Below are 57,151 nucleotides of genomic sequence, written 5' to 3'. Positions count from 1 at the left end.
CCAGGGAGGAAAAAAATTCTTAAAGCTTAGATTCAGTCTCAAAAGAAAGGAAAAGTAGAATACTATTCAATGTTTGAAATGGATTGGGTAAGGTGCAGTTTCTTTCCAATACACAAAAGAAATGCTAAAAGAACAAAATACAGTATAAATTGTCAGAATGACATAAAACAGGATTCAGTAACTTATGACTATGGTTATACTCTTTTGAGAGGCTGATTTTTAACTCTTATAGGAGTATAAACCAATTTGTGAGGCTACAAAATAGGCATTCCATGCTTCACCTCAGCTCTGCACTGTCCAAACACCTTCTGGCCAGTGGGAGCTACAGGTAGTCATCTTTGTTGGAGAAATTTTCCTTGGCACCTGGATCTCTAATTCACAAGGTTATTTCCTTACATGGACATGTCTACATCTCATCTACATCATGTTCTCCTCCATCTACATCTCAAAATTGATGTTTATTGGACTACTCAAGAAAAGAAACACTAAGCAGGAAAAGCAGGAAAAGCAGTCAAGAGTTCAAATTCAGGCTCACCTAGATGAGTCCATTCTCAGGTGGGAGCAGCCATGAAGTAGGACAGGGTTTCTCATCTCTCAAAGGTCCACCCTTACCTGTCAAACTACCTCAACACAGCCGCAGGATCAGCAGGATGGCCACCAGTGTGTGTCAACCACAGAGCCTGTCCTTGAGTCTGGGCACTTGCCCCTAGGACTGGGCACTTGTCCCAGACCCCAGCAAGTGATGGAGGAGGCAATTGATGGCTCTGGACTAGACTGGGCTGAGTCTCTTGAGTGTCAGAGTCAGAAATGCTACAATCAACATGATGTATGTTCCATGCTGTGTTTCATGTTCTCTGTCTTTTGTAGCCTGAAGTTGGGCTGAGATGCCCCAGGACAGGGATGTGGAAGGAACAATGGGGAGGAAGGAAGCCAGGAATAGATAGAAGCAAATGACAGAAGGACATATTTTACATATAGAGAAATTTCCGAATAAAACATTTTTAATATTTGATTTTCTGAGGGAATCTGGTCTTTAATCTTGGTTTATGAAAATAGAAATGAAAGAGCTGACTGGGGGCAGGCCTGGGCTAAGGATGTGAAGGACCACTCCCCTCCACTCGGGGCTACTGGTGGAGGAAGGAACCAAACTCTGAGGCGACAATGCCCCCTCCTTTTCCCATACCTCCCTCCTCTGGGTTCCTCCCCTCTCCCTCCCCCTCACGTTTTTACTAGAGGAGCAACCCAAAGAGTCCTAGTGACCAAGGCTAGCTGTCTTCCGAGGCTGTCCCCGGATCTGGTCGCACGGCCTGAAGCCCGTTCCCCCTTTCCCCAAGGCAGCCTCACACAGTGGTGTATTCAAGTGTGGGGGTTTGCAGAGGATGGAAGAGAGGGGGGAAGAGAGAAACTAGCAAATCACGTGATCAGAGACCCTCCCCTTTTGGCGTTCTTATGACGCCCCCCAGGCCCCTCATTCTGGGAGAGGGGCTCCCATCGCTGACCCCACCCCCCTTCACAAATCTTCGGGGAATAAAAGAGTGGGGAACCAGAAGACTTTGGCAAACGTTCCGCCCCCAGAGGACCGGCTGATGCCCCCTCCCAGTTCCTCCCCTATCTCTGTTCTCCGCCCCGACCCCGCGGCTCCGGGGAGATGGGGGCGGGGCGGGGGGGGCGGAGCCGGTAACAAAGAGAGAGAGACAGAGACGGAGGGAGAGAGACACAAAGAGGGGGAGACAGAGACAGAGACAGACAGAGACAGGGACACAGATTGGGGTGGGGTGCAGGCTTGGGAAGAAATCCCGACTCCGGGGAGGCCCCCGGAGGGGAGGCAAGCAGAGGTGGTCCCAGCGTGGCCCGGACCGTCCGGGGTGATGGTCTCTGAGGCCGAAAGGAGGCGCCACTAACGGAGGGCAAAGGGGAGGGGCCGGGATTAGCTGGGGGGCTTGGGGACCAAGGGGACCCGGGGCTGGACACCTGGCCATGCTGCTGCTCGCGGCGGCGCCGCCGCTGCTGCTGATCCTGCTGCTGTGCCGAGGCCGCGCCGGACAGGTAAGGGGGAACCCCTGGAAGCGGCCCAGGGCCGTGAGGGTCTGGGGACACAGCGCTTTCTGTCCGGATCGGGGAGGGGCGCCGTGGGGTGGGAAGCTTCCGGCCTCGCCTGTTCCCAGCCCACAGTCCACACACTCCCTGTGCCCCCATCCCTTCCCAGCAAGGTGTGACCCGAAGGCCAGAATCGGGGGGAAACTTTAAGGTGACCACGGGTAGGAGAGGATGACTGGGGGCCTCGTCTACAGCGCCCCCCACCCCAGGGTCCGGACTCTGGAAAAGGGGCGGGGGCTCACGTGTCAGCGTGAGGGACTGTGACTGTGCGTGGGTGAGTGTGTGAGAGAGGCTGTCAGCTGTGTCTCCGTGCCTGCCTGCCTTCGCTCACACCCCTCGGGCTCACACACGGACATGCAGACGCTCGCATACCGCCCTAAACTCCGGCCCCTCTGAAGACGGACACTCTCCCAGGCCTCATGCAAGCGACCCCCTAGCACGTACACAAGAGAAACCGCCCACATTTCTATAGACCTTAGGATTTACAAATTTCTTGCATTCTTTCCTTCGAGTCTCACAACAACCCTTTGAAGTAGGTCTTGTGAGCCCCATTTTATAGATGAGCACACTGAGGCTCTTCCACATTCACTGCAAGTACCCACAGTCACAAAGATAAGTAATTGAAGCACTCCTGAATTCAAGTCTGGCTTTCATACCGCATCCATCAAATCTTTGTTAATCACCTAATTTGTGCATAACACTCTGCTGATGCTGGGAGAAACCGAAAGTTTAGGTACAACACCCTTCCCTAATATGAAATTCACAGTCTAATAGGGATAAGACAGATCATCCTTATAATACATATTAATTACTAATAAGTGCAGGAAAAAAAAGTCCATGTAAGGGCTAAGAGGTGAAATCATGAATGATAGGCAATATCAGGAAGGATTTGCTGGAAGAAGTGACCTTTGAATCAAATTTTGAAGACTGGGTAGGAATTTAACAGTTGAGGAGGAGAGGTCATTCCAGGAATAGGAAACAGTGAGAGACAATGACAAGGAACAGATGTGGTCCAATTTGGCTGAATCGGAGTACTCTACAGTACTTAGAAGAGAATCACATGAAATAAGACTGGTCAGGAAAAGTATATCTAGATCTGGATGCCATGTTAGTTTGAACTTTGCTCAGCAATTGGGATCAGAGCTGTGACCAGCTCATTAGAAACATTAAGACCTAAGAAATGCTAGACTGTTAGTCTTACAACTATGTGAAAGATGGAATAGAATGGAGAGACGGAAAAACCTGTTTGGATACTGTTGCACTTGTCTAGGTGAGCAAAAATGAGGGCCTGAATTGGGAAGGCAGCAGTAGGAATGGGAGCAGTAATGATATGGAAGTGCCATCAACTGGGTTTGAAAAGTAAAAGAGAAAGAAAATTGAAAAACTTGAAAGGAAACTTCAGGGTTAGGAAATGAAATGAACGTTGATATCAAGGACAGATAGTGAAATCCAGGGGGTAGGGAGAAGAGGTTTGGGTAAAGGATAATCAGATCAGTTTAAGACACTTTGAGTTTGAAATGCTAGAGGGACAAGGAAGTGGAGAGTCCTTTTTATAGGTTGCAGATGTGGGTCTGGAGTTCAAAAAATAAATCAGAGGGGGAGATGATTGAATTTGAGTCATCTTCATAGAGGTGTGCTACTTGAAGTCATGGGAATTAATGGATGGCATTCTGAAGGGGGAAATCTGGGCAGGGTGAAGCAGGGCAGTGGGATGGAGGAGGAGGAAGGGACGGATTTAAAAGAGAGTCCTAAGTTGAAAATACCTACCTTAAGATACTAGGAAGAGCAAGGGAATCTTTTTTTTTTTTTTTGTACAAATGTACTCCCACACACATTCCCACCATTACACATCCATCCATCCATCCACAGACACCTCCTACACAAACTCACACTCAAATATACACAGATACAGAAGCCCAGTCTCACACAGCAGCATATTTCCCACTCATGGTCCCACAGTGCCTCACGTGGGGAGTGAGGAAGGGAGGGAAGAGGAATCTTTAGGGAGAAGGGGTTACCGATCTATAAGGACTTCATATGAGTCAGCCTTCTGGACCATAGATTCATAAATTTAGAACTGGAAAAGATGCTAAAGATTATCTCATTCAATTCCATCATTTTACAGATGGAGAAACTGAATTTTAAAAGTTTAATGACTTGTCAACAGTAGTGTACTACAGAGTCAAGAGTCAAACTTAGCTCATCTAACCAAATTTAATTCTCATTTCACCAAATTTCCCTCAGTTTCACCAATGGATCGTTCAGTTATCTCTGTCTCCTAGAGCTTTTTAGAGAAATGTAATGGAGGATCCTTAGGATTTCATCTTCATGATCATAACTAATGAATGTTAAATTCCATAACTTCTGGAAACCTACACCTTCCTGCCTGTATTGATGGTGCTATTTTTTATATTTTTATAAATATGAGTAAACATGATGCTTTCTTTCCTTAAGGCTTTTTTCACTCCTGCTCGTTGTTATGGCCTTGGGGTACTGTAGAGTCCACAAAAAGGGATTTGGAGGGGAGAATCCTAGAATGATAGTCATCCCTTCTGATGATTGGGGGGGAAGAAACAAGAGACTAGAAAGAAATTGACAGAGGGATACAATAACAAAAATTACCCTAAAAAATGACCCCAGGAGCCAAGCCCAGGCTACTAATCTGTATTCCTAGGAGTCTTGCTGCCCCTCCCAAATCCCACCTCAGGCTTTCATACTTACAAATGAAGAAGACATCTCCTCCAGAATTCTGGGGTGGTCTCTGCTCCCTTGTTCCCTCTTCCTCCTACTCCAGGTCTGCTTCAGTGCTGAAATCCTAGACTCTAGAGGAACAGCACAGACTGATTCCTCAGTGATTTGTGAGATGGAGGAAGAAGTATGTTTTGGGGGTGGGAAAGAATCTCTACTTGAGGCTCAGAGAGAGGGAGAAGGTTGGTGGAAGAGAGAAAGGGACCAATTTGGGTGGATGTGAGGTCACTGAAGGAGAAAACAAGGGTCAGTGATAGCCAACACAGGAACAGTAATTAGTGAGCTACTAAATGCACCCAGAGGATGTATTTATAACTATAGCCACAAGGTGTCACTCCCCAACCACAGAAAATCTCCCCCTTTCATTTCCCCAATAGCAATTTTCTGTCTCTGTGGTTTCTGGCCCTTGGCTTCAAGGTCACCAGCCCCCAATTTGGGTCTCTCTTGCTGAAGTATAGCTAGAGCTCTTGTGTGATAACATATACTCTCAATGGGTGGGGAAAGTGCTGGGTTTGCACTGAAAAAGGGTTTGAAGTCATTATGTATCTCTACCATTATTTCATTCTTCTTTCTTCCACATGCAGTAGGTATATGGTGCTTGGTGAAAATCTCTTGAGAAAGAGAGGAAGAACCAATGAGAAAGAAAGAGAGACAAACAAAAGATAGAGAGAAGAGAGAGATAAGAAATAGACTATGAACAATAGGTTAGAGTAATAGGACTTACATGGTGTCAGCTACAAGCCTGGTTACTATAAAGGCATTTTCTTTCTTACCTAATGATCCACTACCCCCTTCCTTTTCTCTCCTCTCTATTTTTCTTGTATAGAAACATTAAGAAGGATCTTAAGTTAAAGTATGATTTCGTTTTGCATAGATGGAAGATGTGTATGACCTTAGAGGAAGGAGTCCCTTATCTAAACAGAGTAACATCAGATATTTGAGAACGGAGATGTTCTGTTTGGGCATGAATTCAGAGAAGACTTCATGGAAGAGGTGATACCTGAATTAGATATTTAAAGAAGAAAATAATTTCCACACGTGGAGAAGTTGGGAGAGACCATTTAAGGCATGGAGGAACAATATGAGCAGAGTCCTTTAAGTAGGAAACAATAGGAAAAGGTCAGACAGAAGAGAATAGAAAAAAATCAAGGATGGAAATATCCCTCTTTGGTTGGCATATAGAATATGTTGTACATCAGGAAACACCTCAACTTGTAAGGTAGCTCATCCAGACTAGGACGACATACACAAGGCCAGGTGGCAACAAGATACAGGGGAAAGAGCTTTGGGTAACCAGAAGATCAGGGTTAAAATCTCACCTCTGATAATTAATACCTGCGTGACTTTGGGTATCACTTAATCTCACTGGGCTTCAGTTTCTTCATCTATGAAATGAGAATGTTGAATTTAGGTGGGCTCTAAGGATCCTTCCAGTTCCAGAGTTATGAATACTCTGAGGATTCTTTTTCACTAAAAATGACAATTAATGATTTTTCATGTGTTTACTTTTAATAGCTAGAGAACACAATTACTTCAAAGCAAAAGAAATAACAATAAACCAAATTCTCCTATAAACTTGGGGTGTGTTCACAAATATACATTTATACAAATATTGTTTTATAATATTATGTATATCATATATTATTTTTATATAATATCGTATGTAATAGAGTGACATGTAAGAAATAGGTATGCTGCAGTGCTAGTTGGTGCAGTGGATAGAGCATTAGCCCTGAAGTCAGGAGGACCTGAGTTCAAATCTGGTCTCAGACACTTAACACTTCCTAGCTGTGTGACCTTGAGCAAGTCACTTAACTCCACCAAAAAAAAAAGGAAGGAAAAAGAAATAGGTATAAACAGGATGTATGCATGGAGGGGGAAATCATGACTCTTGACAGTGTAGGTCTGCTCGTGTCTTCTAGTGATATCATCACACTGTTTCTGAGTGAATCCTAGTCACTTCTATTTTCTGGTGAACATATATGTTTTTCCAGAAGATCTGTTTCTGCCAGATGCTGCACAGTAGGACTCTGCTAGTTGCAACTCTGCTTGTCCCTAGTTTCTGCTAACTGATGGCAAACACAAATACTTTCCGCTCCTTACTTCAGCTAAAGTCTTTGACTATAGTGCTTTCTTTTTCTTCGTCATAAGAAGAGTGGGCTCTTCTATGCTCTTTTAATTGAAAGGCCCAAGACTTTGAATAGCTCTTTTAGAAAAATAGCCACTACCATACATTGTCATACAGTCAGCAAACTGGGTTGTAAGTGTATGCACATTCCTGACTAGAAGGTCTTGCATCTCCAATGAGGATTCTTTCAAGGATCAAACAAGGATCTCCAACAAGGATCACAGATCAGAGGAACTCCTGGCTGTCTTCCAAGTGTCCTCAAATGTGATGTTTTCTTTGAACTGACTGAACTTTCTAATTCTTTGGCTTACCTCTCGAGTCCAAACTAATGTGTATATATTTCTTTTTTCACATATATTTATATGACCATCAAAGCAGTTTCAGGTTTGGAGTCCTCATTCTCCAGTGAAAATTTTTCAAATCATATAGGAATACTGACGTGTCCTTAATACAAAATCACACACAAAAGTTAATGTTTAAGGTAGTAATGTACCATATATACTATGTGTCATATGTACACATATGTATATATACAAACAGAGATAGATGTATGTATATGTATGTGTATGATAGTCCAAACATCTGCCAGAGTTCCTTCCCTCTTCCCACATTTTAACAGTGATTAGTTTTCCCTAAAGTTTGGTAATATATTCCCAGGATTTGATTGGCCTCTATCTCTCTTAATACAGCTTCCTGACCAACTAAAGCATAAAAAATCCCCACCCTAGAGGAGCCAGACCCTCCTTGGTAGATGTCTGAAGATCATATATCATATGAATCATCACATCTTGCCCAGTTGACCAACAAATTTTCATATGAAGATGATAGGGAGGTACTTCTATAGAAGTTAAATGCTACTGAACAAAGTAGCATTTGTTTGCATATCTTTGCTATCGTAGAAATAAGTAAACTTTTTTTTTTGTTAACTGTTAGATAACTTATGAGTGCCTCATTTCATTCCCAGAATCAAAATTAAACTAACGGAAGTACTGATGTCAGGTCCACTTTTAAAATATAGTAACCAAATATAGATCACATGCAGAAACAGCATATGCTTATTTTTATTTTACATAAAATTTTTATTTTAACAGTACATGAAAAATATTATATATTAGTATCACATTTATATCAATAGACCATAATATAATAGTAACAATATCCTATTGCAAAATATGTATCACATATAGCACACAAGAACCCAAATTGCAATAAAAAGGGTAGAGAATGCACTTATGATTTCATTGATACAGGGAACTCCCAGATGAAGAAACTTCCTCTACTCATACAGATCAACACATTCTCTGCAAATTATAGTCTGGGAGAACTATCTAGAGCACTGAGTGACTTCCTCAGGGTCACACTTCCACTATGTGGAAGAAGAAGGTCATGAACCCAGCTTTGGGGCCAGCTCTCACCCATTATACCACCTTGCTTCTTAGTTAGTTATACACAAAGCATGCATCATAGACACTCCATCAATGAGTTTCATCTGGCTAAATAAGTAATTGCTTCTCCCATTTCTCTGAAGCATTGTAATTAGGTTTGGTCACTGGCCAAATAGGTCTGGCACTTTTCCTATGATGTCCTGAGCTTTTAGATGTCCCAGAGCAGTCAAAAGCATCCAGAGACTTGTTAATCTATAGTCCCACTGTTACACTTGAGGATGGTTGAAAGGTGCTGCCTCTAAATTCAACTCAACCCCATTCTCTGAAGAGTCAAATAGCCATGGAGCCAAGATAAACTCAGGCAGGGTTCCTTGACTCTTTGGGTGGGTACCAAGGCCCAATTCCTTCTATGTCTGAAACATCTTATGAATTATTATCTAGCCCTTTTATCTGTCTTCCTGTAATTGGTAAGCAGACTTTTCTCAGGAACTTCTTATCTGTCTGTGTCCATTAATTCTTTTCACCTTTTCCCCAAGAAATTAACTAATTGTCCAATAGGCAATACAATGGTTGCAAAACATTGTACTCTAGGACCTCCTCCATTCTCAGGTGTTATTCTTTAACCCCTACCATATGGTAGGGTATGATGAGTTTCCATCAATTCAATATCTTGTATACTACCTACACATGATGGTTTCTCAGTGGGACTCCCTTGAAAGTCTTGGCAATGAACTTTGATGAACTTGATTACTAGGCCATGGTGTATTGCCATCTAAGATTTTCTGAATTAAGCTCATAGACAAATGGTAGAGGCCTCTCTTAGCTGATCTCTCAGTTAAGAAATATACTGCTTGGGACCCTTTGCTTAATCTCCATCGTCTGAGACTCCAGAACACTAGAAATCTCTAGGTATAATTCTTGCTCAAGCATTAGGAACTTTGATGTAAATGCTTTGACACCATTCCTAGTAATATATTGTAAGAGTATGTGTGTGTGTGTGTGTGTGTGTGTGTGTGTGTGTGTGATTTCATAAAGCCCTTTGCTATAATTTACAAAGAGAAAGAAAAGATTGGTTCAATGATTCAAAGTTCACATGTACTAATGGACTTCTCTGATGAAAGTCCCCTAAGCCCTCAGTAACACTTCTGTTTGACTGCAACCCAGATCTCTGGACATCATAGATAGCTTATATCTCTTCTCCCAGTTACACTAAAGCTTCAGTGTTCCAAGGCCATCAGTTCAGAACAATCATATGCACCTCTGTCTTCCCTGGCAGATATATTCAACTAATAGCTGGCTAATGATGCTACCTGTATCTCACAGCAGTTTCCAACTTGGTGCGGCTCAAAATGAAGAAGTATGAATTATTGTCTATCCACACTTGAACTTTAGCACCATATCTATGATCTTTGAATTTCTCAGTGACATCCCACTTCAGAGCTGAGAATTCTAATTTGAGTATAGGATAACAAGTCTCATTGTCACTATGTCCTCGGTTGGCAAAGGCCATTAGTTTCTGATAACAGTCACTCTTTTGGTTTAGAACCGTTCTTAATTCTGCCATTCTAGCATCTAGTTGCTGAACAAAGGACTTTTCTGGGTTTGCATAGGTTAATGGTGATGCATATATAAGGCAGCAGGCCATATCTTTAAAAATTTATACATATTCGACAACCTAACAATTTAAGAAGAATTTCAAAGAGTTCAAAAGAAACTGACCTTCCATGCCCTTCTGCTAATAATTCTCCTCAATCACATAATCATTGAATGGCAATAGCAGAATAGTGCTTTATAAATTAGTAATAACAACCACCAAATCTTAGAAAAGCCCTTAAATCTCAAAGATTTTTTTGAATGTGGCCAATTGAGGATCACTTTTATCTTCTCTAGTTGAATGTGAATCCTTAGCTGAGACACTGTGACCCACATACTGAGGCTCAGCAACACTATTTTGCAATGGTAGTTACTAGTAGAATGTAAAACACAGATGAGAGAGAGAAGAGGGAGAGGGAGAGGGAGAGAGAAGAAGAGTGATAGCTTGAGTATTATAGTTTGGAAGATTATAGTAGTGATGGGAAAACATAGAAGAGTAGAATGGGATACCCTTGCCAATAACTATGGTAGTATATTACCATGATTATGAACTCAGAATTGGGATGGGAAGCAAAAAGTACACATTGGTTTGCTAAGTGATTGGTAAGAAAATGACTAGGAAATATAATGAAGTCAAATTGATAATAGTGGGTCAGACCCAGCACCATTTGTGTGTACAGTAGTCTGCTCACACACTATTAAGCATTACAGTTCATTCAATGACAAACTTTATATGCCCATTATAATTTCAGGCTATCTAAGAAAATATTTTAAAAGATGGCAGTGATCTATTTGCAGGCTACTTCTGTGATCTATCATCAGGAATTTTTGAATGATTAACAGTTTGGGGCAATTTTCAGGAAAAAAAAGATTGAGTAGGATCTCCCTAATTGCAATTGTGAGTAGTCACTTCATATTTCCCCAAAATCTTTTATACCTCCCTTCAATGTTTATTTAATGTATATCTCCTTTCAATGTTTATTTAATGTCCTTATTTCTATATTCAGAGATAGCTCCTCAAATCAAAAGTCTTCTTCAAATTTTAAATCTACTTTTTCACTATGCTTTTCTTTAATTTTGGCTTCCATGTTCTCAAATCTTTTAAAGTTTTATTCAGCAAATAAATAATGAGGATTGCAATATCATATAAATGTGCAGTATCATATAGTAATAAAAGCGGTCATGCCAATAAACACATGTATACATGTAACACCAACAACTGAAAAGTGTACACCAACAATTCAAATAAGAAAAAGCAGAATATCAGTTAATTCAATGCCAAATACAATTAAGCAATGCCAAATACAGATCAAAATCTTGATACTACTATTAACTTCAAGCCCTAGTGATTAACAGAAATGTAACACTACTGTAGGCAAGAGGCATAATGCATTATTATCAAAGAGATTCAAAAGCACAATGTTTGGGGAATTCCATAGTATCCAGTGAACCAGTCATGAGGAAGAAAGTCCCAAGAGGAGGATATGAAAATCTCTTCTGATCTGAAAGATCTGGTATTTAGATGTGAAAGATCTAAAAGAAACAATTCCAATGAAGAAATAAAAAACATTTTGAAATGGGACTTAAGAGAAAATTTTTTAGCAAAAACAAAAATTTAAAAAAACCTTACTATTATTCAACTAAAAGGAATATAACCTTCAACTAAAAACCTCAAACACACTGAAAAAAAATTGCAGGTTGAGCATTCTCACATGAAGCCCCTGTGGACACACTCCACTTCACAAGGCTATCTCAGGTTGAAGGTCCTTATTCATTTAAAACCTATGCTCATAAGCCCCACTGATGTGTTTGCCTTTAATAGCCAAAAATACAATTCAAGATACAGACATTTAGTGAGATGATAAAGTAAAAAAAAATACTGAAATATTTCTCCCTTAAATTTGGTGAGCATTTTCTCACAAAAACATACCATCGTGGGAAGAGTAGATATGCATGTGATAATCAGGTAGATTCAGGTGAGATTCAGGGAACACATGTAAGGACCATGTGTTGTTATGTTGTTATGTTATACTGTAGAAGGACACAGAACTAGGGAAGATGTGTGGCCAGGATGCATATGTGGAGAAGAAATTCATGATTTTGACACTTTGGGCTTCTGTTACCAGTGATGTCATCATGACACTACTTCTAGTCTCTGCTGGATGTATATAGTCTCTTCCAGAATTATTGTCAGTGACAGATGCTGTTCCCACAGACAACTAGTACAACTTACAACTTGACTATACATTTGGTTATGAAACTTCTCTTCTTTCAGCTCCTGGACTCAACCAAAATCATTGGCCATGCATTTTCCCTTCCTCAAGAGAAGAATGGGTTCTGCCATACTCGTTTTGCTTGAAAACTCCAAAGCATTCAACAGCTCTTTAAAACAAAAACAGCAATCTTTATATTCAGCCATAGGATCAGCATATTGATGGAAAGGTCAGAAATGATGAGTAGCTGAGAATGTTTTGTCTTGTTCTTTTCAGAGTTTTAACCCTAAGTTCCTCCATCTCCAGCAAGTGATACTTTGTTTCAGAGGCTTTTTTTAGCTAATGCCCTCAGACTTTTATCTTAAAAAAAACCCCAACAACTTAATTTTCTATTTTTTTGCCTATCTGTTGGATATCTCTGCCTGACAGTATGAATCTCTGCTAAATAGCAGACTATACTTAATCATCATCCTTATAGAGGCTGCTATTCCTGCAAAACTTCCAGGTGCTATAGGATTCAAGTTCTCCTTGTTTTTCAATTCTAAAACTTCTGCTCTTTTCCACAGATTGGGACAAAAACAGAGACAAAGCTATACCTAGGGTATAAATCAAGGGGGCATAGGAACATTACTGTCTTTATTATGTTTTGGGGTGGGGCTGATCTTAGTGTTCCTAATCAGTTTATTCCATTCTTGGTTCCCAGCCCAGCTGACAAAATTCTATAAGGAAAGGGGCTGGTTAAAGAAAAAAAAGGACAGCCCAGACTTTAAGGTGCAAAAAATTTTGAAGTGCAAAGAAATGTCTATTTTATTGGCCATTTATAAGATGTGATAAAGTTCTTCAGTCATGCTTAAAGAGGGAAGAGAGTCATTGAATAGCTTAAGGATCTGCCTTGACCTCAGTTGCCCTTTATCCTCTAAGGAACTATTTCAGACTGAAGACAGTTCTGAGGAGCGTGACTTCTAGAAATGAAGAAGAGAATCAACTATGACTATTGAAGAAGAACCTCGCCTTTGAGAATCATTCTTAATCTTGGGGGAAAGGATTCCTCTCCCAACATTAGTCATAACTTTTTGAAGTGATACTACTTATCTCCATTGGCTATAGAAAGGACATTCAGTATGATGCTAAACTAGTTAGTTGAGGCAGGAGACAGCTCTAAAGAATGGCAGTTGAGAAGAAAGCCTACTTTGGAAGACCTCAACCCCTGAGAGGATATTATTCTCTGGATGGAAAGAGTACCTTTTCCCCTCACAACTTTTTATCTAATGGGAGATAACAAATGCAGCAGGGAGCGTGCCCAGTCAAGGCCCAAGACCAGAGGAGCTTTGGAAGTCAAGAGAATTAGCACTGGCTGTCTGAAGTTGAGTTTCAGAGAGGGACAGGTCCCAGGCACCCTAGCTGAGTCAACTACCCAGCAAAGAGATGCAGTCAGGGAGCTACATAAAAGGAAGCCACAAGAGAAAGGATAGCAATTTGTGAAAGGACAGCTTTGTGGAGCTAGATTGGGGAAGGCCTTTTTTGAAAGATCAAGGAACTTATATTTTATCCCGAATACAATGAGGTACCACTGAAAATTTCTGAGCCAGGGAATGATATAATTAAAACTATGTGTTTAGGAGATTATTTTAATAGCATGAGAAAAAAATTAAAGAAGGTCCAGATACAGTTAGGAGACTAGTGTCCAGGACAGTGGTGATGAGAGCTTGAACTAGGTTAATAGCAATGTGAGTAAAGCATTAGACAGATGCAAGAGATATTGTATTGATAAATCAATAGGATTTGCTCATTAATTGGATGTAGTATTGAAGGAGATAGATGAGTAAAAAGCAACTGAAATATAAGGTCTTGTAGACAGGAAAGGTACTAGGTGCATCAACAGAAAAAGAAAAGCTAACAGAAAGACTAATTTAGTGGAAAAGATAGTAAATTCCATATAACTACTAGGAAAACTGGTAAAAAGGGAGAACAGGGCACTTTTTCCTTTTCTCTACTTGGTTATAGGGGGTGGGATATGAATGAGAAGAAATTTTGAAGGAAACTTTGAGGATTTAGCAGAAAATCCAAGAGAATAGAGCAACTGGAAATTCAGAATGGCAGTGCAGAGGTATCATCAGAGCTGGCCATATTTACTTATGTATGTAGGTTACAAATGAATGAATGAAGACATTTATTAAGCACTTACCATGTGTCAATCATGGAGTAGACTCTCTCTCTCTCTCTCTCTCTCTCTCTCTCTCTCTCTCTCTCTCTTTCTCTCTCTCTCTTAGAGAGAGAGAGAATGAATTGGCTAGTTTTGGAAAAGGGAGTTTCCTCATTTGGAGTCTCCTATATCTGTCAAATCATAGGTCTATTCCTTTCCTTTATCCCTTGTCTTTCCACTAAAAGCATTTTCTGTGGCTATCTCCTGTGCTTGGAATGTTCTCTCTCCTCAGCGCCACCTATTGATTTTCCTGGCTTGCTTTAAGTCTCAACTACAATTCTTTCTTCTACAGGAAGCCTTTCTCAACCCTTCTTAATTCTAGTTCCTTTCCATTGTTACTTATTTCTCATTTATCCTATATGTAGCTTGTATATATAGTTTGTTGTTTGCTGATTGTCTCTCCCCTTTAAATTGTGAGCTCCTTGAGGGCAGGGACTCTCTTTCTGTATCTGCAGTGCTTAATTTACTTGTGCCTGGCACATAGTAAGTCCTCAATAAATGTTTATTGTCTTTTGACTATGTCCCAGACTTTGTGGTAAGCTCTGGGGATCCAGATTTTAAAAGTAAGGCAGACCCTGCCCTCATATAACATACAGTCTAATAGGGGAAGTCAACTCATATAGGGGAGTTGTGGACAGGAAAAGGAGTTTTGTTCTATGGAGTGATGGGATGGTGAGTTGGTCCATAGGGCAGTGATTTGCATGGACTTTCCAGAAGTAGGAGTATATTTGATATGATTATCGTGCCCAGAATAAGATGAAAAATGAAGTTCAATGAGAGCTGGGGTTGGGGAGAAGGGAAATGACAAAGAAGCCTGGGGTATCCAGATGGCTAAATGGGATATAGAAGCAAAGCCTGGTTTGACATCTAGGCTCAGCTAGAGTGGACCAGATAAGTTTTCATTCACCAATCTAGATGACAGGGCTTCAAGGAGGGAGTCATGACAGGATTAGATGATCTCTCTGAGAGAAAGGTTTTATAGAGAAAAGAGGGCTGATGACAGAACCTTGATGGGATTCTCACATTTAAAGAGTAGGGGGAACTGGTGTGTGTAGGGGGAGAGGAATTTAATTTAGTCTGCTTGTCCCCAATGACCACAACATTGGTGGAATGGTGAAAGTTGCAAAACACAGATTTCAGTTTGATAGAAGGAAAAGCTTCCTAAGAATTACAGCCATCCAAAAATAGAATGGGCAGCCTACAGATCCCAGTTTTCCTTCATTGGAAGTCTTTTAGCAGAAACTGTATGACCACTTGGCAGAGATATTATATATAGAGGGTATTCCTACTTACACCTGTTAAATGGACAACCTCAGATCTCTTTCAGCTCTAAGAGTGAGGAACAGAAAAAGAATATGTGATTAGGGAGATAGACAAAGACTCAAGAAAGAGCTATGTTACATGAGAGGTGAGGGTATAAAGAAGCAGGAGGTGGTCAATTGTGTGTCAATTGTGTGTCAAATGCCATAGAGAAGTAAAAGAGAAAGGACTTTTAAAAGGGGCATTAGATGGAAGGTTGCAGGTGACATTGGAGAGCTGTTTCATTACAGTGGTGGGAATAGAAGCCAGAATTCAAATGGCTGAAAAGTGTGTGGGTGATGTGGCAGCAAAGAGAGATAAAATAATAGCTTGAGGAGGCATCGAGGTCAAAGGAAATATAAGAAAGAGCTGAACATGTTTTTAGGCAGAAAGGAAGGAGCCAGTAGAAAGATAGAAATTGAAGATCCATAAGAGAGGGAATATAACTACAGGAATGAGATCTTGAAGAAAGTGGGAGAAGATGGGATCAAGAGCATATGGGCAAATGGTTTACCTTTCACAAGTAGGAGGGCCACTTAATTTCCCTGACCCGGAAGGAAGGAGAGGATCAGAGAAGTTAAGGAGACTGGAAATGAAAGGTTCCTTCCAGTTCTAATATATAGAGCTTCATCTACTGCCTGTAGCTTTGCCAAGGTTGGTGGAGGGGGCAGGCAATGAGATTGGGAAAATGACACAGAGGGAAGAGACAGATTGTTTGCCCTTGGGAATCCCAGTCTGAGGGAGGAGACAGAACAAACAAAATGAACAGAAATTTGTTTATAAAATTACACTTATTCATTTTGGGGGTGGGATAGAACTGGGATGGATCTATTTTTATCACTATGACTCCTTTTCCCTACATCTCATTTTTCTTATTTAAATTGGAATTGGGTTTGTCTTGCATACAGTCTATGTCTTACATCCTCTGCAAGGGGGTATCTCCGTAATTCTTTCCCTGTCCCTGTATCTTCTGTATATTGCACTCACTCTATATAATGCCCTCCCTCATTCTAAAATTCTTTTTCAGTCTGTACTGAATTTGGCCCAGAGAGGCTCATGCTCTCTCTCCCCTACAGAGACACTAGAGAGCCTCTGAGGGAGCTCTTACACCCTCCAGATCTCTCTCCTTAGTCTGGGACGGATCTCAAGTCTCTGAAGCTTGATCCCTACTTTAGAGGCCTCGGGAAATGATCTCCTGACCATTCCAGCTACTGCGGTTGCGGTCGGGGAACCTGAGGCGACCCGCTTTGAGCTCTGGATGGGTCCTCCCTTAGGACTTGGAGGCGTGGCCGCTGAGGTCCCCGGAATACCCCAGGCTGAAGTTTCCTCTCTTTGGCTCGGGTCACTGAAGTGGAAAGCCGGGGGTCCCCCCCCAGCGGGGGCGGGAACACAAATGGGCGTGACTTGTTGCGTCACGACGGGGCGGAGTCCCGGGTGGAGAGTCCCGCGGGGGCGGAGCCCAGGAGCAGTGACGTCAGGCCGGTTGGAAGTGCCGGCTGAGGCGCTCCTAGGAGGGGGGCGGGTATAGCGGGGTTTATAAGCGAAGCGGGAGAGCCAGAGCAGAGAGCCGCAGCCCTAGGTGCTCGATCGTCCCCATACGCCCTCGTCTCGGGCCCGCAGTCCGCGAGACCCGCGGACAAGCAGACCCAGGCGCGGGGGCGGGCAGGCAGGGGCCGCGGGAGCCGGGGGCGGCGGGGGCCAAGCCGGCCCGGGCAGGGGATGCGGCCACGGCCACGGCCGCGGAGCCATGTCGGTGCCGCTGCTGAAGATCGGGGCTGTGCTCAGCACCATGGCCATGGTCACCAACTGGATGTCGCAGACGCTGCCCTCGCTCGTGGGGCTCAACGGGACCGTGTCCCGCGCGGGCACCTCCGAGAGGATCGTGAGTGACCTCGGGGTGGGGGGCGTGGTGGGCACCAGGGTCCGGCTGGGCTCGGGGTGTCGAACTTCGGCGGCGCCCCGCCGCCTGCCTTCTCTCTGGGAAAACCCAATTTCTTATCTCTAGCGTAGACGCCAGTGGCAGATTTATCTGTCTGCTGTCTGAGAGGCGGTATAACCTCACATCGTGCACCCCCCTCTTTCCACTCCTCCCCCGCCTTCGGGCACCGGCTCCTTCACCCTGCCTCCCAACCCCAGGCGGGAAAACTGATGTCCTCCAGAGGACTGGATGGGTGGAGGGCCTGGAGACTGCCCCCCGACACCCGGTTATCATTTGAATGTAAAAGCCTCAGTTGAGTGTGCTAGGCAGTCCGATTCTTGAGGGAACCGGGTGAGCTGCGGATACAGGAATTTACAAGCTTCAAGCTTTGGCGTCTGTGCTGCTGGGTGTCTCGGTGTGTCGTTGCTGGGTCTGTTACTGTGTCTAGTTGTCTCATGTGCAAGCCTGTGTTTTTTCCTTTGCGGTCTTCAGTTACTGTGTAACCATACGACTCTCTGTGACACTGCCTGTCTTACTTTGTCCTGGATGGTGTTGCCGTGTCTACTTTACAGTCTGGGTATTGCTGTGCATATCTGACAGTATAGCTCTCTGGGTTTCTGCCTTTGCACACTCCCCCCTCCCCCAAGTCTCTTCCTTCCCCTTCATTAAGTATCTCACCATGTGCTGAATATTTATTCCCATAACAAGTTGGCCCAGAGAGGGAGCTGCACTGGGGCTGGGCATGATGCCACCTCCAGAGGTGGCTGGGATTGCCTCCCCCCACTTTACTGGCAAAGCATCAGGACTGCCCACAGCTCCAGGGGAAATGAAGCCAAAAATAAGATTAATAGTGACAGAACCAACCCTCACTGACCCCAACCCCAGATAAAAGTGCAGGAAAGTGCTTTCCGCTGGAGAGTATGACAGTGATCAGCCTATTGAGTATCACACCTCTACTCCCCAAAAGTGCATTCTTTCCTGTATCTCTACTTCTCCTCTCTGTCCTCAGTAGACTGCTCTAAAACTCCCCACCCCTATATTTCCAGGGTTTAGGGAAAAGAGAATGTGTCCTAGCTTCTAACAGTGAGATAGAAATTGCCCCCAACCCATAATAGCTTTTACAAGTAGAGTTTACCTCACCTCCTTGAAATGGAAGGAGAAAGAAGAGGATGAGGAAATGTAATCAGCATATGGGACATTTTTAAAAATTATTTTTTATTATAGCTTTTTATTTACAAGATAATATGCATGGGTAATCTTTCAGCATTGATCTTTGCAATCTTTTGCAATCTTCTGTTCCAACTTTTCCCCTCCTTCCCCCCATCCCCTCCCCCAGATGGCAGGTAGACCAATACATGTTAAATATGTTAAAGTATATGTGCATTTGGGTCATTTTGAGAGCTCTTCCTGAGGATGATTAAGTGCCTGCCTAAAACACATGGCAGATTTGGAACCAAAGTCTAGGCCTTCAGGTATGATCATATGTTTCCAAATAAGAATATGCTTAACTCAAGGAGAGAAATAGGGGAGGGAGGGATTTATGAGGAGACATGATTCAGAAATGATGCCTCAGATTCATAGACTGTCAGAAATGAAAGAGATCTTAGAAGTGGAGAAATTGAGGCTCAGGAAAAGGAAAGAGTTTGCCCAAATCACATAGTGATACCACATGTCTAATTTTTCCTTCTATTGCTCAAAATTCCAGTTCCTGTTCCCCAGTGTCTAAAGAATAAAATACAAATTACATAGCCAGACACCAAAAAGCTTCCACAACCTGTCTTTCTAGTCTTAATTCATAACACACAGGGACTATATTTTTAAAAGTCTTTCTCTGGCATTGAACACTGGGTTCTGAACATAGTGCTTAATCAATGTTTGCTGGATTGGATTTTTTAAGACTAAACAAGGATTACTTCAGAGTACAGTCTGCCCCTTTCTTCAGGGAGCCCGTTGAACCTCCTGAGGTTTATTAGTTTGGAATCTTTTCAAGGTCTAAGGTGTGGAAAAGGGGTGACTAGAAGGATAAAATAGAAAGTATTTTGACAAACTGGAGCCTAAACAGACAGGCAACCAGTATTTTAGGGGGGGGGTGAAGATCATTTTATATGAGGATCCATTGAAGGAACTACGGGAGAGATAAGACTGATAAGATGGGGGTTAGATATATTACTGCTTTCAAATATCTAAAGAGTTGTGAAAGAGATATTGGTTTTATTCTATCTACCACCTTTCCTTTCCTCCAGTACAGAAGTAAGCTCCTTGATGACAAAATCTCGTTTCATTTTTTTGCATCCCTGGTGCATACTACTGTGCATTATACATATAGTAAGTACTTTTAAAATGAGTTATGGCAAGTTAGATTTTCTCTCAATATAGGAAGAATTTTCTAATTGGAACTGTCCAAACAGTGATAGAACCAATTGTCCCTATTCATCAAAGGCTGGGTGAATATCTGTCAGGGAGATTATCGAAAGATATATGAGGCATTGAGGTGGCTCAGCCAGAGTCAAGAAGATGAGTTCAAGCCAGCTTTAAATCCAACTGTGTGATTCTGGGCAAGCAACTTAATCTCCACTGGAGAAGGAAATGGCAAACCACTCCTGTATCTTGCCAAGAAAACTCCATGGACAGTATTGTTGTGCTATGATCATGAAGAGTTGGACTTGATTGTGAGCAACAACAATGAACATAACAAGTCATTCTTCTAGTAGGGATAGGAGTTGAGTGACTTCTGAAGTCCCTTTACATCTAGGATTCAGTGTGGTTCTATATTTGTCTTGTTCTGAGTACTAGGCATTTATTGATGTAGTCTAAAATGACATTAGTTATATCACACTATATTAGATACCTCCCCAGCACTACACCCCCACCCCCACCAGTTTTTCCCCACAGAGAAAATAGCTGCCTATTCCAGGCTTCTCCCAAATCCATTTGCCCTTGTTTACACTGAAATAAATATGAATTAAATGAATAATAAACTCTGTAGTGTTGTTGAAAATAATGCTGCCCCCCCAAAAAAAAACCTCCCAAGAGAATTCAGCACCATGGCCAGTGACCAAGGGACTTCATTACACTCTGAGACAGCTCCCTACCTCTTTTCCTATTGTCTGTTTGAGATAAAAGAACTTCAGAATTTCTGGTTTCAGGGGGAAAAGCAAAGAGATGGTTTTGTGGAAGGCCAAGAGGCAATATCTTTAGGGAAAAAGAAAAGACTATCATCCAAGTTAGACATCTGAGGAAATAGCTTAACAAGTTAGCTCCCACTCTGATTAATCCGTGTATATTACAAGCTCTGATTACTCCATTGGTCAAAAGATTTATTTTTTTATAGATCCTGTGTGGATTTACAGCTGCCTTAGTGCCATGAGAATGTGGGCTTGGAATGAATTGGGTCCTCATGATAGCCTTTTGCATTCCTTCCCCTGTGGCTTTCCCCAGAAGTACTCTTGCTCTCTGTCCTTCTCTATCTCTGTATTTCTGTGTATGCTAGTATCTCTCCATATCTATTTATTTATTTGTGTGTATCTTCCAGTAGCTATGTCTTTGCATGTATCTCTCTGTGTGCCTGAATTTCTCTGTCTTTATCAGTTTGTGTCTACCTCTCTGTATCCCCTTGCTTTCTCTATATTTGCGCATCAGAGACTCAGCATAGTATCACATACTGAGTCTGGAGTTAGAAAGGATTATTTGAATCCTGCCTCCTGCACTTACAATGGACAAGTTATTCGTCAATTTCTTCATCTATAAAACAGGGATACCTGTAGCAGTAATTGCCTAGCAGGTTTGTTATGAGACAAATATATTTTATGTTCATAAAGTACTTTCTGGATCTTAAAGTACTCTATAAATGTGAACTATTATTCCCCTTAACTCTATATCTCTATATCTCCCTTTGTATCTCTATATCTCCCTCTATATCTCTAATCTCCTTCTGTATCTCTGTGTGTCAGGCTCTGTATGTGTGTATATGTGTGTGTGTTGCTATATGTTATTGTGTGTCATGTAGCTTATCCATATGTATTCGATTTTCTTTCTGTATATGTCTGTGTGTGTATCTTCTCTATCTCTGTGTCTCTGGATTTTATGTCTCTCTTTATGTATGTCACAATATATCTGTGTCTTTGTATGTGTCTTTGGCTCTCTATTTCTTTTTATCTGTATGTCCCTCCATCCAAAAGAGCCCAGGCTTGAAAGATAGCACTGTTGTCCTCTTGCATTCAGTTGACACTGAGGTAGTGCAAAGTGTAGTGCAAAGTTAAAATAAAAGGCAAAAATCTAGTGTTAGCTGATTTCAGTACCTGTATCTCAATAATTATATCAAGTATATTTATGTCTAACTCACTTTTTCTTTGTCTTCCTGGGTGTGTGTCTCTCCCTTTCCATCTTTCCTCTGTATCACTATTTCCAACACTATTATTTCTCTTCTTTCTCTTTCTGCCTCCCTTCTCTTCCTCTCTTTTCTTTTCTACTTATCTTTTTCCTTCTCTATCACTTTTCTATCTTCTCCCTTCTCTCTGTTTTTCTCGTTCATTGACTCTCATTCTCTAGCTCTCTGCTTATCTCTATATCTTCCTTTCAGATATTGTCTTTCCATGTCTTCTCTGCATCTCCTTAACTGCCTTTTTCTCCCTGTTTCTGTGCTTTCTCTGAGTCTGTTTTCTCTATCTGTCTCCCCCTGCCATATTTCTCCCTCTTTGCCCCTCTGCTTGTCTCTGTTCTCCTCACTCTAATTTTCCCCTTTCTCTTTACTTCTTTTCCTCCCTCCCCATCACTCTCTCTGTGTGTCTCTCCTTCTGTCTCCCTCTGTTTCTGTCTCTTTCTGAAACTGTCTCTGTGTCTCTGTCTCTGTATCTCTGTCTATTTCTGTGTGTTTCTTTTTCTTTCTTCTCTGCCTTGCCCTCATAGAGTTTCCACTCCAATGACTGGAATATTCTTCCTCCTCCTCTTAGCTTCCCTCGATTTCTTCAGGACTGAGCTCAAATTCCATCTTCTTCAGGAAATCTTTTCCTGGCTCTCTTTGAACCTAATACTAGTGCTTTCTCTCTGAGATTATCTTCTGTCTATTCATGTATATCATGTAGGTACATTTTATTTAGTTGTTGCTTCTCTCATCAGAATATAAATAAGTTCCTTGAGGGTAGGGACTATTTTGGAACTTTTTTTGTATCCCCAGCGCTTAGCAAAGTGCCTAGCACATAATAAATGCTTAACAAATTCATGTTGACTCACTCTAATACACAGCATTATATGATACTGAATGATGAATGCATCAGAGATTGTCAAACCAGGTGCCATATGAGATCTATAAGAGGTAAGAGGTACATCTTTAGTGAATGGAAAATTAGGGAAAAATTTTGGAACAGATAACATTTGAGCTGTATTTTAAAGGAGGGATAGGAATTCAATAGGTAAAGAGGGAGAGGGAAGAGGAAACTGCCAATATAGGGAACACTCAGATCAATCAATAGACCTTTATTAAATGCCTTCTATATGCCAGCCACTGTGTTAATTCTGAGGATAAAAAGAAAAGCAAAGGCACAGACAGAAGGGAACATCAGATTTTTAGGCAACAGAAAGTTGGCCAGTTTGTCTGGAGCACAGAGTATATAGACAAAAGTTATATGAAATAAGATTAGAAAAGTAATTTGGCATCCAATTGTAGGGAAATGGGAATGCCCACAAAAGAGTTTGAATTTCACTCATCAGATCTATGTGTAAGACAGACTATTATTGGAATATTATGAAGGACAGATTAAAGGTGATAGAATAGAGGCAGGAAGACTTTTTATGATGCTATTGTAATAGTCTAAGCATGTGGTATATAAGGATCTGTGTACTAGAATGGTGGCAGTGGAAACTGAAAGGAAGAGATGATTGCAAGAATTGTTACAAAGATAATCAATAAATTCTGGCAATTGATTGGACAAAAGAGAAAAAAGAGTCAAAGATAGTCCTACACTTTTATTTTGTTTTGTTTTTACTGGGGCTGGGAGGAGTTGAGGTTGGTTTTTAGTATGGGAAGTTAGGAGATGGTGTTTTCACTGCCAAAAATATTGACACCAGGAAGAGGACCAAATTTTAAGATAAAAATCTGTTGAGTTTGAAGTGCCAGTGGGATGTCCATGTGGAGTGTACTGGGACAGTTGGAAATGTGGATCTGAAGCTCAGAAAGGAGGAGGAGTATAGAGCCAAAAAGATGAGATTGTCACTCCCAGAGCATCTCCTCACCACGCTATCTACACTCCAGCTATCATCCTCATCTTTCTGTATACCTCCTCTTCCCAATATACCTTTATATTCCAGCCATGGGTCTCCTGATTCTAATATTTGAGTTTTTACATTATGTCTCTTGGAACCAGGTCTTCTTGCTACTTCCCAACAATCTTCACATCATGCTGCCTCATAAGTAACCAACCCCTTTCCAGACTCACCTTATGTGCTGACTTCCTTCATTAGAATAAAAATTTCTTGAGGGCAGGAACTATCTTGCTTGTTTGAATTTGTATCCTCAACACTCAGCATAATGCCTGCCACACAGGAATGTTTAATAAATGTTTTGTCTCCCTAATAAGGGAAATTAGCCTGAAAGCCAAGAAATCTCTCTCTCTCTCTCTCTCTCTCTCTCTCTCTCTCTCTCTCTCTCTCTCTCTCTCTTTATATATATCCCTTTGTCTCTCTGTCTCTGAATCTTTTTGTGTTTTTCTGTCTTTCTGGATCTTTCTGATTCTGTGTCTTCTTGCATCTGTAAGTTTGTCCCTTTCTGTGGCTTTGATTCTGTCTCTGGATCTGTCTGCCTGCCTGTTTCTGTTCCTCTTGTCATTTGCTTTCTCCTTCCCTCCTCTGTCTCTATGTCTGTCTGTCTCTCTCTCTGTCTCTGTCTCTTTTTCAATCTGTCTCTGAGTCTTTCTGTATTTTTCTGATTCTGTCTTCTTGCATCTATAAGTTTGTCCCTTTCTGTGGCTTTAGAGTCTCTCTCTCTCTGTCTGTCTGTCTGTCTGTCTCTCTCTCTCTCTCTCTCTCTCTCTCTCTCTCTGTCTCTCTGTCTCTCTGTCTCTCTCTCTCTCTCCCTCTCTGTGTGTGTCTCTCTCTTGTTTTTGTCTCTATGTCTCTCAATCTGTCTGTCTGAATGTTTCTGTGTTTTTCTTTCTGGGTTTTTTTGATTCTGTGTCTTGCATCTGTAAGTCTCTCTCTCCCTCTCTCTTATTTCTATCTGTCTGTCTGTCTATCTGTCTCTCTCTCTCAATCTACCTGTCTCTGAATCTTTCTGTATCTGTAAGTGTGACCCTCTCTGTAGCTTTGATTCTGTTTCTGGATCTGTCTACCTACCTGTTCTGTTCCTCTTGTCATTTGCTTTCTCCTTTCCTCCTCTGTCTCTATGTCTGTCTGTCTGTCTGTCTGTCTGTCTCTATGTCTCTTTTTCAATCTGTCTGTCTCTGAGTCTTTCTGTATCTTTCTGATTCTGTCTTCTTGCATCTATAAGTCTGTCCCTTTCTGTGGCTTTAGATTCTCATTCTCATTCTCTCTTTCTCTCTCTCTCTCTCTCTCTCTCTCTCTCTCTCTCTCTCCTCTTTCTGTCTCTCTCTGTCTCCCTCTCTGTGTGTGTCTCTCTCTTATTTTTGTCTCTATGTCTCTTTCTCAATCTGTCTGTCTGAATCTTTCGGTGTTTTTCTTTCTGTCTTTCTGGGGTTTTTTTGATTCTGTGTCTTCATGCATATGTAAGTCTATCTCTCCCCCTCTGTTTCTCATTTCTATCTGTCTGTCTATCTCTCTCTCTCTCTCTCAATCTGCCTGTCTCTGAATCTTTCTATATCTGTGTGACCCTCTCTGTGGCTTTGATTCTGTCTCTGGATCTATCTGCCTATCTGTTTCCATTCCTCTTTGTCATTTGCTTTCTCCCTCTGTATCTTTTATCTCTTTTCCTCTGTCTCTCTGTTTCTGCCTCTGTCTCTCTCTCCCCTCTAATGCATTTATCAATGGTTTGGATGAAAGCCTAAATGGCATGCTAATAACACTTACAGGTGACACAAATCCTAGAGGGATTTTTAGCATGTTGAATGATGTAATTAGGATCCAAAAGAACACGCTAGACTGGATCAAAGAAGATGAAATGCAATAGGCACAAATGTAAAATCTCATATTTGGCTTCAGAAAGCCAACTGCACAAGTACAGGGGTGGGGAAGCATGGCAAGACACCATTTGGTGTGAAAAAGACCTGGGAATTTTAATAGACTGCAAGTTCAGTATGAGCCAACATTGTGGTATGGCAGCAAAAAAGCTATTTCAATCTTAGGCTATATTCAGTTCTTTGCATTTCCAGAAGCCTAGTGTCCTGAATGATGACAGTCAGAGCCCCACTGTTCTCTGCCCTGTTCAGAGTACATCAGGAATGTTGTGTTCTGTTCTGGGTACCACATTTTAGGAAGGATATCAATGATCTGGGCAGCAAAGATGCTAAGGGGACTGGACACTATGTCAGAAGGGGTCAAAGGAATTGGAGATGTTTAGTTTAGAAAAGAGAAGACTTCAGAGGAGGATGCTTTAGTTATCTTCAAATATGGCATTAGTTTTGTTCTACTTGGTTCCAAAGGACAAAATGAGAAACAATGGATAAATTTTTCAAGGGGATAAATTTCTCTTCCATATAGAAAAACATTTCCCAATAATTAGAACTATTCAGTAATGAAACAAGCCTAAGAAGGGAACACCCTAAAGTAGAAGGAAGCATCCAGTCAGAGGTTTGATGACCTCCAGGGACAGGTTAGTTATAGAGGGGATTCCATGGTCTTGCCTTGGATGAAGCAGATAACTTCTATGGTCCCTTCCATCTTATTTCTTCATGCATGTTGAGTTGAAAGGCAGCTTATTGTATTGTGTAAAGCAGTAGATTTGGAGTTAAAAAGAGCTGAGTTCAAATCTTTTACTGATTTATAAATTTCTTTTTATAGCTTTGTTTTTTACATATCCTTTACTGATTAATAAATTTACTAGCTGTACAATCCAGGCAAGTTATTTGAGCTCTCTCAGCTTCAGTTTCCTCATAAATTACATAAATCATCTGTCTTACAGGGCTGTTGCAAAGATCAAATTAGATACTGTCTGTAAAGCACTTTTTGAACTTTAAAGCACTATGTAAATAATGGATCATTATTGTTTCAACTCAGGATGTCATCTTGGATTCAAGGATAGGAGGGACATCAAGAGAAAGGTTTAGGCCTATGATAGTTGGTAGAGGGTGGAGTTGCAAATGCCTGTGGCCTGGATCAGATAGGGAGAAGTGGGATGTGGTGCTTCCAATTTCCATAATCCTGCCTTTTCCTATCCTGCCCATTCAGGTGTCCCTTTAGGACCCAGCAGGCCAAGCTCCAACTCCAAGATGGGAACATCTGGTAAGGTTGCAGCTGGGCAAGCTCATCCTGAAAAGGGAGCTGATTGCAGGGAGAAAGTGGGGAGGGGTGCAACAAGAAAAGAATAGTCTCAGGGAGGCTCAGTCAGACCACGTGCTGATGCTGCTGACCCTCAGAGTAGTTTGGCCTAAGAAAGTAGAGAGAGGGAAATAGCATAAAGATCTGCACATCTGCTTGCTCACCCTTCCACTTTAGGGCCCTGGAGTCCAGTCCATGACTCAGCTTGTATATTCTGAGCTATCTATTTGGGGTATTTGTCTCTAATCTGTTTGTGACCCTTTCTCTCAGTGCCTCCCTGTATTATGTGTCTCTATGGTTCTCTCCCTCTCTCTCTCTCTCTCTCTCTCTCTCTCTCTCCCTCCCTCCCTCCCTCTCTTTCTCTCTCTCTCTCTCTCTCTCTCTCTCTCTCTCTCTCTCTCTCTCTCTCTCTCTCTATATATATATATATATATATATATATATGTATATATATATATATATCTTTGTAGCTTTATCACAGTTACAAAACCGGTTGAAAAGGGACCTCAGAGAGCATCATTAATGTAGCAAAGTACCTCTTCTAAAGCAGTTTACTTCTTGGTCAGTCTATGTGACTTTGGAGGCATGAGATAAATTGATGCTGTTAATTCCTATGTGCAGATTTTGTTTTCCAATAAAAAAGGTACTTATAAAGATATTGCAATTAGAATGATTCCATTAAATTGGCTACCCTCCCTGCCTCCTCCCCACCTTGAATCCATTGTCTCCTGAGCACTTTAGTTCAGACCCTGTGCTTAACCCCAGTGGAAAGCAGGCAGATGAGCAAGTGTGTGAGTATCAAAGTTGGCCAAAGGGAAGTTGATTGGCGGTCCACAAGTATGTGAAACCTGCAGCAAAGGTAAGCTGTCTGCTACACATCAAGTTTTGTTAGGCCATATGTGAGCAAATTTACGCATATTAATGGATCAGGATATGCAATGAGATGGGAAGGGTTCCCCTCCTCTTCATAGAAATACTCATTCTTTATAACCCTCTCCCTCTCCCCAGGGTTAGAGTATGGTATTAGAGCTAGGAAAGTTCCAGGGTTAATTGAGGGCAGTTGAGTGCAGGAGAAAGAATACTTAACTCTCAGATATATCTTGCATTCAAGTCCCAAATTGCCACTTACTACTATGCAAGTCACTCCCTTATTAATTTTTTCATCTGTAAAATGAACAGGTTGGTCTAGATGACCACTGACATTTCTAAATAGAGGTCACTCTGACCCACTTGGCTGTAACCTTCCACCTCTTGGGCCTGTAACTGTGGCATATGCTGTACCACTAAGAAATGTAGGTGTCATTTTTCAAAGTCTTTATCAAAGTCAAACAATGGGAGCAGGTCCAATTGGGACTTTGTGGGATGGATGTTTTAAGGTATAGTGACAAGAACTCAAGAAGTCCTAAATCTTGATTTTGACACTTAATATCAGGGAGATCTTAGGTAAGTAATTTCCTGTCTTTGAGCTTTCTTATCTGTGGAGAATCTTTAAATATATAAAGACATATAAATTATCTGTCTATAAAATACATATTTCCTGTATTATATAATGTATATATAATATATAATGATTTATGTATCTCACATAATTCATATATCACATATATAATTTATATGTAATATAAGATACAGGGATATGTATAGATAAAAATGATTTATATTTTATGTAAATTTAATTTTTATTTATATAAATTTATATTTATGTAAAAACCAGGATATGTAATTTTATATACAAACAGGGATATACAATACAGGAGTATGCATTATATATAGGTATACAAACACACATACATATACAGAGATATATAATGCAGGGATATGTATTAAATTATATATAAATTATATAGCAGATAGATGGCATAATGGATAGAGCACAGGCCCAGAAGGATCTGAGTTCAAATCTGGCCACACTTCCTGGTTGTGCGACTCCAAATCACTTAATCCCATTTGCCACACAAAATAAATAATGTAAAATATATATATATATATATATATGTATGTATATATATGTTATAGATATATATGAGTTATATCTAAATCATATATAATACAGGGGTATGTGTTTTATAAATGTACAGTAGATAATTTTTTAAAAATCAGAACTATGATCTTATCAGCATGGGTTGCTCCTCATGAGAAATCTCCTTTATCTCCTTTATCTACTGTGCAACTATTAGCCTTAAAGAATTGCTTGGAACACACAGAGATGAACTGACTTAACCAGGGTTATACAATTGGTACAAATCAGAGAAGGAACTTGAAACTGTCTCCTTGCCTGTGAGGTCAGACTTCTATTTAATCTAATTTGCCATGTTGGCACTCTAATACTAATTACATGAAATAGTAAAAACATACAAAGACCCTCTAGTATTATTGGAAATAACTATGGAAACCTTGGAGAGCTGTGTACATAAAAGCTATTATTATTATTGACCATGATTCTCCCTGTCCTAGGTCCTGAAGCTTCCTGATGGATGAGTAGGGTCCCTAGTACCTCCTGAGTCTGAAACGAGTCTTCTGCATTGAGCCACATGATCCCCAAGAGAAAGAGAAATTACTGGTGGAGTTGAGGTCACAATCTGGGATTGGAATTGGGTGTTAGTCTGGGGTGAGCAATCAAGGCTCAGTCTATGACTAGACTAGAGTGATTAAGGATTAGAGGGATGGAATTAAGGGTTTTACCTGGGGCTGGGAAGCCATCTACGCTTGTTATCTCTATTTCTTCTCCAACCATTTATCTCTCATCCCATCATACCATTGAAAATATTCTCTTTAAGGTTACCAACAAAGTTTTAACTGCTCAATCTAATGAACTTTTCTTTGTGACCTTTTGTTGACCCACATCTTGTCCCACATACTCTCTTCCCTGGCTTTTGTGACACTTTTTATTGTCTTCCCATAAAACCCAGTCAGTAAAGAGCTCCTCCTCTCTTTAGCTACCCACCACCATCAGGAGGGAAATGCATGATCCAGCTACCAAATAATTCTTGGGTCTCCTTTAATCTTGCTCTGCTACTTATCCCCACATGCTGTCCAGGTACACAATCCTCCCCTCAGTTCTAAAGTTGGATAGATTCTTCCCAATCCTCTTGCCTCTTCTCCATAGATACAAACAGCTCTTCCAGGTTTCTCAGTATTTACTCTTGCCTAAAGAGAGGAAATCTAGAAAAGATATCTTGTAACCTTATCTAATATAGTGATTGGATGAATCACTATAGATCTCTGGTCACATGAGAATTTAGAGTTATTCTAGGTCTATAATCTGATTGTCTCCAAAATTGGTGATTGGTCCCAGGCCTCAGGTCTGGGTCATATCCTAAGGTGCTTCTGGGCATAAGCTTCCCTCTAAGGATATATCTACAGGGTGTCAGGAAAGTGACTAATAAACTTCAGTTCATGATTTAAAGTGAGAGAAAGTGCTTATTTCAGTGTCTTCAGCACCATCATAGAACTGTATATGAGTAAACAAATGTTGGAATGGAATTTCAAATACTTTTATTTACAACAAGAACATCTTTTGGTAGTGACTTAGAGAAGCCTGAGTCCAATGTAAGCATTTTAGGAGATTCCATTTCCATCACTGACTGACTGACTATGAACATATCTCCACCATAGTTCAACCAAAGGTTGTAGGGACCTGTCCCTTGAGTTTGCTAAGGCAGGAAGCCTCAAGGGTTCTTACAACTTAAAGGTATGGCTGCAATAGCCCAATGACTATCACCACTCTGTAACTTGGGAACATCAAGGAAAGGAATACAGTTAAATGCAAACGACTAGGAGTGATGTTGCACTCTTATCAACTAAATGTCCTTGCTGGAACTGTTCATGGTTTCCCCATCCACCCTCCTCCCTGATTGTTATCCTCTCTGTTTGTCCTTTGTTCTTAGAGCCATCCATCTCACAAGACAGGAAAGTCCATGTGTCTGGGGTAGGGGTTCCTGAGGTTGCCATAGCATTTTATTTTATCATGTCTATTTTCTTCCCTTTCTAAAATCTGGGAAGTATAAGCCTGCCAGAGTGGAAAGAATGGCATGAGGTTGGCAGGGGAGAATTGGTTCATAAAGCCTATGAAAAATCATGAGGGTCCCCTCAGGCTTAAGCCACCCACATTCACTGCTATGTTTGTGCACTGCCACCACCCCCAAATTAGTGAAAAGAAAAGAGATAAAGCATTGCAAAGATCAGCTAAAAGAATTGGGCCTGATGGGTAAGGAGAAAAGAAGACTTAGGGGGCCATGAGAGCTGTCATTCTGTATTTGAAAGGTGTCATGTGGAAGAGAGGTTTCAGTAGTGTTTGCTTAAAAGGGTAGAACTAGAAATTAATGAATAGTTGTTGAGGAGAATAATGAATAATAATTGAGGATATCCCAGTCATACATTAAATATTTCTTAAGCACCTATCATGTCCTGGGCACTGTGTTAAGAATACAAAGAAAGGCAAAGGATAAATACCTGTCCCCAAGGAATTCACAATCTACTGGGAGAGACTACATGGCAAAAACTGTACGCAGAATAAATAATCAACCAAGGAAGAGATATTTAGAATTTGGTCCAAGGGACCAAAAATAAAATTCTTCCTAAAAAGTAGAGCCCAAATGGGCTACCTTGGAAAGGGAGTTTCTGGTCATCAAGTATGTTCAGGCAGAATTGTGACTGACCACTGGTAATGTCGTAGAGGAGATTCTGGTTGAGGAACTACCTAAATGATTCTTAAAAGTTCCTTCCAATTCCGGGATCCTGTGATTTTAGAAAAAGTGCCTGTATATAGGGATATGAAGGGTCTTTTTCAGTTGCTGCCTTGGAATATACTGCTTGGATCTCTCACTCTTCTACCCGCTTGATGTACAAATACACAAAGCATAGAGAACAAAAAGGCAGATTGGACCTCATAAGATATCCCTGAGATTTGGTGAGCTTAGACTTATGATGGGAACATGGCTTTAGAAGGATATGCTGTATTCAAAAGGAATAAAATAAGTCAAAGGCAAGACTGGGGTAGGTGGCAGCATGGAATAACTCTAAATGACAAAAGGAGTTTTGGAAACATATGATAAGCCTGGAACGTAGACATGCTATAGAAGTGAAGGGAAATACCTCAATTATCTCAACTTCTGCTAGAACATTCTTTCAGCTCAAGGTGGAAAGTTAATTACTTCTTGACTTGCATCCTTTATTCCATCCTTGAGGAACAATGGAGGAGCTGACAAAAAAAAAAAAAAAAAAAAAACAAAAAACTCCTATTCTGTCTAATTCTCACCAGATCAAGAGAAAGTGATTGATAAGCTAGAAATGATGGGAAATTTGAGAGAAGACAGCCCTCAATCTTGGAATTTGTAATGGAGGAAACGAAAGCAGAGTATAGTCTGATATACTAGATTTAGAGAGAATTGATTTCAAAATCTTCAGGAAGAGGATAAGTGGAATCCCATTAACCAAAAGTCTACTGTGAAGTCAATCCAGGAGGAACAGGTCAATCTCAAGAAAGAAATGCAAAAACATAAAGAAAACAAGCTCTGATGAAAGAAAAAGCTATCTAGAGCAACTAATGTGGATGCACAGGGAATTCATTGACCAACTTAGGTTTTCAAAAAGGCACATACAGATAATGGAAGAAAGACAGATAATAGGATAAAATTTAAAATGTGTCCTAATTCTTTTAGATTGATATATGAAGAGTATTAAATTCAGAATGAGAAATTGGTGAGAGAATTTAAGGACAACAGCAAGGATTGTTAAGGATGTTTTGTTTTGTGAGGTTTTTTTTAGTTATATTAGGGGAAAAAGAGGAGGATCAAATACAAAATGGGATTGCTTCTTGGAATGGTTGAAATGATGATAATAGACTATAAAGAGAAAGCAGAACAATTCAACTCTTGTTTTGCTTCTGTTTCTTTTGGAAAAGAGAATGAGCTCTGATTGTAAAAGGCAGAACAAAAAGGACTAAGAGAGGGTTGAAATCCAATGAGCTGTGAATTTATATCTCCCTCTTTAAGCAGAGAAATGGTAATCATACAGCTACCCTTGATAAGTTCAAGTTACCTGTCTTAGGTGAACAACATTCTAGAATACTGAAACCAATAGACGATGTGATTACTGAACTGCTTTGTGATGTCTGAAAGATTTTGGAGAATATGAGAAGTATTTCTCCCTCATTTTTTTTGAAAGAAGAGAATGAAAGCTGCAAGCTATAATCCAATGAGCTTAATATCAATTCCTGAAAAAATTCTAGAGTGTCTTGTTAAAGGACTCTTTAGTGATCATCTATAAAAGGAAGTGGTGATCATAGAGAGTCAGCATGGTATCATCAAGAGCAAATCATGCCAGACTAACATTGATTCCTTTTTTTTTTTTTTTTTTTGGACAAGGTTACTAGACCAGAATATCAAGGGAATGCTATAAATATAATTAACTAACTTTTAGCAGAACATTTTGATACTGTCTCATATGTTCTTCTGTGATCAACATCGAAGGATGTAGACCAGACAATATTAGGGAATAAGAGGGGAATTCGAATTTATAAAGTACCTACTATGTGCCAGCTGGTTAGACAGCTAGGTAGGACAATGGATAGAGTGTCACACCTAGGGTCAGGAAGATTCTTCCTGAGTTCAAATCTGGTCTCAGATATTCAGTAGCTGCGTGACCTGGGCAAGTGACTTAAATCTATTTTGCCCCAGTTTCTTCATCTATAAAATGAGCTGGAGAAGGAAATGACAAATCACTCCAGTATCTTTGCTAAAAAAAAATTCCATGGAGAGTTGGGCACAACTAAACACAACAACTATGTGCCAGGCATTGTGTGCTAAATACCTTACAAATATCTCATTAGATCCTTATTACAACAGTGGGAGTAAGTGCTATTCATATGCCCATTTTACAGTTGAGAAAACTGAAGGAGACCAAGGTTAAATAATTTGCCCAGGGTCACACAACTAGGAAATGTTTGAAGCCTAGATTTGAATTCAGGTCTTCCTGACCCTGGAACCAGAACTCTATCCACTTTACCACCTAGATTCCTACTTAATTTCATTCTATTTATTCTATTCTAAGGATAAGGAAACTGAGACTTAGGGAAGTTAGTCCTGGATCACACAGTTAAGTAGGCAGAAGAGGCAAGATTCACAACTAGATCTTGAGTCCAAGTTGAACATTTTTCCCCTCTCTGTGATATTACCAAATGATAAGGTCAAGAGAGTGCAGAACTGATTGAATGACTGTATCTAACAATCATTGATCATTGATTCAATGTCATCGTGGAAGGAGGTCTCCTGTGGAATGACTCAGGAAGGTGTTTTTGGAACTGTGCTGTTTAACATTTTTAATCAATGACTTGGCTAGAGTATGATAGACATGTTTATCATATTTTCAGATGATACAAATCTGGGAAGGATGCCTCCAAAAAGTTCTTGCCAGGGTTAGATCTATATGAAATGAAGAGGGAAAAATGTGAAGCCTTATACTTGGTTTCATCAAACCAATTTTACTAGTGAAAAATGAAGGAAAATAAGACTAGACAGCAGTTCATCTGAAATAGAACTGGAAGTTTTAGTAAACCACAAGTTCAAGCTTGAGCTACATCAAGACAAAAATATAGTATTTAGGAACAGGAGATAAAGGTCTCATCATATTCTGCTGTAATCAGAGTATATGTAAATTAGTTTACAATTCTATGTACCATATTTTAGGAAGAACATTGATAAAGTGGAGAATATTCTGAGGAGGATAGTCTAACATTATGAACTAGTTCAGGATTCTGAAATAATGCCATGTGTAACACATTTACTATCCGAATTTCCATATGTCCTAATGACTAAGGTCCCTTCAGAACTCAATGGACTCTCTTTCCAATGCTATATAGCTCAGAAGCCCCCAATCAGAGTGCTTCTTCTATGTTTCTATGTTTGTTATAAATCAGTCAGCCAGACTTAATTTAGCTTTTAGAAAGAGGTATTTATTAAGGTAGTATAGTAAAAGTAGTTGATACAAAATATCTCCCTAAAAGTCTATAACACATTCTTTCACCCAGAGATACAAAGACATATTGGATTCAAGCTTAGAGCATATGTGGTAGAGAGGAGTAACTCACAGCTCCTTAGAAGCACCTCTGTGCATGGGTCACCATATCAATTCTCTGAGAAGCCTGTTTTGTGAATAGTAGATGAATGTTGTCCTTAGAAAAATGTTTCTTCACAAGCAGTGATATATAATGGCCTCCACTCCTTGGAGTCATGTTTGGGGAAGGAGATGGGGTGGGAGGAAAATCTTTGATATGGCAAAAAATCTTAACTTTGGTTTCTTTATTGTAAAAAGCTGTGATGAATTGTTCCGATAAATTCTGTAACTCCTGAAGATTAATGCTGTCTGAAATGGTCCATCAATAAACTCCCCTAATAATCCGTGAGAAAGCCATAAAATCCACTTTAATGAATTTGAGATAATGGCCTTGAAAAAAATCAAACCCCTTCCTCCTTCTCAATTCTGGACCACTAATGGCATTTGCATCAGTTCTGAACCTTGGAAACCAGTCAGAAAGACTGAAATAGTTTGAGTGGGGAAGCTTTGTAAAAAATGAGTGTTCAGGAAAGTTGGAAAAAATACCCTGAGATCTGGGAGGAAAGGGCTGTCTTCTGGGTCATAACAAGGTCAAGGAGTTGAGAAGACCAATCTCTTAAACTGAATTGAAAGTCCATTGACATTATTCAAGATTTGGGGTTTTTTTGTCCTCTGGAAAGTGAAGGTTTCTCACCTTCAAGACTGTAATAGGTTTGGGATCAGGTGGTATTAAACCATTTTATGTCATGGATCCCTTTGTTTGAGACCAGGTGGTATTAACCCATTTTATGTCATGGATCCCTTTAGCAATCTGGTGAAGTCTAGGGACCCTTCTAAGAATAATGTTTTTAGGTACTAAGTCAGAATACCTAAGGAAACCAATGATTACAAAGGAAACCAATGATATTTATAAATATAAATGTATGTATGTTTATTTTTTTAAAAAATTACAGACCTTATGTTGAATTCTTTTTCTTAACCTAGAATAAGAGTACTTTAGGGCCATGAGAGACTTAGACTTTGACAAAAGCTAAGAAATGAGGAAAAAAAGGTCATCTGCACCATGATAGATTCTGGGAGTTGAGAAGCCATCCTGATATGTCCACTTTAGGACAGCCTAGGGAGTAGAGAGGTCATCCTTGAGGTTGTGAACTGCTTTGAATGTGAAAATGACATTCCAGAGATGATGACAGTGTCAGGGAGATGAGAAAGCCATTCTCAGAGTCACAACAGAATTTGAGGAGTTGAGGAAGCCATTTCTGGGGTCGAGACAAGATTTGGAAGAGGAGAATATCCTTGGAGTTGTGATAGGTTTCAGGAACTAAACAAGTTGCCTCTGGGACCATGACAAGTTCAAGGAGAAGACGAGAGACCTAAGGCCATTGTGCAGAGTCTTAACTGGTAATAAGGCTTTCCATGGGATTTTGATGGGTTACAGCAATAATGATTTATATAAAGTGGTTTTCATACATTAGTTTACTGGATCTTCACTATTTTCCTGGGAGGTAGGTGCTATTATCACTCTTTTACTGATTACTAAGCTTTAAGCTTTGAAAACTGAGATCAAGTTATTGATCTAGGCTCTAGTTGCCTAGAGCCCACAGCAGTAGCTGAGATGGGATCCAGTTCCAAATCTCCCTGACTCCAGATCCAGAGCTGTACTCATCAAGCTGCCTTTCCTAAGAGTATGTGCTGGGTCCAAGAAATGAACAAGCTGTCATTGGGCCCACGAGGGGTTCTAGAAGATGGGAGGGGGATACTTTGGCTATGCCAAAGTCATGGTCAAGGAATAAAAAGATTGCCTTTGTAATCCCCTGTTTTAGTCAGGAATGTCCTGGAAGTTAAGGAAGCCTATCTCCTTGTGGCAATGAGAGAGCCCAGAACAGGAGCAGTTCTTGCAGCCTTGAGAGGGCTTCCCTGGGGCTATGGCAGTTTCTAGGAAATGAGGGCAGATGGAGGTTCTTGCAGGTGATAGAGATGGAGATTTAACTTGGAAAAGTTAGGTGGAGGCAATGTGCTAAAGTTCCAAAAGTGGATGAAGAATATATTCCTTAAGGCCAGAATATGCTGGTAATTTGCCCTAAGAAGCTGGCCAGCAGGAACATAAAAGGTGGTACAAGCTTGGGCATGGAGATCGTGACTAAGCTGAGATTAGAGTCATCTGCTGAGCTACAGACCCACTCGAACTGAAATTCTCAGTTACAAGGAAACAAACCTCTCTCTCTCTCTCTTTCTCTCTGTCTCTGTCTGTCTGTCTGTCTATCTTAGTTTCTCTTTGTATATGTCTGTTTCTCTCTGTCTGTCTCTCTGTCCCTCTCTGTCTCTGTCTCTCTCTGTCTCTCTGTCCCTCTCTGTCTCTGTCTTTGTCTGTCTGTCTCTGTCTCTCTGTCTCTGTCTCTCTGTCTGTCTGTCTCTGTCTCTCTCTCTGTCTGTCTCTGTCTCTCTGTCTCTCTCTTTCTCTGTCTGTCTGTCTCTCTCTCAGAGACTCTCTCTCTCTCTCTCTCTCTCTCTCTCTCTCTCTCTCTCTCTTAGTTTCTCTCTGTATATGTCTCTGTTTCTGTCTGCCTCTGTCTCTCTCACCCACTCTCTCTTTTCTCTCTCTCTCTCTCACACATTCTCTTTCTCTGTCTCTGTTGTCTCTGTCTCTTCATCTCTATCTCTCCATCTCTGTCTCTCTGTCTCTGTCTCTGTCTGTCTCTCTGTCTCTCTTAGTTTCTCTCTGTATATGTCTCTGTTTCTCTCTGCCTCTGTCTCTCTCTCTCTTTCTCTCTCACACACACACATTCTCTCTCTCTCTCTCTCTCTCTCTCTCTCTATCTCTCTTTCTCTCTCTCTCTTAGTTTCTCTCTGTATATGTCTCTGTTTCTATCTGCCTCTGTCTCTCTCACCCATTCTCTTTCTCTCTCTCTCTCTCTCTCTCTCTCTCACACACATTCTCTTTCTCTGTCTCTGTGTGTCTCTGTCTCTTCATCTCTATCTCTCCATCTCTGTCTCTCTGTCTCTGTCTCTGTCTGTCTCTCTGTCTCTCTTAGTTTCTCTCTGTATATGTCTCTGTTTCTCTCTGCCTCTGTTTCTCTGTCTCTTTTCTCTCTCTCACACACACATTCTCTCTCTCTCTCTCTCTCTCTCTCTCTCTCTCTCTCACACACACACACACACACACACACAGACACACACACACACCAGATTGAGTGTTTTTTCCCATATACACATTCTTTACCCTCCAGGCTGACTGAGGCCTGTGACATAGACTCTGCCTCCAGATTCTGGCACTGAGCCTGACTCATCCAGCACTTTGGCTAGGTCTGACGGGGCCCCCTCCTCTCCCAGGAGCCTAAGGTGCTCTAGAGCTGCTGAGTGGGAGCTGGAGCTGAGGTAGGGAGCGAGCACTCGCCCTCTCTGTCTCCAAGAGTTGTGTATTTTTCCACAGACGACTAGGGGAGAATACTAATAGATGGCAATGTCTCTATTTATTGACTGATTAGCCTCCCTCTCCCAAGAGCTCTACTAGGGGCTGGGAAGCTGAGATGATAGCCCTTTCCTCTCCTTTCCCCAAACCCAACATCCCCAATCTCCCAGGCCAGGCCAGAGGAGTCAGAACTGGCTTCCCTCCACTGAGCTTTCTTTCTTCTCTCTCACAGCAGCCCTCCCCACTGCTCCCTCCAACTCCCTAAATATTCCAAGGCAGAAAAATCATGAATATTTATAGGGGTCTCGCAGTGAGGGAGACAAAAAAAAAAACAATTTGGAATTTATGAACCAGGATCTGTCTATAAATAACAGGGATCTGTGGCTGACGTGGTTTCTTCCTCACACCCGCTCCTCTCAGTCCCAGCCACCCCTGACTGGGCTGGGACTCCAGCCCAGGCTGGTTATATCAGCGGTGCTTTCACTCATTGTCTTGATGGTCTCACCTTCTTTCCCCAATCCCCCCTCCATTTTTGCCTCCTCCATCGAGGATGCTCAAATTCCATCAGGCTGGTCAGCATCCATATTTCCTTCCACAATGGAATGGGGATGGAAGGATTTCCTTTTATTTTCTCAGGAATGAGTCAATCTTAGAAACAGGTTTGGGGGGGGCCCACAAATCTGCTGCATTGTTAGGGAAAAAATCAGCCAAGGCACTGATCCACCATGTTTGCTCCAATCTGTTTTTTGTGTCTCTTGAGACCAGTCTCAGCAAAGGAGAATGAAAGATACTTTCTTCTGCTGGACTTTCTGTTTTCCCACTTTCCTACTGATCCTTGGCAGAGATGCTCAGGAAAGGTTGGGCTAACAAGCACGCCTAGCACTGTGCAAATGTCTGACACAGGGGAGCTGGGAGATAGACAAGCTTTTCCTCCAGTGCCCTGGCTGGGGGCAGGGCCAACTGGCCTGTGTCCTCTGACAGCTGAGATCCCTTTTATCTTAATTGAGGAGGGAACAAAGCCCACAGAGGAGCTCATGCTCCTTCCCTGCATGCTCAGCTCCTGGCCAAACCTTTCCTGGGGATTTACAAATGTGATTGAGTCCTTACCTGCCAGTTAGGCCCAAGGATCCATGACTTTAGCAGAATTTCAATCACTGGGCCAGGGACTTGTGGCCCTGTTCACTTCTGCCCAAAGTGGGGAGTCAGGATGGAGAGACTTACCAGCCAGAGATGGTTCTGGGGTTCAGGAGGAGGAAAAAAAGAAATGGGAGATAGCCAGAAACCAGCCTTTTACTGTTGGTATCTGACCACACCAGCCTGGCTCCCAGGAGGGAGAGGGAGGCGCAGGTGCTGAAGGAGGGTGGGTTCTGGGCCACATTCTCCACTTCCTGTCCTTTTCAGCAGCGCAGGTGCCAGCCCGCCCCTGAGGCTCAGCCACAATACCCGCTGATTGAAGGCCTCTCCAGGCTGCACCTGGATGGTCAATTCCGTTAGGGCCGTCCTGGCCGTGTTCCCGGCACTGGTGCGGATGGCGGGAACAAACCACTGTCTCTTTCACTTTGATGAATGCACCAACTAATAGCCTTGGAATGTCCAGCAGGAGCCCAGCTGAGAGAGAGAAAGAGCGGGCCAGTGATCAGCTTTTACCCAATCGATTTTCCTTCAATTGGCCAGTACTAATTGACAAATCACCAGCCCTGCTAATGCGACAACATCCCCACTGATCATCCCCAGCCCTGCTAGTCAGAATCCCAGTTCTAGCTCCCTCATCAAATCTAGGAGGGGACAAAGAATGACCTTTATCGGGTAATACATATTTTCTCTTTTCCTTCTCTGTATCTTTCAAAACTGTAGGAAACAGTGTAATATTTGGGGGCTATAAAGAGCGCTCAGGTCTTTGGTACATAAGACAGACGGCCCTATTTACTTTCCCATCCGCTGGGCATTATAGGACCAAGTGGAACCTAGCTGAAGCTGGTGAGAGCAGATGGTGAGGGCTGAGGCTAGATCCCCCAGGGGCCAGGGGAGTGAGATGTGTTATTCATACTACCTAACTGATTAGTTCTTGCTGCTGCTTTTCCAGTCACTTGTGGGCTGTGCCCCCATTTCAACCCATTCACCCCTACAAATACGTACCTACTCATCTCCAGACCTCCCTCAACGGGGTAAGCGAAATGCAAAAGAATTATTCTGCTTCCCTCCTTGGTTACAATTCTGCCTCCTAGCTCTGGGCATTGCAGAACGTAGCCACCATTTTGTGCACCCTGGGCAGAAGCGAGTGCCTTGGTATAAAATGTCTCAGCCATAGAAGATGAATTCCCCGCATTGTGCCCATTCCACACATCAGATTGATTTCAGGAATCCATCCCCAGCCAATATTCTCTGCTCAGCCATGGCTCTTACTGTTGCAAATTTATGCTCTCTCCAGAAATTGAATTCCAGTGAGTTGAGGGAAGTGTCTGCAAGCGTCAGAACAGCTCATTTTTACTTCTGACAACTTCAGCAAAGAGATTAAATGGGCACCCATTCCTGCAGCGGGGAAGTGGGCTTTGTGAAACTCCCTTTGGGCTGCCATCTTGCCAGCTTCCCTTTCTTGTCAAGGCTGCTCCCCCAGCTCTAGCTTGAGGCTTGACTCCTGGTGCCAGCACCCAGTCGGGGAAGAAAAGAAAAACTAATGTTCTGTCAAGGAAGGCACCAGTGTGACCTGCCTCATTAAGGGGAAACATGATTCCTAGCTATAAAATGTAAGGTGCAGGAGCCAGATGAGTGTGCTCTGTGGGGCTGAGAGTTGCCTACTCGTGAAAGGCTGCTCATATTCCATTCTCTGAAGGGACGGAGAAATCAAGCTTTTATTTTTCTCTGTATCAATATAGCTGTTTCCCACTGCTGCCCCTGTTCATCAGGGCAGCCAGACAGATAAGGGGGTGGGGTGTTCTACTGCAGAATTCCCTGTTGCTGAAGCTTCTTCCTATCCGGTTTCTGATTCTCTAATTAAGGTGCCTTTCACTGAAGTGGGAAAAACATTGCAGTGCTGGGAGAAGACCCGGAAAGCTGACCCACTGGGGCCCAAAGAAAGTGTCTGGGCTTGAGATGAACGGTAAACTCTCTCCCTGAAGGAAGGACTTTACATTTGTTTAACTTTTGGCAAAAGGGAGTGTTTCCCTATCAGGGTATGGAGGGAAAGGTCTAGATGAACCGCTGACCTGGACAAAAATCTTTCTGAGCAGAATGACTTTATAGGTTTAAAATCAGTTATAAGCCAGACTTTTCCAAGTGCCTTCACATCCATTTTCTTACTTGCTCTTCATAACAAGCCCATTTTACAGAGGGATAAGTCCATTTTACAGATGAAGAAACTGAGACTCAGGAAAGTAAAATGATTTTCTTAGAATGACATGAAACAGGATAGAAGCAGGAATATCATCTAGGTTCCCTGACTTTTAAGACCTGGAATCGTTTCTCTGTTCTTCATTGAATGAGGATGGGTTGGAAAGTGTCTTCTGTTTTCATTAAAGGGGTATGTGAGCAGGAGCAAACTATTCCATGAGGTTTAGGATAAGACTTCTAACCTGACTCCACCCCTTAGGCCTGTCCACTGACCACCCATTTAGGGCCCAGCCTCAGCCCAAAGCTTAATCTGTCCTTTCAGGGTAAAGGACAAGGACGGAAGGGAGAACAGAATGGAAAACAGATGTGAGGAGAGTTTTATAGCCAAGCTGTGTTCTCAGTGTCCTGCTCTGAAGGTCCCCCTCCCTCCTGCTTCTCCTCCTGCCGCCCTTCCCCCACTCTAAGGACTCCCATTTCATGCCAGCCCTGTCTGATGAGGATTTTGCCTAGCTCCACAATCCCTGCCGTGCTTGGAATGGTACATATTCAGAGGCCACTTTGGGGGTCTTCCCCAATACCCTTTTCCTGCCCTCTCATCGGGGTCCCTTCCTAGCTGCTCATCCCTTCTTATGTTCTCTGAAAATAGGTCCATTTCCAATCTATTGGGATGCATGAAAAGGCTAGTCAGTCGGTCAGCAGACACACATCCTGTCCTGCCCACCCCTCCAAAGCCATCACTCCCGACTCAGAAGAGCTGAAGCCAATGGGAGACCAGGGGGCTGTCTTTCATATTTTCCTGCTAGACTGGAAGAATGAGTCTTTTTTTAAAAGGCCCTTTCAGCTCCCCTATCAGCCTGCATTTCCCCTGTAATGGGCAGGGTGGTGGGGTCATTATTCCTTCCACCAGTGGCAGTTTGTTCTCTCCAAGAAAGCACATCAGTTTGACACACACTTACCAAGACCATCTGTGTGCCCTGTTCTGTGCTGAGTGACACACAGTCTGTAGCATCAGGGACCTCGGGGTCTAGCGGGAGCCATAAAGCAGACATAACTGGTGCAAGACATAATGAGAAGTCGTAAAAAGGCAAAGAGCCCCCTGAGGCAGGAGGCAGCATGGGGGTGGGGGGAAATAGTGGACAAAGTGAGAATTTGGAATTAGATTTGTGTTTGAAACCCATTCTGGCATTCATTAGCTATCTGGCTGAGGTCACTTCCTTTTTGCCTCAGTTTCCACATTTTTAAAGGAGGCAGTGGACTAGGTGATCTCTGAAGAATCAAAACTATAAGAGAAGGTCCCTTGAGGAGAACTGGAAAAGGCTTCATTTAAGGAGTTGACATTGGAGCTGATCCTTCAGGGACAAGTAAGATTTCAGCAGGCAGAGATGGAAATGTGGCTCTCCCTAATGGGAGCGCCCAGAGGGTTGGAGATGAACAAGGTGGGACAAAGAAGGGAGCATCAGTGACCATTATCTTAGGATGATTTCCAGGAACTGAAAACCAACTAAGGAGACAGATAGGAAAATTATCGATAGCTGCAGGGAGATATGTGTGATGTGAGCAGGAAATCATTTTTCCTGAGCTGCCAAAGAGAACTTGTGAGTCTCTAAGGGAGGCTAGTTCCTTTGGAGGAGAGGTTGATCTATGCTCACCATGAATGCCCAGCCACGCTGATTCTAAACATCCTTGGCTAATTAAAAGATGAGAGAAAGGTGCTTATTTTCCTGTGAGTTATCACAGAAGGAGGGACCTGTCTTCCCTAAGCTTTACTTTATCCCCAAGAGCACTTGGAACAGGCAGAAGGATTCCCTTCAGATGATATTGCTTTCCAGGAGCTCCCAATTTTATATAGATAAATACATATATATATATATATATATATTTATATACACACATGGATTGCATATTTATATATACATATATTTATATACCTATATGTATAGATACATACATACATATATGTATATATATATATATATATATAAATTGATAGTGTTTACTAACCAGGTTTTAGATGATTATGACATCATCAATATAGTATAGTAGAAAAATAGCTGGACTTGGGATCAGAAAATGTAGTTTTGAATTCTACCTATGTGAACATGGTCCTTCCCTGGGCCATCTCATCTAGGAAATGATAAGAGTTGGACCTCATGATCTCTGAGGTACCTTACAACCACTAAATCTATGTGTCTCCATGGTCTTCCTGTATCAAATTATAAGCCACATGAGAATGAGGGACTGTATTTCTGTTTTTATTTTGTCTCATTCGAGTCCATTATCCAACTTTTAGGAGGTACTTGGTAAAGACTTGTTGAAATGATGTAGATTGAATAGAGATGAGCCGTTTTAGCCAAAATGGGAGATGGAAAGAGGCATTATAGAGAGCAGATTCATCTTTTCTACTAAGAGAATCAGATGATCCAAAAATCACAAGGGGGATTGATTAGGCTGCTTAAGTGATGTTGTGTCAATGGAAGTACTTGGGAAGTCCTTGCCTAAAATGATGATGGGAGAAGCATGGCCACTTCACCAGAGTGGTGGGCTCCATGGAGTACTTCTACACTCCACCAAAACTAATTACATAATTAAGAGAAAGAAGGGACCCCTCTCCCCCAACTCATTTGACTCTTTTATTTTACAGGGGAAACTGAGGCCCAGAGAATTAAATAATTTCTCCAAGATCATACAGGTAGTAAGTAAGGAGATAGGATTCAAAATCAGGTCCTCAAGCCTCCCTAAACACTGGTAAGTTGGTTTTGGCCTGAAATGGCCAACCCTGAGGCTTCCTCAACCTCTCTGCTTTCTTCAAATGGGGTTGCTCTCTAGCTGGCTTTGCTTTAGAGAGTAGCCTCAGGCACCTACAGGCATCTATCACTCTATAATACAGGCTCTATTGCTTTGCATAAATGTTTAATAAATCATATTTGCCAGTGAGGAAACTGATGGAGGGTCCCTGAGAGATGCAGGGTACAGGGGATGCATGGATCTGTTTCAAGACAGAAAAGAAAGCCTTTCATCCTTGCCATTTAAATTCTGCCTTTATTTTTGCCATTGACTATTTTAGCTGTTAATTGGAAAAAGCAATTGTTTGCTTCAAAGGGAACTAAAAAAGTTCATCTCACAGTGGAAAAAAAGGCAGGAAGAAAAGTTCATTGTAATTTTGGAGCCTTGAACTTTCAGAAAAGGAAAAAAAGGAGAGAAGGAGAAAGGGTTGAGATTTCCTCTGAAGATGATAGCTTGGTGTTTTCCTTAAACAAATGTAAGGTCTCCTTTTGTGCAGTCATTCAGCAAACACTGGAGCTCCTCAGGGTCTGATGCTGGGCTATGTTTGAGAGAGAGATGGGAGGGAGGAAGTCCTAATTCCTACTATTACAGAACTCAGGGCCTTTAGGAGATGAAATACAAATAAAAGCAGTATGAGAAGAGATTCTTTTTTCTCCCCAAAGGCAATAGGTTAAGTGCCTTGCTTAGAATCACACAGCTACTAAGTATCTGGGGCTGGAGGTCCTCCTGACCCCAGGGCCAGTGCTCTATCCACTGTGCCATCTAGCTGTTCCAAGAAGGTCTAAAGAGTAAGGTAAACCAGATATCTATGAACATTTGGAGGAGATAGTGAACTTTTCTGGCTAAAGAAAGATGTCATGGAGGAGGTAGTATTTGATGTGCTGTGTGACCTTTGACAAAATCCTTTCCCTCTCTGGGCTATAGCTTTTCTATATGTAAACTGATGAGGATGGACTAAAATGGCCTTTGGGAGTTCTTGTTCCTCTAGCCATTTGTGGTTCTAAGATTCTAATAATTGGACTGCAGCTTATTCCTAAGCTGAGAATCGGAGGGTCTCCCTCTTCCATTTCTCCTTAATCGCCCTTCCCTTCTTCCTCCTCTCTTCATTTCTCCATCCCTTTTCCCCTTCTCCCTTTCCCTTATTGTCTCCCTCTTCTTCTTTTCCCCCTTTTTCCCTTCTCTTCTTCTTCCCTTCTTCTCCCTGCCTCCCCTTCCCAGGGCACAGGGAAGCTCAATGTTAATCGCTCTAGTTCCCCTGGTCCTCTTTGGAGTGGAGAGAGTGTGGGAAGGAGGCAGCGTGGGAGGGAGGCAGCGTGGGAGGGAGGTAGAGGGATCTGCACTGATAGTCGTGAGCAGAATAAATCCCTTGAAAAGGATTTGTTTTCTCCCCCTCTGCTGGAGCTTCTGTTTATAATAGGTCTGAGCCCTGGCTAGAATGAATTTGGGGGAATCCCATCTGAGACCATCACTGGAAGCATTGAATAGCCCCTGGGGTCTTCCCTGACAAGGGAACCTGACTTCCTGACCAGGTCCCTACCTGCTGCAGATTTGCTAGAAGAAAACTTTAATCTGTGGAAATCCAGCTTTACCAACTCCAGCCCCAGAAAGGCTGATTAGTCACCCTGGCACAAAGGATGATAAGGAGCATTGAGTTCTTGCCATAGTTGAACTAGTTGCAGAAACGGGGGGGGGGGGGGGCGGGGAAGGAAAGAGGGTTATCTTGGAGAAGATATGTAGAGGAAATCTGCTAGCTCTTTTCAATTATGTGAAGGGCTGTCGTGTGTAAAAGGAATTAGTCTTTTTCTACTCAGTCCCAGAGGGAAGACCTAGGAACAGTGGGTACAGGGTAAAAAAGACACAAATTTAGATTTTATGTAAGGGAAGCTTCCTAATAATTAGAGCCATCCAAAAGCAGAATGGGCTGAGTCCAGAAGTAATGAGCTCCTCACTTCTGGAGGTCTTCAAACAAAAGCTGATTGATCACTTGTCAGGTGCATCATGGACGGTATTCTTTTCCAGATATGAGGTGTATTGGACAGCCTTGGATGGCCCATCCCAGAGAGGCTATGATTTGGTGACCCTTCCCATTATGGGAACATTTGCCATAGAGCTAATACAGCATTTGCAGTAAGACCCAAATTCCAGAAATTAGGCTGGCATAGCTGGGGGCCAGTAGAGCCCACCAGGCCCATATCTGCACTGGCTAGGAATTGAGAGGCTTGATCTTGTTTACCTGCCCCGGGTCATGATTTTGGGTCTGCCCTCTGGGTTTGTGTGCCTGGGGTCTATCTTCTGCTATATGTTTGTCTGCCTCTGTGTCTTAAACTGTCTTCCTCTCTCTCTCCCTCCGTGACTGTGTGTCTGAATGTCTGTTTCCATGTACATGTTCACTCCCTTCTCTGGAGCTGGGTGTCTGTGTCTCTGTATTCCTCCATGTCCATATCTGTGTTTGCCTCTTTTTGGATGTACATGTGTGTCCCTTCTCTGGAGCTGGGTGTCTGTGTTTTTTCTCTCTCGCTGTATCCCTTCCTCCCTAGGTCCACCTTTCTCACACTCTGATCCATTCTGCCTTGTGGTAGTTTTCTATCTCCTACTAGAGGGGCCCCCTCCAGGTAGGGCCATGTCTGATCCATCTGCCTCCTCACATCAAGCATCCATAAATATCTGTGGAATTAGATGAACAGAAGGCTGGGCATGATCTGGGACAGATGAGGGGTGTGAACCTTTAGGATTATAGAGTTCAAAGAATAGACAGTCATTGTGGGCTGTAGTGACTGATGGGAAGCCTCTAGAAGAAAGTGGTTATTGGACTAGATCTTAAAGGACAAATAGAATTTGGATCTAGAGAGATTTTAAAAAATTTAAACCTTTTGTTAATACCTAGGAACTCTCTCAGAAAAAAGTTTTTAAATTCATAAAATAAAATGCAGAGGGTTACAGAAGAAACCAAATATATTGAAATACAGTTATCACATTAAAAAAAAAGTTCATAGAACTAATATGAAGATCTTCTAGTTAGACCAATGGGTCAAACCTGATGAACGTAAATTGAATAGGGTTATTCACATTAACATTAACATAGTACTTCAGTGTTTGCATAAGTGCTTTATATATTATATCTTTTGATCCTCACACCAATCCCATGAAATGACATAGATTTTTAAAAAATCATTTTACAGAGGAGGAAACTGAACCAGACAGAAAAGTGAAGGACTCAGACTAACACAGCCAGTGTTAACACATTTGGGTATTCTTGACTTTAGGTCCAGAGTCACCTGTAGCTGCCACTGGACCTGGCATCAGGAAGACCTGCATTCAAATCCAGCCTCAGACTCTAGTTGTGGTATCCTGAACAATTAACTCGCTTAACCCCTATCAGCACAAGTTTCCTCATCTGTAAAATAGGAACAATAATAGCATCCCTGGCTTGTTTTGAGGATCAAATGAGATAATATTTGTAAAACACTTTGTAAACCCTAAAATGCTATAGACATGTTTGCTATTATCTTAAACAGGAGTGAAATTTGGATGTTGCCAGTCCTAAATCCAATGCACTTTTCAGTATATCACATTAATAACAAGTTCTATATCAGGCTTCCAAAGCCACTTGGGAAAAATCTAAGGTGAAGGAGGCATTGGGAGACACCAGTCTTTTCCCAAAAGAAGCATAGGACTATGGGGAACTAAAAGCTCCATATTAGGTAAGAGTGTGACCTGGTAGTCAAATGTATTTTGGATGCTTTAATAAGCATAGAATGTCTGCCCTGAAAGGAAGTAATCTCCTATTTTTAATAAGCATATAATGTCTGCCCTGAAAGGGAATAGGCTCCCTACCAGTTTCCTGATCACAACTACATGAGTGCTGTGTCCCATTCTAGCCTCCACCTTTTTAGGAAGACATTGACAGATGAGAGAAGGGCATGAATAAGATGGTAAAGGGCCTGGGTCCTATGACAGATGAGGATCAGTGATAGGATCTGCAGGTGTTTAGCCTGTAGATCAAGAAGGAACATGACAACTAGTACAAGGATTTGAAGGGTTGCCATATGAAACAGGGATTAAACTTGGGTTACTTTGCCCCAGAGGGCAGAATTCTGAGCAAGGGATTCAAGATGCAGAGAAAGAAGATGGAGGTTCAGTAAAATACTGAAACGTTGAAGAAGTAAGGCAAACTTCCTAATGGTGAGAGCATCTAAAAGAAGAATTGGGACTGCCTTAGGAGGTAATGGATTCCTCTTTCTGGGGAACTGGAGTTGTTCAAATAAAGGCTCTCAGCCACCTGTGAGCAGGGATTTAGAGAGTATTTCTCTTTAGGCATGGGTTGGACCAGATACTTAATGGGACTCTGGAGGACATTCCAGACAGGACTGTGTAATAACCAGAGGGCCTATGGTCTGGGGCCATGATTCTAGAAAGTAGATCTGTATTATAAGAGACTTTGAATGCCATGTTAGATCTCTTCCTTTTACTCTCTGGATGTAAGGCTTTGATTAGGAATGTTACTTTCTCTTTTTTCTATCTATCTCTGTCTCTCTGCCTCTCTGTCTCTGTCTCTCGTCTCTCTGTCTGTCTCTCTCTCCTCTCTCTCTGTCTCTCTCTCTCTCTGTCTCTCTCTCTCTCTCTCTCTCTCTCTCTCTCACACACACACACACACACACACACACACACACACACACACACACAAATATATCTCTCTGAAACTGAGGGCTTGGGCTTGAGTAAGGACAAAGGGAAAGGCAACCCTACCTTCTCAGCGTCCAGTGTTGGTTCTTCCCTGCTTATAGTAGGAAAGGCCCAGGACTCAGAAAATATAAGCAATCAAGGGTGGAGAACTTAATAGCAGAAGCTAATCTAGAAGCTAGATATCTAAAGAAAGCTGAACAAGAGGGACCCCTTTCTTGCAGATTCTTGCAGAAATGGGGACCAGGAATCAGTTGGCAAGACAGACATCATGGAGACCAGTCCTTCAGAGCTTTTGACAGCTTCACTATTCTACCTCCTTCTCTTTTCTCTGCAGCAAAAGGGGGCATGACTATCCCCTAAGTTTTCTTCTTCTTCTGCAGACGTTGTTCCAAAGTCCAGAGGATGGCTGGCAGCTCTACACTTCAGCCCAAGCTCCGGACGGCAAGTGTGTGTGTACAGCTGTCATCCCTGTGCAGAACAGCTGTTCCCGTGATGGCCGAAGCAGGGAGCTGAGGCAGCTCATGGAGAAGGTACATGGAAGGGGAGGAGGGCAGAAAGGAGGAGATTCCAACTTGACCAATATGTTTTCTTAGAACTTTACTTGTGTCTCCCTTACACAACCACAAACACACAAATACGACTGTTCAATAAGCTCTCATGGACCTTCTACTCATCAGCCTGAGGAATCTAGTTTTATTCAATCTATATTTAGTCTCTTGAATTCTAAGAAATCGCATTACCTCACTGGGCTCTGGTTTTAAGATTTGTAGACTTAAAAAACTTTAGGAACAGAAAGAACTTCAGTGATCAGCTAATCTGACTTTTTGATTTTACAAATAGAAAAACTGAAGCTCACTCGGTTTTCTAAGACTGAGGATGAAGATTCCCAAAGAGAGTGTTCAGGGCCCTCAAAACAGAATCATACACAGGGGCAGCTAGATGGCTCAGTGGGTAGAGCTCTGGCCCTAAAATTAGGAGGACCTGAATTCACATCTGGCCTCAGACACTTAACATTTACTAGCTGTGTGAAAAAAAAGATAGATTCACGCCCACCTAGACCTTAAAGCCTTAGTTCTCTGGCTCTACCCTGTCATTGTTGATTCAGTGGGAAAACAACAACAACAACAACAACACTGCATCTGTCCTGCATTCAAATCTCATTTTGATATTTACTTCCTATTCAGACAACTCACTTACGTCCAAGTCTCAGTTTCTTCATCTGTAAGTTGAAGGGGTTGAATTTAGACTATATGTCCTTTGGCCATAAATCCAATTTTGGATATGTGATCTTGATGACTGAGTCCCTTTTGAGACCCATTGAAGCAAGTTCAATGATTCTAATACCTCCCAGTTAGGACATCTTTGCTCCAGCAAGAGGGATCAGTAGTCAAGAAGCCATTCTTTTTTGGGAAAAGAGACAAATCAAAGCTCCAACTAGTTTGATTGTGTTGAGCTCCTGGGGAGAAAAATCAGCAGGTTCGGTGGCCAGATAAATAATAATTGATTTCCGTATCACCCTTTAAAATTGTCAAAACATTATACATATATTTTCCCATTTGAGACTCCCAACACTGCAAGGTGTGCTGTAAATAATAAAAGTATTACTTTGTAGTCATTTGATAGATGAGGAAGTTGAGTTTTAGTGAGGTGAATTATGTTTACAAAGTTAATAAACATTAGAGGCTGAACTTAAACTCGGGGCTCCCTCATTCCAAATCCAGCTTTCCATGGCATCCTGCTGCCTCATTCAGAAGTATTCTGGAGCTCTAACAAGAGGTCAGAAGAAGAGCTTCAGGGGCATCCTGATTCTAGAAGGGGGGAAGGTCAGCAGGAGGCCCTGGCTGTCTCAGAGATGGGCTAGCTTGAGGGAGGCGTTATTGTTAAAGGAAGATACTTGCTACCTTGGCGGTGTTCCAGCTCTGGGGAGAGGAGTCAGAGTCAAAGAGAAGCACCAACCATTTGGCTCATACCTGACCCGGCTGGGGTTAGGTGGCTGAAAAAAATTATTTGGTGGTCTGACAGACAAAAGAGAGACACTGATCTTACCCTAAGAGTAAATGCCTTTCTACTTGCTCCTATTCCCAGGTCCAGAATGTTTCCCAGTCCATGGAAGTCCTTGAGTTACGGACATTTCGGGACCTACAGTATGTGAGGAATACAGAGTCCCTGATGCGAAGCTTGGACTCAAGGCTCCGGGCAGCTGATGGCGCCCGCAGCTTGTCGGCCAAGAGTTTCCAGGTAGGAGCCCAGACTCAAAGGCAAGGGCTGGGAATTGGGCTGGCAGTGTGACTGGTTCAACTTGAGGTTGGTCAGGGGGTATATCTGGATCAATCAATCAATAAACACTAAGTGCCCATTGTGTGTCAGCGCTGAGTGGTGGAAATATAAAAGGAGCGAAAGGTCTGGGTTATGGGGAGAGGTTGGATGGCATGGGGTTAGGTGACAGGACCCACTCAACAGGAGCTGAAAGACAGAATGACTGAGCTGCTACCGCTGAGCTCTGTCCTGGAGCAGTACAAGGCAGACACAAGGACAATTGTGCGCCTGAGGGAGGAGGTGAGGAACCTATCAGCAAGCTTAGCCGCCATCCAGGAGGAGATGGGCGCCTTTGACTACGAGGAGCTGCAGCAACGCGTGCTGGTGCTTGAGGCCCGGCTCCACGCCTGTGCACAGAAGCTGGGTATGTCTGGACCCCAAATGGGGCCCCTGCTCCTCCACTGGTTCCACGCTGCAGGAGCCGGGTGTGCTGTACTGACCCCCAGCCTCTGACCCTGTACCTCACCTCCAATTCCATACTGCAGAAGTTAGTGTACCCCAATGTGGTCCAGTCCCCTTCCTCTAGCCCCCAACTGTAGGTCCATTCTGATCTAAAGAACATCAGCCCTTCTTCCCAAATATGCCTCCGATGGAATCTCCCAGTCCCTTCATTCCTCACACCTTCTCCTTCCCCTAGGCTGTGGCAAGCTCACCGGAGTCAGTAACCCCATCACCATCCGGGCTATGGGCTCCCGTTTTGGATCCTGGATGACAGACACCATGGCCCCAAGTGCAGACAGTCGTGTAAGTGCCATTCCCTGACCCAGTCGGCCTTAGAAAGCCCCTGATATTCTATGGAGACACAGCCCAGCAGTGCAGAATCCCAGATCTGAGTGGCAAATGTGTCCTTAATTCTCTGGTCTAAGAAAGAGGGGGAATAAATGGTCTCCCTCTTCAGGGGGGGTGTCCTTATTTGATTTGAAGGGGAAGATATAATCCACCTATCATCTCCTACCCCTTTTAGTTTTCTCTTATAATTGACTTCAGGTACCCCTGAGGCAGTCCTCAGAACCATTTGGTCTCTCTTCAATCTCCTGTGTAGCAGTTCTCTCCAGCACTATCAGTCACCTCTTAATCACCAAACCTCATGGGGTTTTCTTAGCAAACTCCTCCTTCTTGACCTCCTTGCAGAGTGTGACACTGCTGGCCGCCCCCTTCTGCCTGGTAATCTCTATTCCTCTAATCACACTTTCTATATCTCTCAGTTATCTTCCTATTTCTCTGCTTCCCTCTCCATCTTCTCGTCTTCACTGCATCTCTTCAATATAGGCTGGACCCTTTCCCCTTCTCCCTAAGTGATCTCACTCACTCACATAGCCATTTATTGGCTATGATTTGGGGCAAGTTAGTCATTTAGCCTGGCAGGTCCTCAGTTTTCTCTACTGAAAAACAAAAAGATTGGATTTTATTTCTCAACCTGTGGTCCATTTTTTTTTAATTAGTATTTCAATATAGTTGGTAATCCTTTATTTGATATATTTAAAAACACTGTTCTCAAAAGGGGTTCATTGGCTCCACCAGACTGACTATCATGACACCAAAAATAGTTAAGGACTCCTGAATTCACTAGATTCTGGATTGTGCCAGCTCTAAATCTATGGTTCATGACATTTTTAAAATTAGTATTTTAATATAGTTGGTGCAGTAATTCTTTTTGTTTATTTTATGTATTTAAAAACTGTTCTCAAAAGGGGTTCATTGGCTCCACCAGATTGGCTACCATGACATCAGAAAAATGTTTGGAACTCCTGGATTCACTGGACTCTGGACTGTGCCAGCTCTAAATCTATAATGCTATGGTACCCATTGCCTTGGCTTTAGTGATCACCTCCATTCTGATGGCTTTCAAGCTGTAGCTCTATCTCTAACTTCTCCTAAGGACTAGTCCAATTTTTCCAGCTGTCTGCTGGATATCTCCATATTGATATTCCTCTCATCCTTCAAATTCAATACATCTAAAATTAAACTCCTTTCTCCCTAACTTCACATTCTCTATTAATGATGTGGCCATACATAGTCACCTAGGTTTGAAGTCATGAAATCACCTATGAATTTTGCAGCTTTCTCACTCTTTAGGGCTCCCTCCACCCCCAACTCCCTATTCAATCTGTCACCAAATTCTATTGATTCAATGTTGTTCAGGGAAAATAGTCCCATGATGCTCTGGGGTCAAAGGATATGGATTCCAGTTCTGCCTCTAATGTTTACTGTTTGTAAGGCTTTGGACAAGTCCAACCTCCCTGGTCTTAAATTTCTTCATCTATAAAACTAGGTTCAATAACCTCTGAGATCCCTTCTAACTCTAATGCTTTTTTCCATTGCAGCTTTCTCATCTATCTGCTTCTTGCCACTCCTGCTGATCCAGCTGTAGTTTAAAGTCTTTATCTCTTCTTGTTGAGGCTATTCCTTCCTGTGTCCAGTTTTTCCTCAGTCTCCTTTCCCTTTTCACCCACCACATGCAGCTTGAGTAATCTTTCTAACACACAGCTATGGATGTCATTACTCTGCTCAAAAATCTTTGATACCTCCCAGTTATTTACCAAATAAAATAAAATTCCTGAACCTAGCATTCAAAGTTTTCCAGAATCTGGCTGCAGCCTATGCTTCCATCTTCATTTCACTCTGCTCCCCTGTAGTCTGTGATGCATCAGAACTAGACTACCTTCTGTCTTCCATTCTTGCCCCCTCCTCTCCCATCTCTCTGCATTTGCTAACAGCATCCCTTATTCCTGGAATGGACTCTTCCACCCACATCCACGCTCATACCATTTATCTCTGCTGAAAGAAATTCAGTCACACAGGCCGTCTCCTCTAAAAAGTCTTCCTGGCTATTCCCTCCCCTCAGCTGCAAGTGATCCCACTCTCTTCCTCATCTTCCCCTACTTTTAGTTTATCTATCTCTGTTGATGGCACCAACATGCTGCAATCCTCTGAGTCATCTTTGATTCCTTCCTTACCTTCATCCCTCCTATTCGACCAAGTGCTCAGATTCCCATCTTCTCTCTCTTGGCCTGTATTTCTCCTTTTCCCCCAGTTTTTCACATTCCCTTTGTATCATAGTTATCTATGTACTTGTCTAAAGGGTCACCTCCCCACCATTAGATTTTAAGCTTCTGGAGAGGAGAATCTGAGTCAAGTCTATCCTAACATTCCCAGGGCTAAATAGCAGATTTTATTCACACCAAAACTTTAAAATTGTTTGTTGAATGGACCCCTTTCCATAGCTTTAAAGTTTCCAAGGATTGGGATGATGATAAAAGATAGCATTTCCCCACTGACCAAAAGGATCACTCTTGCTTTTACCTGCAAAAAAGAAACAAATGGTCAGAAAGCCATGGAGTCAGGTGGTTTATAATAAGGAAAGACTTCCTTAAAGATATGAGGTATATGCTGCAATGAGGATGAGCCAGGCCAAGTCATGGTTAGTTGAAAATAGGGGTAATGAGAATGTTAAGAGGAAGAGAGGGGGCAGCTAGATGGCTCAATAGAGAGAGCACCAGCCCTGGAGTCAGGAGGACCTGAGTTCAAATCTGGCCTCAGACACTTAACACTTCCTGGCTGTGAGACTCTGGGCAACTCACTTAATCCCAAATACCTGGGGGGGGGGGGGGAGAAGGAAGAGAAATTGAAGTTCTTGGAATGACCCTTGTAGTAACTACTGCTTCTCCAGAGCCTGATTGAGTCACTTGAGTCTAAGTAACCACTGGACTTGTGGGTGGGTAGTGCTTGATGGTTACCAGTGGCCTCTCTAGTGGTGACCAATGGCCCCATCCAAATGACTATTCCCCTCAGGTAAACCCTGGTCATCGATGTCCATCCCCAGTGATTAGTGTCTGGGTGACAGGAATTGCTGGTTTACCTTGGGGGCTACTATGATTTGGGAAGGGGAAGGAGCAGTGGATACCCCAGCTGACTGGTGGCTGCCCCTCCAGGTGTGGTACATGGATGGCTACTACAAGGGACGGAGAGTACTTGAATTCCGCACTTTGGGTGACTTTGTGAAGGGGCAGAACTTCATTCAGCATCTGCTGCCTCAACCATGGGCGGGCACCGGCCATGTGGTCTACAATGGCTCCCTCTTCTACAACAAGTACCAGAGCAATGTGGTGGTGAAATACCATTTCCGGTCACGCTCCGTGCTAGTCCAGCGCAGCCTGCCTGGGGCCGGCTACAACAACACCTTCCCCTACTCCTGGGGCGGCTTCTCGGACATGGACCTCATGGTGGACGAGAGTGGCCTGTGGGCTGTCTATACCACCAACCAGAACGCGGGCAACATCGTGGTGAGCCGGCTGGACCCTCATACCCTCGAAGTCATGCGGTCGTGGGACACGGGCTACCCCAAGCGCAGCGCCGGAGAGGCCTTCATGATCTGTGGCGTGCTCTACGTGACCAATTCGCATCTGGCCGGGGCCAAGGTCTACTTCGCCTACTTCACCAACACATCGAGCTACGAGTACACGGACGTACCCTTCCACAACCAGTATTCCCACATCTCCATGCTGGACTATAACCCTCGTGAACGTGCCCTCTACACCTGGAACAATGGCCACCAAGTGCTCTATAATGTCACTCTCTTCCATGTCATCAGCACAGCTGGAGGCCCCTAGGACCCCATCTAGGGGGGGTGCTTCTGGGGAGAGGGGAGCCTCTCTCTGTTGCTGTCTTCCTATTTCAACCTGTCTTTTTTTCTCTCAATCTGTCTATCTCTATGTCTCTATTTCAATCTCTCTTTTGGTCTGCCTGTTTCTATTTCAATCTCTTTCTATATGTCTGTGTCTGTCCCTGTCTCTCTATAGCTCTGTCTGTTTCTTTCTTGGTAATTCTGGGTGCCTCTCTTGCTCTCTCTATATCTATGCAAGGATCTATGGATTTAGATATAGATTAGAGCCTCTGTCTCTCTCTGTCTCTGTCTCCATCTCCCCACCAGCCCCTGTCTCATCCTGCCTAGGGCATCTACCTAGGGATTGACTGCATGAATCTACTTCTTTTTTATTTATTGCTTTTCTTTCTGGCTCAATAAACAGGAACTTTGACATTTTCTGTGTTTGAAGCTATTTGTGTACACGTGAGGGGATCTGCCTTAATTTCTTATAGAAGAATGAAGTTCAGGGCCTGCTTTGGGAAGGTCACTTTGCTCTCCATTCCCTCCCATGATTGGGGTGAGGGTAGGGATGGAGGTAATAATGACACAAGGCTAGGCCAGGCAGGACTGGGGGAAAATGGATGGGTAACATCTTTACACGGAGCTAGGGTAGACCCAACCCGGAACTCAGTGCTGTAAGACTTACTCATTATCATTCATTTAATGGAAGGAAAGGAAAGAACCTCCCCATATCCCTAACTAAACATGGCAAATCCATCTCATGTCTCCTATGTGACATTACCTGCAAATGAAGGAAGCCAAATCTGGAAACTGTATGCCCACAGGTCAGTCCTAAGCTAAAGGGAAAATGAGATCAACTGAAACATTCCTGAAGAATGTTCACACAGACCATGAAACCTTTCTGCCCATGCTGCCCCACTGACCTTCACTAGCCCTCTGACCACAGGTCTTCTCATTTTCTCATTGT

General features: G+C 42.4%; 1 protein-coding gene across 3 annotated transcripts; it reads left to right on the top strand.

Moving 5' to 3' along the window:
• The first annotated feature begins 1,733 nt into the window (after positions 1–1,733).
• On the top strand, positions 1,734–56,621 carry OLFM2 (olfactomedin 2). Of its 3 annotated transcripts, none has more exons than XM_031947487.1 (6): positions 1,734–2,046; positions 49,643–49,792; positions 51,348–51,500; positions 51,723–51,942; positions 52,216–52,322; positions 55,511–56,621. In XM_031947487.1, exons 1-6 carry the CDS (start codon positions 1,978–1,980, stop codon positions 56,186–56,188), a joined length of 1,377 nt encoding a protein of 458 aa, XP_031803347.1. In that variant the 5' UTR covers positions 1,734–1,977; the 3' UTR covers positions 56,189–56,621. The 3 variants fall into 3 exon arrangements, with proteins under 3 accessions (XP_031803347.1, XP_031803349.1, XP_031803348.1); XM_031947489.1 differs by lacking the exon at positions 1,734–2,046 and adding an exon at positions 17,255–17,548; XM_031947488.1 differs by lacking the exon at positions 1,734–2,046 and adding an exon at positions 43,825–44,540.
• The last annotated feature ends 530 nt before the right edge of the window (positions 56,622–57,151 follow it).

Source organism: Sarcophilus harrisii, chromosome 1 (assembly GCF_902635505.1).
Source record: "Sarcophilus harrisii chromosome 1, mSarHar1.11, whole genome shotgun sequence".
Lineage (NCBI taxonomy): Eukaryota > Metazoa > Chordata > Mammalia > Dasyuromorphia > Dasyuridae > Sarcophilus > Sarcophilus harrisii.
The sequence above is the reverse complement of the archived record's forward strand: the minus strand, read 5'-3'. Positions and strand labels throughout refer to the sequence as shown.

What these genes read in the sequence shown, in the direction of transcription:
- OLFM2 (XM_031947489.1), top strand. Translation starts at nt 17,414, where the DNA reads ATGTCGGTGCCGCTGCTGAAGATCGGGGCTGTGCTCAGCACCATGGCC. An exon ending in CGGGCACCTCCGAGAGGATC is followed by an intron (nt 17,549 to 49,642) that starts GTGAGTGACCTC and finishes CTTCTTCTGCAG; the next exon opens with ACGTTGTTCCAAAGTCCAGA. An exon ending in TGAGGCAGCTCATGGAGAAG is followed by an intron (nt 49,793 to 51,347) that starts GTACATGGAAGG and finishes TCCTATTCCCAG; the next exon opens with GTCCAGAATGTTTCCCAGTC.